This window comes from Nicotiana sylvestris, chromosome 8, assembly GCF_000393655.2.
Source record: "Nicotiana sylvestris chromosome 8, ASM39365v2, whole genome shotgun sequence".
NCBI classification, from domain to species: Eukaryota; Viridiplantae; Streptophyta; class Magnoliopsida; order Solanales; family Solanaceae; genus Nicotiana; species Nicotiana sylvestris.
This window is the reverse complement of record NC_091064.1, coordinates 223,057,569-223,128,495: the sequence shown is the minus strand read 5'-3', so window position 1 is coordinate 223,128,495 and position 70,927 is coordinate 223,057,569. Positions and strand designations below refer to the sequence as shown.

General features: G+C 39.2%; 5 protein-coding genes and 3 non-coding genes across 10 annotated transcripts; 4 read left to right on the top strand and 4 right to left on the bottom strand.

Annotated features, from left to right (window-relative positions):
* Positions 1-20,301: 20,301 nt before the first annotated feature.
* On the bottom strand, positions 20,302-32,997 carry LOC138876414 (uncharacterized). The gene is made up of 7 exons (XM_070155334.1): positions 32,900-32,997; positions 26,238-26,355; positions 24,858-25,511; positions 22,055-22,484; positions 21,535-21,853; positions 21,015-21,186; positions 20,302-20,307 (listed from the first exon to the last, which is right to left on the bottom strand). The coding sequence occupies exons 1-7, from the start codon at positions 32,995-32,997 to the stop codon at positions 20,302-20,304; spliced, it is 1,797 nt and encodes a 598-aa protein (XP_070011435.1).
* Positions 32,998-35,912: 2,915 nt separating this feature from the next.
* TRNAG-GCC (transfer RNA glycine (anticodon GCC)) lies at positions 35,913-35,983 on the top strand. Its single transcript has one exon. It is a non-coding gene; the product is annotated as a tRNA-Gly (tRNA).
* Positions 35,984-35,988: 5 nt separating this feature from the next.
* Positions 35,989-36,075, top strand: LOC138876702 (small nucleolar RNA snoR114). Its single transcript, XR_011402041.1, has one exon. It is a non-coding gene; the product is annotated as a small nucleolar RNA snoR114 (small nucleolar RNA).
* A 10,562-nt stretch (positions 36,076-46,637) lies between these two features.
* On the top strand, positions 46,638-46,708 carry TRNAG-GCC (transfer RNA glycine (anticodon GCC)). Its single transcript has one exon. It is a non-coding gene; the product is annotated as a tRNA-Gly (tRNA).
* A 9,617-nt stretch (positions 46,709-56,325) lies between these two features.
* LOC104220767 (phosphopantothenoylcysteine decarboxylase-like) lies at positions 56,326-57,318 on the bottom strand. The gene is made up of 2 exons (XM_070155333.1): positions 56,986-57,318; positions 56,326-56,580 (listed from the first exon to the last, which is right to left on the bottom strand). Exons 1-2 carry the CDS (start codon positions 57,316-57,318, stop codon positions 56,326-56,328), a joined length of 588 nt encoding a protein of 195 aa, XP_070011434.1.
* Positions 57,319-62,067: 4,749 nt separating this feature from the next.
* LOC104226840 (glutathione S-transferase T1-like) lies at positions 62,068-66,037 on the top strand. Of its 2 annotated transcripts, none has more exons than XM_070152770.1 (7): positions 62,068-62,204; positions 62,860-62,933; positions 63,045-63,105; positions 63,437-63,490; positions 64,063-64,142; positions 64,612-64,817; positions 65,491-66,037. In XM_070152770.1, exons 1-7 carry the CDS (start codon positions 62,140-62,142, stop codon positions 65,701-65,703), a joined length of 753 nt encoding a protein of 250 aa, XP_070008871.1. In that variant the 5' UTR covers positions 62,068-62,139; the 3' UTR covers positions 65,704-66,037. The 2 variants fall into 2 exon arrangements, with proteins under 2 accessions (XP_070008871.1, XP_070008872.1); XM_070152771.1 differs by having other exon boundaries at positions 64,063-64,182.
* Positions 66,038-66,306: 269 nt separating this feature from the next.
* LOC138874402 (probable copper-transporting ATPase HMA5) lies at positions 66,307-69,359 on the bottom strand. 2 transcript variants are annotated; one of them, XM_070152768.1, is made up of 5 exons: positions 68,575-69,359; positions 68,212-68,466; positions 68,009-68,131; positions 67,314-67,799; positions 66,307-66,819 (listed from the first exon to the last, which is right to left on the bottom strand). In XM_070152768.1, the coding sequence occupies exons 1-5, from the start codon at positions 69,166-69,168 to the stop codon at positions 66,403-66,405; spliced, it is 1,875 nt and encodes a 624-aa protein (XP_070008869.1). In that variant the 5' UTR covers positions 69,169-69,359; the 3' UTR covers positions 66,307-66,402. The 2 variants fall into 2 exon arrangements, with proteins under 2 accessions (XP_070008869.1, XP_070008870.1); XM_070152769.1 differs by having other exon boundaries at positions 66,618-66,728.
* Positions 69,360-69,484: 125 nt separating this feature from the next.
* Positions 69,485-70,867, bottom strand: LOC104231846 (probable phosphopantothenoylcysteine decarboxylase). Its single transcript, XM_070152772.1, has 2 exons — positions 70,504-70,867; positions 69,485-70,098 (listed from the first exon to the last, which is right to left on the bottom strand). Exons 1-2 carry the CDS (start codon positions 70,834-70,836, stop codon positions 69,805-69,807), a joined length of 627 nt encoding a protein of 208 aa, XP_070008873.1. The 5' UTR covers positions 70,837-70,867; the 3' UTR covers positions 69,485-69,804.
* Between the last annotated feature and the right edge of the window lie 60 nt (positions 70,868-70,927).

Genomic DNA, 70,927 nt, shown 5'->3' with positions numbered 1-70,927 from the left:
TGACAAATTTGGCAGCTACTGTTCCATTGAGTGTTACTAGTGATCGAGCTATTGTTGTGGGTTCAAATGCTGCCTCTAGGAATGTTGGTGTGCAGGATGGTAATGCTCCAGTCACATCAGTGTTTGATGGAAAAGGGCAGCAAGATGTGAATTCACCTAGATGTGAACATCTAGCAATTGTGGATCGAGCTGCAGCTACTGGAAACAACAATGAGGTTCTTAAAGCAAATGTGGGGGAGAAGGCTCTTAATGCTAATTCATGGGTAGAGCAACGCGAATACGATGACAAAGAAGACTGGGGGTAGATTTTGTGGATGACTCTTATGTTAATGAGGAGAGATGTAGTGATGATGAGGAACTGGTATCAGTAGCGTCTCCAGCTTTTCCAAAAGCTGAGCAGAAGTCAAATGGGCAGCAACATACTCTAGTTGTCTGTAAGGATAGGCAGCAACATGTTGTTACTGGGCAACAACAGATTACGTCGAGCAGTCAATCTGCTATTCTTTCAAAACAGACTGGGCACCAGCATACTTCAGTTGCTACTATTGGTGATGATCAACAGTGCACCACTTCAAATCCTGGACAGCAGCAGCAAATTGCAACAGTGCCAAAGTTAGTTAATCCCCCATTTGTTGCAAGCCAAAAAACAGTAGCCGTAACTACTGTGCAGCAACAGAAACTTAATCCAAACATCTCAAAGAATAATCATAATGGAGATCAAACATACACGTCAACACCAAAATCTGGGCAGCTCCAATTTGTGACAACAAGTACTACTGATGCAATCCAAAATGCAGTAGCAGGCCCTTCATTTACAATTACTACTGATGATCGAGGAGCAGCAATAAAAACAGAATTTCGACAGCAGCAAATTGTGACATCCACCACAGCTATTTTAGTATCTGGGCAGCAGCAACAGGTGAACACTCCTATGTCGAGGCAATCACATGATGGAACAAATACAACTAATGCTAGCTTGATGGTAGTAGCAACAAAAAATAAAACTGGGCAACATCAGCATGTGAACAAAAATGATACCATTTCTGTGATCCATGGACAACAACAATCAAATGCATCAACAGGTAAGAAGAAAAAGAAGGTGAAGCAGAAGCAGAATGCAGCAACAGAACCTAGATTTTCTGGTGTGCAGGAACATGATGTGCAGGTGAGCGAAACAGCTGCAACAGAAATTTTGGCAGATGCACGTTTGTCAAAAAAATTCAACTGCTCAAATTTGAAAAGGGAGCAGGAACATGGTCTTAAACTAAAGTTTCAATTTTCGAGCCATCGAGTGGAAAGAATTATCAAGGATGAACTTCAAACGCTAAAAGTTGAAAGTATTATGACTGGCAAGTTAAAGGGCAAGTTGGATGCTCCAGATTTCATTCCAAGCAAGCCTTTATGTGGCACATGCCTTCACCATCTAGACACCCCACCAAATACTGTGGAGGAACATATTGGAACAAGCAAAGCAGGTGCTATCTGGATGAAAATTGCAACAAGGTCCATCAAGAAACCAATTATTAGGAGACTTCCAATGAGAGCTGTCAAACAAAAGCAGGCTGCCCCAACTACATCAATGAGGTCAAACAGGTCAAAAAAGAAATCATGATTTTTGAATACTTTTTGAACAAAGTTGTTGAAAACCACAAAGAATTACAAAGTGAAGATTTTACAACTTTGGAAAAGGAGGGACAAGAATCAAATCGGTACTACATTTTATTCTACCACTTTCTTAGTATTATCATCTGTAATATCATCACAGAGTATGTTATAAACTCTGTGATGATCATACAATACTTAGTCCTTTCAAGTTCATATTTTTTACATGCTTGTTAGTAGGCGAGGTTTGCAAGTCTCAATAGGATTAGTAAGGTAAGGTTAGCCCAGTTTGTGTTATATGGGTAACAAGACCGGTGCTATTGTCCCCCTTATTTTTACTTTTCCTAATTGTTGTATTTATCTTTTTTGTTAAAAATAAAAACTAGCCCTAGGCGCTTGCCTAGCGGATTGCCAAAAAAAAAGACCTAAAGACTCCGTGTTGAAGAATCCATTGCCATCCTCGATCGAACATCTGCAATCGGTTAATTTAAAATATAAATGACAATGGAGAAGGTCGTACCTTAGTAGTAGTATCGTTTTAGGAGTGATACATTCCAATTGTTTGATAGTTGTTCGCCATTCATCGTGCCGAGCTTCTAGGATCCTTTTCCGATAATATCAAGGATCTGATATGGTCCCTCCCAATTCAGACCCAGTTTTCCTTTATTTGGGTTTCGAGTGTTGAGGGTGACCTTTCTTAGCACCAAGTCCCCCATTTTGAAGTGTCGAAGATTGGTTCTTCGGTTGTTGTACCTTTGATCCGATATTTTTGTGCGGCCAATATAATGAGGGTGGCCTCGCATCTTTCATCCAACAATTTTAGGCTCATGTTCATAGCCTCGTTATTTGATTCTTTTGTCACATATCAAAACCTGAGGCTAGGTTCCCCGACCTCGACCGGGATAAGAGTTTCCATACTATAGACCAAAGAGAACGGAGTTGCCCTCGTACTGGATTTCGACGTCGTGTAGTATGCCCAAAGAACCTCGGGCAGTATCTCTTTCCATTTTTCCTTAGTGTCGGTCAATCTTTTCTTAAGATTTTGAATGATGGTTTTGTTGGTTGATTCGGCTTGTTCGTTCCGGCTGGAATAGTACGACGTTGATAGAATCCTTTTAATCTTGTGATCCTCGAGAAATTTTTTCACTTTGTTGCTGATGAATTGCTTTTCGTTGTCACACATGACTTCGGCAGGCATCCCAAATCGGCATATAATGTGGTCCCAACTGAAGTTTATGACTGCTTTTTCTTTGACTTTCTCGAAAGCCTGTGCTTCAACCCACTTAGAAAAATAAGCAGTCATAAATAAAATAAATTGAGCTTTACCTGGGGCCGATAGTAGAGGTCCGACGAAATGTCCATTCCCCATTTCATGAATGTCCATGGGGATAAGACCGAATGGAGCTGCTCCCTGGGTTGGTGAATCATCGACGCAGACCTTTGACAATTTATCGCATTTTCGAACGAACTCTTTTGTATTTTTTTCCATATTGGTCCAGTAGTACCCTGCTCTGATGACTTTGTCAACCAATGCTTCGGCATCAGAGTGTTTCCCACAAGTGCCTTTGTAAATTTTCCGTATGACGTAGTCGGTGTCTCCTGGTCCCAAACATATTGCCAATGGCCCATCGAACGTCCTCCTGAATAAAGTTCCATCCTCGGCCAAAGCGAACCGAGCTGCCTCGGTGCGTAGAGTCCTTGACTCCTTCAGATCTATTGGGAGTTTCTCGCTCTTTAGGTATTCAATTTACTTGTTCCTCCAATCCCAGGTCAGACTCATGGAGTTTATTTCAGTGTGGCCTTCTTCATTTACTGCTCTCGAGAGTTGTACGACAGTCCCCGAGCTAAGTGCCTTCGTAAATTTCATGTATGACGTAGTCGGTGTCTCCTGGTCCCAAACATATTGCCAATGGCCCATCGAACGTCCTCCTGAATAAAGTTCATCCTCAGCCAAAGTGAACCGAGATGCCTCGGTGCGTAGAGTCCTTGACTCCTTCCGATCTATTGGGAGTTTCTCGTTCTTTAGGTATTCAATTTACTTGTTCCTCCAATCCTAGGTCAGACTCATAGAGTTTATTTTGGTGTGGCCTTCTTCATTTACTGGTCTCGAGAGTTGTACGATAGTCCCCGAGCTAAGTTCGTCACCCTCAATCAATGACCCCAAGTTTGCAAGGGCATCGGCATCACTGTTCTATTCCCGAGGTATGTGTTATAAGGTCCATTCTTTAAATCGATGTAAAGTTACCTGTAGTTTGTCCAAGTATCTCTACATTTAATCTTCTCGGTCTTCGAAAGTTTTGTTGACTTGGTTTACCACAAGTAGGGAATCACATTTAGACTCGATGACCTCTTCTCCCAAACTTTTAGCCAGCTCGAGACCTGCAATCATGGTCTTATACTTGGCCTTATTGTTAGTTAACTTCAAAGTTTTGATAGACTGCCTAATTACGTTACCCGTGGGTGGCTTCAAAATGATGCTCAGCCCGGACCCTTTCATGTTTAAAGAACCGTCTGTGAAGAGGGTCCGCACCCCCGATGATGTACCCGATTTTGATAGAGTTCCTTTTCGACCTCGGGTACGAGGGCTGGTATAAAGTCAACCACGAAGTCTGCCAAGATTTGGGATTTGATATCTGTTCGGGATTGATACTCGGTATCGTACCCGCTGAGTTCCATGGCCCATTTTCCCAATCTCCCTGAAAGTTTGGGTTTATGCAAAATATTACGAAGGGGATAGGTAGTTACAACACATATTGGGTGACACTGGAAATATGGTTTTAATTTCCTAGAGGCGCTTATTAAAGCAAGCACTAATTTCTCTAAGTGTGGTTATCGGGTCTCGGCATCACCTAAGGTCCAACTAATATAGTAAACAGGGAATTGCGTACCTTGCTCTTCTCGAACTAGGACCTCACTTACTACTATTTTCGAGACCGCCAAGTATAAATAGAGGTTCTCGTCCGCTTTCGAGGTACGAAGTAGTGGAGGGCTAGACAGGTATCATTTTAGTTCATCTAAAGCTTGTTGGAGTTCTGGGGTCCATGCAAAATTGCTCTTCTTCTTAAGTAGTGAGAAAAATCGGTGACTTATATCTGAGGACCTCGAGATGAATCACCCTAGGGCGACTATGTGCACGGTCAGCCTCTGCACGGTCTTCACATTATCCACGGCTTTGATATCCTCGATAACTTTGATTTTATCGGGTTTGATCTTGACCCTCCGATAGGACACCATGAAGCCGAGAAATTTACCCGAGCCAACCCCGAATGTACACTTTTCTGGGTTGAGTTTCATGTTGTACCTCCTTAGTATGTCGAAAGTCTCCTACAAATGTTTCAAATGGTCCTCTGCTCGCAGGGGCTTAATTAGCATGTCATTAATATAAACTTCCATAGATTTCCCTATTTGTTCTTCGAACATTCGATTTAGTAGGCATTGATAAGTTGCACCAGCATTTTTTTAGTCCGAATGACATTACATTATAACAATATGTGATGTATTTGGTGATAAACAAAGTCTTTTCCCGATCCTCCAGGTTCATTCGTATTTGAGTGCACCCGGAGTATGTCATACCTCCTTTTCACCTACACCCCCGGAAGAGGAGTATAAGGGAGTTTTTTTCAACTTAAAGTGACAATCGAAACGGGATTATTTTTATGTAAAATTCAGAGTCACCACTTGGGATAATTTATGGTGTCCCAAGTCACCGGTTCAAATCCCGAATCGAGGAAAATATTGACTCTGTATTACAGTCCGCGAACATAAAAATCCGGGTAAGGAATTCTGTTAACCTGGAAGAAGGTATTAGGCATTCCCGAGTTCTGTGGTTCTAGCCCGGTCGCTCAACTGTTATAATTGGCCTATTATCTAATTTTAAACATGTTTTAGCCTATGGTATAATTTTAAATTATTAACTGCTTTTAATTAAATTTAGGGAGATTCAACGTCATCTAAAACACGTCTTGAGCCACGTCACATAAATGCACCCGCGGTCCACGACACATTTTATCTAACGTTGTTGAGATTTGGATTTGGGTCACATAAATGCACACCCGAGTTTAAGGAAGTTAATTCAAATTACACGCTAAAAGCAACTACGCACTTTCAAATTTGTGAGGGCCATGGAAAATTCAACTAAATGGCACGCCTCGATTTCTAAGGACAAGCAAAATTAATTAAACGAGGGCCATGCAATTGAGATTTTTTGTTCGGCACGGCACACTTCGATTCTAATTTCAAAGGATTGTACTCAACTAAAGCAAACTACGGATGTTCGAGTTGTTTATTATCTCATCGACCTACTCAAAGTTGATCTTTAATTAGTTCTTCAAGTACATTTAGCTCTTAATCCAATTCTAAGTTCTGTGAACTCTACCAAACCAACAATGATAAGATTCAAAAGAAACATCTTTTACAGGCATGCCCGCAAAATACATCAACTGCTTCATCCAAAAATCCGTTTTTGACATACACTGTGATCACGGAATTCCATGTCACCACATCTCGATGCTCCATAGATTCAAAAATCCATTTTAGCACCTTCTACATTCCCTACCTGAATCAACCTTGAAATCATACTGTTGTATGAAAAAAAATCACGAGGCGGCATTTCAATGTACAAACACACAGCTTTTCCAACATTCCGATTTTGAAAATACCCTCAGATCATTGCATTCCATGTGATAAATTTCGTCATAGATTTGAATACTCAACGATAAACTAAGAATAGATTCAAACAGTTCATATTCCTTCAAGTTTCAAGAGATTTTGCCGGAAAAATTCAACACACACACAATCGGACACAATTTTATACCCTTCCGGAAAAATTCAACACAGAGATGAACACAAAGTAAACTTCCATGAAATTCAATTCTTTACGGAATCAATCACATAATAATAACACCTGAAACAAAGGGAGAAGAAAGGATAAACCTCGATTAATCTGAAATTTAATTGACTTACAATCTGAAAATGCTAATCGACGGAACGAACAGGACCGCGAACAAGATCTAAGCAGGAAAATCTTGCCGGAATCTCGAACGGAACTGAACAGACCCAACGAATAGAGCCAGTGACCTGAACGGGCTTAAATGGGACTCGATCTCAATAGAAACGTTACACTATATGGAACGACGAACTTGAAATTCAGTCGACCCCTAAACGAACTCTCCACGAGCTTTAAACGAACTCCATTGAAGAAACAAACTTCCGTCACCAGTTTCCGACGAGTTGAAGAAGAAAAAGGGGTCAGCTCGAAATAAAGGGGGTCTGGTTGTTGATGGAGTGTAGAAGCAAATGGGTTTTTGTTTTTCTGTGAGATGGGAGTGTAGAAGCAGCGTGACTTTTTTTGGTCTCTCTATGTTTAGGTGTTAGGTACTATTATATAGGGGTAGGGGCTAGGTTAGGGGTATGGGCCTCGAAATTATGGGTTAGGTAATTGGTCCAAGACTATAAAATAGACCACAAGATTTATAAAGACGGGATAAACCAACCTAAAACTAATTTCTCCTTCTAAAATTATGTACAATTAAAATATAAAACTAATTTTAATTAATTGAACTAAACTATAAAACATAGAACTATTTTTTGTGTTTTCAAGATTATATAAAAATAAAGATAAAGTAGTATTTTTGTATATTTTTTATTTAAATTTACGAAAGATACGTAACTAAAATATTTTTGTAATTTTTATTTTTGTGATGAAATAAAGTAAAAGATTCAAAATTAGCTGAAATAGCGATATTAGGCCTAAACTAAATATTTACATGTTAAAATTGGTGAAATTTCGGGGAGGGTCAAAAATCACATGTGTACAGAGTAGGCATCAAAAAAATTGAGAATCTCATGACCGGTCGTGGCATCGATCATGTGATCGATGTTACGCAAAGGAAAAGAATCTTTAGAGCAGGCCTTGTTCAAATCCTTGTAGTCTATGCACATTCTAAGTTTATTTTCCTTCTTAGGGACTACCACTACATTTTCTAACCATTTCGGATATTTTACTTCCTGAATGGAGCCTATTTTGAGAAGTTTGGTTACCTCATCCTTGATGAATGCATGCTTAACCTCGAACTGGGGCCTTCTCTTTTGCATTACTAGACGGAACTTCGGGTCCAAGCTCAATCGATGGGTAGTGATCTCTGGTGGGATCCCTGTCATATCGAGATGGGACCAAGCAAAAAAAATCTATGTTATCTAAAAGAAATTGAATGAGTTTTTTTCCTGAGCTCGGGAGTTAACCCCATGCCTAGGTATACCTTTCGATCAGACAGATGCTCGATCAGTATGATTTGTTCCAGCTCTTCGACCATCGACTTCGTTGCATCAGAATCACCGGGGATTATGAAGGTTCGAGGTATCATATAATCATCATTCTCGAAATTTTCCTTCTCCTCCAATCGGGCCGAGGCCGGTGACTGTGGTTGCTATTTGACTACCTACTTTCCCTTCGACTACGATCCCTTTATTGATGAAAGCGTCGATACCGGTACTACTTCATCGATTGCAAACATTTCTTTGGCAGTGGGTTGTCCATCGTACACCGTTTTGATTCCTTTTGATGTTGGGAACTTGAGGACTTGATGAAGCGTCGAGGGCACTGCCCTCATGTTATGGATCCAAGGCCTTCCGAGCAGTGCATTGTACCTTGTCACACCTCCTTTTTGTGCGCCCGCCCCGAAGGGTAAAATGCACGAGGGAGTTTTTCCAATTTAAGTGACAATATTCGAAATGGGATTATATATTTAATTCAGAGTCTCCACTTGGGAAAGGTTTGACTTTTGGTGCCCCAAGTCACCGGTTTATTTTGAATCCCAATTCGAGGAAAATATTCGACTTTCCAAATGAAGTCTGCGAACCAGAAATTCTAAGTAAGGAATTCTGTTGAGCCGAGGGAAGGTGTTAGGCACCCTCGAATCCCGTGGTTCTAGCACGGTCACTTAAATTGTTATAATGGCTAAATATCTGATTTAAATACATATTATGACTTATGTGCTTTTATTAAGTTTAAAACACTTTTATTATTATTATTTTTATAGAATTGCAACGTCGTGAAAATGCATCTCGAACCACGTCACAATCAATGCACCCGTGGTTGTTAATACATTCCGACTCCGTCGAGATTTGAATTTGGGTCACATAAATGCGCACCCGAATTAAAGAATGTAATATAATTAAGTCGCGCCTAAAGAGTCTAACGTGTTATTATCTTTGGGGAAGGCAGTGAAACTCACTAAACAGTCTATCCCAAATTCTAAGTATTTTTTTTATGACCAATTATTGAGGGCCCCGCAATTTGCATTTTTTATTTGGCGAGGCTCGTCTCATTATCAAAAAGGATGACCTATAGTGGCTATGTTTTCTTCTTTATTTTTTGTTCGTCTCTATAATGAAAGAAAAAGAGTTCTAACTTATTTACATGCTCACGAGTTATTATAGTTGAGTTTCGAAAGTGAGTCATTAAATCTGAAAACGATACAATAAGAGCAATTGGTTAACAATTATGGGCCCAGGTCCGATGTATAAGGGGTAAAATTGGACCTATGCCATCCTCCTTTAGATGTTGGGCTTAACTAAATGACTCTACACATGTTCGAGCTTTAAGAATCCGAAATGAAAGTGATGCCTAATGAAACCCATTTTTACGAATTCAGATGAACAAGTTGTTAACATGAAATAGTTTGAACTATTGAGTAATCGCCTAAGGCCTAATACGTATTTGGAACATGATGTTTAATCGACCAAATTGAATTAGCAGAATGTTACAACTACACTGTCAGTCCATTTAAACAAAAAAACCTACGGGGAGTAGTTTACATCTTAAACTGCTATAGGATAAAGCCCATGTTATACATAAACAACAACCAAATGATTCTAGTTCATGCAACTAGCTAACATATATACAAATGAGATTCAATATGTAAACAGAGTTTACATAGGCAATGCATAGAATGTTTTAAATACAGACAATAAAAAAGAAAAGACTACATTAACTATAGCTTCAAATCTTTCCCATTTCTCGCATTTATGCTTTGAATAGCTTACAAGATGTACCAGTGTATTCAGTTTGTGTACCTGGTATTTGGAAGAGCAAAGAAAAGAGATGAAGATCAGTGAAAGCAGCAGTAGATGTTCAGCAAATAACAATAGCCAACAGCAGCAGTAACAGCAAGGCAGAATAAACCACAGTGAACAAATCAGAAATAACTCAATGAAACAGTACTCAATATCCAAACAACAGACTCTGGAGGCTCAGTTGAGACCCGGAAATACCAATGTTAATCACAGGCAGAAATAGGTGAATCCGAAACAACAATAGAACAACAGTTTCTGATTTTCGTACACTCAAAGAAAGAAACCAAGTTTCAATAGAACAATAGCAGGTTGATGCTGATTTCAAACAGAAAAAGTGAAGAAAAAGCAGAATTTTCAGCTTTTATGGAGCAACAGAGATTTTCTTTGTTTATTGCCTTCCCCGGATTGAAATCCGGAAATGAGCTCTCTTTCCTAGTTCAAAAGAAATCCTCTTTTAGGTTCTAACTCCCCTCACTCTCTTCTTGTTTTTGCTTCTCTTTTTTATCTGAATGTTATCAAAACTTTCTGCCCCAAACCCCCCTATTTTTCTGATTGTTCTCCTTTTTCCACTCCTCCTGTCTGTCTCTTTTTATATACCTATAGAAAGGAATAACCCCCCCCCCCTTAAAGACAGGCTGCCCAGGGCTTAAATTAAGCCTTAAAGGCTGTCATCTCCACTTAGGATTGTCTAGGCATGGGGTTTTCTTCTACTTCAAACTGCTGAAATTCAAAATGCAGTGGATATCCTACTGTACAGCAGGTTCCACTATTATTCTCATGTGCATTTTCAGCTTTTTATCATCAAGCCCATGTTGTTACTGATTTCCAGCTGCTAAAGGTGTTTAACATATCATCAATCCCACTATTTGTCAAGTTTAATTAATATTTTAGTACACTACTGTCAGCCTACTTGCCTTTAAGCAAATCAGAACCTTTAAAACCCCAGAATACCCTTGAAATTCACTGTCCTAAACCAAACCCCTTAAGTGCTGGATACAGACTTTGATCAATGACCTACTCAAACCTACTCATTCACTAAACTGAACCCAACTAGTTACAACAGCTACAATCAATTCAAATCAGCTAGTAATTCAAAAATACTAAATCAGATGGAATTTAGAATGAAACCTAAGAGTTCAGGGCAACATATATTGAACTAGCTGTAAATGGGGAAACAATCATATTTAAACTCAGCAAGACAAGATGGAATGAGAGCAACTTGACCAGCACATGCCCTAAGCATATTTGGAGTACAAAAGTAGGGAACAACCAGCAGAGTTTCAAAAGGGGGGTTCACTAAATCAGGCTAAACAAACGAACGATAAGTTAGGCTCGATGAACTGAAAATGACCACAGGCTCAAATCTGAACTCAAATATTACCCAGGAAAACATGTTAACACATCATTCAGAACACAAACTAAGCATGAGAGGTCACAGCCAAGAATGAACTAAACATCAGACTAATTCTCATGCTACTCTATCATTCAAACATATCAAACTAATCGATAACACATTACAGCGTACAACAAATGACAATAAACAAAAAATGATAATAAAATTGGATCCAATAAAAAGGTCTGATGGGGCACAATGGGATCAATCAAACGAGGCTAAATTATAACCATCTAAGCAACAATTAGACGTAACACCAAGAACAAGAGAGGAGGAAAGGAGTACCTTAAACAAATACAAGACTAGACGAAACCAGGTTGAACACTTGACTTGACTCTTTTGAGGTCGAAGGGACCTTAATCGAGTGTTCTCGACTGAGAACACATCGACTAAGGTCCATTAGACACCCAAATTTCTCCCCTTCGGACTAGTTCTAGCTTTGGTTTTCCAGGGTTCTTGGTTTGATTTTAGGGTTCGAATGGTTCCAACCAGGTTTGAAAGTAAACCAGTGTGTCTTAGGTATAAGAGAGGTCAGGGGATGCCAGGGTGTGAGTTTAGGGTGGATTGGGGTATGTCCGAGCTTTGCTCGAACCTTCAAACGAAGATTCGAGAAGCTCGAAGATGATTCGATGCAAACGGGTACTAGTGTTGGATTGGGGGTGGTTAGATGATCTAAGGGTGTTAATTTGGGGGTCGTCGGGTGAACTAAGGTCTTTGACTGGTTTTTGATATGATATTTGAGACATACTACTCGGATTCGAGGACAATAGAAGGTAGATTCAGAAAGATGAGGGTGATGGGGTTCTATGGTGTGAAGACGGGGTTGTTTGGACCACCGGAACCGCTGTGAGGCGATTTCCGGTGGGTGGTGCATGGTGGTTGAAGGCGGAGGGTTTGTTTGGTCTCCGAGGTTTGGAGACGAAGGTAAAAGGGGGGTTCGGTTTAGGGGGCGTGGGGGTAAGGTGTTAAGGTTATATACGGAAGGGGGTGTCTTAATCCTGGCTGTTGGATCAAATCCGTCCAACGGCCTGGATCAGATCATTTAGGTCACGACGTCGTTTTGGTTTAAGCGTTGGGAATGGGTCAATCCGGGTACCAGTGGGTCGGGTATCTGGGGAAAGCCTGAAGCCGTTAGATGAAGTGAGATGAACGGCTCAGATCAAATACATCTAAACGACATCGCTTGGAAAACCCAGGTCGTGGACTGGGTCAATGTAACGAATTGGGCCTGATTTTCAAACGGATTTTGGCCCAAATCCGGTATTTTCCTCCCCTTTCATTCTTTTAATTTAAACCAAAATTCCTAATTAAATTAAAACCAAAATTAAACTATCCAAATATTAATTAACATTCAACAATAATTAACACACAAATTAGAACGTAAAAAAAATCACAGGATGACGACAATTAGAATAAAAATGCATATTTTGTGATTTCCCCCTTAAAAAACCAAAATTATGGTTTAATTGATTCCTACATGCACAATTAAATTCTAAGTATGCATGCGACCTATATTTTTGTATTTTTTTTAAATAACTAAAAACAAGGTAAACATTTACGGTAAAAGATAATTACCAAAATGTCATGCAAATTCTCAAAATTGTACACATATGACATTTTATTTTATTTGATTTTTCTTTTGGAGTAATTTTCGCGAAACAAAAATCACGTGCTCACAGCTGCCCCTCTTTGCCTGAAAACATGCGAGGTTTTCGTGCAAAGATAAAGTGAGCGGATATGAGCGATTTTTGCCCGTTGGATTACTCCGTGTGAAGAACATTTTTTGAAAGATTTGACCGAATCTTTGCTTCAAAGATTTCCTACATATCCTGGGCTAAACAGGAATCAGGTCAATGTAGTTCAGGAAACTTTGGTAGCTGGGACTACCATGGGATTGCAACGCTTGTTGTTACTGCTGTTGTTGTTGCCACTACTGCTTTATTGACCTCCTTATTACAACCAAAGGAAATTGAAACTGAACTAACTATTAATACCTGTCAACCGCTAGTTACAAGATTCCTATCTATAATTCTTTTGCAACTTGATCTTGGGTCTTAGCTGATTCTGCTTGTAGACTTCGATCTAAATCTTGATGCTCGCAAGTTGTAGGTGCTTGTTTATTTTTGCCGTATTGAGTGAAACGGGATTGGCAGAACTTGGGAATTTGGTCAACTTTTGAGCGACCTGCCCTTTGTTTGTGCCAATATTTGGGAACGTCTTCTTTTTGTTTTTGTTTTTTTCTTCTTCTCTTTATTCTGGATTGAGACTCAAACTGTAGGTCATCTCGATCCATGCGCCTCGAGGTCAGACCTGCTGAGACAACAAAATAAACAAACGAAATTTTATGCCAGTTTCACTAGGACAATTTCATGAGTTAATTGTCATGAAAATTTACAAAATTGATGAGGGGATTGGAAAACTCTGGTCTAAAAGGCGCAACTCAGGGATTGTAGCCCTAATGTCGCAAAAGGTAAAAAATGCAACTCAGGGATTGAAGCCCTGATGCTGGCTAAAGCAAAATTGCTCAACTCAGGGATTGGAGTTCTAATGTCGGCTAACAGGAAAAATGCTCAACTCAGGGATTGGAGCCCTAATGTCGGCTAACAGGAAAAACGCTCAACTCAGGGATTGGAGCCCTAATGCTGGCTAAAACAAAACGCTCAACTCAGGGATTGGAGCCCTAATGTCGGCTAACAGGAAAAACGCTCAACTTAGGGATTGGAGCCCTAATTTCGGCTAACAGGAAAAACGCTCAACTCAGGGATTGGAGCCCTAATGTCGGCTAACAGAAAAACGCTCAACTCAGGGATTGGAGCCTTAATGCTGGCTAAAACAAAACGCTCAACTCAGGGATTGGAGCCTTAATGCTGGCTAAAACAAAACGCTCAACTCAGGGATTGGAGCCCTAATGTCGGCTAATAGGAAAAACGCTCAACTCAGGGATTGGAGCCCTAATGCTGGCTAAAACAAAATGCTCAACTCGGGGATTGGAGCCCTAATGCTGGCTAAAACAAAATGCTCAACTCAGGGTTGGAGCCCTAATGCTGGCTAAAACAAAACGCTCAACTCAGGGATTGGAGCCCTAATGCTGGCTAACAGGAAAAACGCTCAACTCAGGGATTGGAGCCCTAATGATGGCTAAAACAAAACGCTCAACTCAGGGATTGGAGCCCTAATGTCTGCTAACAGAAAAAACGCTCAACTCAGGGATTGGAGCCCTAATATCGGCTAACAGGAAAAATGCTCAACTCAGGGATTGGAGCCCTAATGCTGGCTAAAACAAAATGCTCAACTCAGGGATTGGAGCCCTAATGTCGGCTAAGAGGAAAAACGCTCAACTTAGGGATTGGAGCCCTAATGTCGGCTAACGGGAAAAACGCTCAACTCAGGGATTGGAGCCCTAATGTCGGCTGACAAAAAAACGCTCAACTCAGGGATTGGAGCCCTAATGCTGGCTAAAACAAAACGCTCAACTCAGGGATTGGAGCCCTAATGTCGGCTAACGGGAAAAACGCTCAACTCAGGGATTGGAGCCCTAATGCTGGCTAAAACAAAACGCTTAACTCAGGGATTGAAGCCCTAATGCTGGCTAACAGGAAAAACGCTCAACTCAGGGATTGGATCCCTAATGCTGGCTAAACAAAACGCTCAACTTAGGGATTGGAGCCCTAATGTCAGCTAACGGAAAAAATGTTCAACTCAGGGATTGGAGCCCTAATGCTGGCTAAAATAAAACGCTCAACTCAGGGATTGGAGCCCTAATGTTGGCTAAAACAAAACGCTCAACTCAGGGATTGGAGCCTTAATGCTGGCTAACAGGAAAAACGCTCAACTCAGGGATTGGAGCCCTAATGCTGGCTAAAACAAAACGCTCAACTCAGGGATTGGAGCCTTAATGTCGGCTAACGGAAAAAACGCTCAACTCAGGGATTGGAGCCCTAATGCTGGCTAAAACAAAATGCTCAACTCAGGGATTGGAGCCCTAATGTTGGCTAAAACAAAACACTCAACTCAGGGATTGGAGCCTTAATGCTGGCTAATACAAAACGCTCAACTCAGGGATTGGAGCCCTAATGCTGGCTAATAGGAAAATTGCTCAACTCAGGGATTGGAGCCCTAATGTCGGCTAAAAGAAAAATGCTCAACTCAGGGATTAGAGCCCTAATGTTGGCTGAAGGAAAATTGGGGATTCTAACTAACCCTTTTTTTTTCTTCTTTCTTCCTTTTTCGTTTTTTTTTTATTATATTTTTTTTGTTTAGTAAAATGCAGGAAAGAATTTGGGGAAACCTCCCTTTTGGGTTGATTTCTTATTGCAAAGTTGTTTCTTGCATTCACGTATTTCTTTTCTTTTTGGGCGGCACCTGTTTCTTGCACGGTTGCTTTGGATCGCACCTGTCTCAATTTTCTAAACAAAGAAAAATTGTCAGTTTGAAAACGGTGGTTGGTTCGGTGGCCTTGATTGTTCCAATTGCTTTGTCCCGTCCTTATTCCTGTTGAGAAACTCTGCCATTGATTGGATTCACAGGCGAAACCTTTTAAACTGATCAGACTCGCATTTCCGGATTTCGCGATAATTCGCCCGTGTGAGGCTTTGATTCTTCCATTCCATCCGGACTTAGTGGGGATTTTATTGGGGCAGACTCGTTGGGGATTTTTACAAGGCAGACTCTGTGGGGATTTGGCAGAGGCAGACTCTTTGGGGATTTTTACAAGGGTAGACTCTGTGGGGATTTTTTTTTTTTTACAAGGGTAGACTCTGTGGGGATTCTTACAAGGGTAGACTCTGTGGGGAGTTTTTTTTTTATGTGTGTATGTGTGTGGCTTTACTTCGAAAGCAATCAACATCATGATCAATCGGGATTTGGACAGACGTACCACTGAAGCGGGGTATTTTCTATACTTCTTTCTAAACGGAGCTCCATGAAATTGATCCTGCCACCTATTCTTTCCAGCACATTTGGAATTTGGGGTTAAAATGAAAAGTATTCAAAGAAAGGTAAAACAAAGAGCGGAGAAAACGAACTTTTAAAAGAGAAGTGTCCCTTTCAAGACAAGAAAGACTTATCTAAGGCAAAAATGCTGACTTTAAATTGACATAACATGCTTTTTGGACTGGATGCCCGATCTTCAACGAACTTGCATTTCCTCATGAACCAGAAACGGATTATGTTCTCAAACCAGTGGAACCTTGCCAAGACTTTCTGAGGTGGAATCATCTTTTCGGCTGACAGCGCCCTTTGCGGGTTTTCGCTAGTCGACCTCTCTCATTTATCTCCTTGTTGTCGCTTGATAGCACTCTTTGCGAGTTTTTACTAAACAAGCTCTCTCATTTTCGATTTCTCTACTCCCGTCGTCTCACGGTGCCCGAAGGTTTTCACCAACAAGACTCTCTCGTTTTATTTCTCTCAATTTTGAACGTACCGGCCTCCAATCATGATATCTCTTGGCTTCCCCTACCTTTGGTAATTGATCCGAAGTACTTGTGCTTGGTAAAAGAATTGTAGATGAAATTACAACTTCTGAACCATTTGGTGTGCCCCGGTTTCAAATTCAAGGTAAATTGGATTTTATTTTTGGTGTGACTGAACCCTAGAGAGAGGCTGCCTACGTATCCTTTCGGAATCAAGTCATACGTAGTTCAGGCTCAATCAAATTTTTTTTTTGTGGTAACCAAAGAAAAGTAACCGGCTCAAAAGGGCTTGTAGAGAGAGTGGATAGTGTTTGGGGTAGTGGGAGTAAAACCTTCATCATCTCAAATGTGCCAAGACCACTGAAGTAAAACTCAGACATAGTACCTTTTGACGGCATCCGCATTCACTGTTGTTTCAGGATCATTTCCTTCAATATCACCCAGATACAATGCTCCTCTCGGTAATATCTTCCTGATGATATATGGTCCTTTCCAATTAGGAGCAAATTTTCCTTTCGCTTCTTGGTGATGTGGCAGAATGCGCCTTAATACCAGTTGACCCACTTCAAAATTCCTGGGTCGTATTTTCTTGTTGTAAGCACAGGCCATTCTTTGTTGGTACAAATGCCTGTGACAAACCGCGGCCATTCGTTTCTCGTCAATCAAAGTCAACTGCTCCAATCGAGTCTTAACCCACTCGCCATCTTCAATTTCTGCTTCGACAATGATTCGGAGCGAAGTAATTTCTACCTCTGCTGGTATCACAGCCTCGGTCCCATAAACCAACAAATAAGGGGTTGCTCCTACTGATGTGCGTACTGTAGTGCGATATCCCAGCAATGCAAAGGGTAATTGTTCATGCCATTGTCGGGAACTCTGGATCGTCTTCCTCAAAATCTTCTTGATATTCTTGTTTGTTGCTTCAACAGCGCCATTGGCCTTGTGTCGATAAGGAGTGGAGTTCATATGCGTTATCTTGAACTACTCGCATACATCCCCCATCAAGTGACTATTCAGGTTTGCCGCGTTATCTGTTATGATAGTTGCAGGAATACCGAAACGACAGATAAGATTTGAATGTACAAAATCCACCACAGCCTTCTTAGTGACTGATTTAAGCGTGACAGCTTCTACCCATTTTGTGAAGTAATTGATAGCGACCAATATGAATCTGTGTCCATTTGAGTCCTTTGGCTCAATCGGGCCAATGACGTCCATGCCCCAAGCAACAAATGGCCAAGGTGCGGACATAGGATGCAGTTCTGTGGGAGGCGCATGAATTAGATCGCCGTGCACCTGGCACTGATGACACTTTCGAACGAAACTGAAACAGTCCTTTTCCATGGTCATCCAGTAATAACCCGCTCGAAGGATTTTCTTTGCCAAAACATACCCATTCATGTGGGGCCCGCATACTCCTGCGTGTACTTCATGCATGATTCTTCCTGCGTCCTCAGCGTCAACACATCTTAACAAATTGAGGTTCGGGGTCCTTTTATACAATACCTCGCCGCTCAAAAAGAAATCACTTGCATGCCACCTAATAGTTCTCTTTTGATCTCCCGTAGCATGTTCGGGGTATTCTTGTGTCTTCAGGAACCTCTTGATATCATGGTACCATGGCTGGGTACTTCATCCTGCCTCGATTACATTACAGTAACCGTGTCTTTCCCTGATTTGGATTTCCAATAGATCGATGTGGGTGTTACCTGGGTAAGGTAACATTGAGGCTAAGGTGGCAAGTGCATCCGCTAGTTCGTTGTGACCACGCGGGATATACCTGAACTCTATCGATTTGAATCGCTTGCCTAGATCCTCCACGTGCTGTCGGTAAGGGATAAGCTTGACATCTCGAGTTTCCCATTCACCTTGGGCTTGCCGGATAATCAGGTCAGAGTCCCCCATAATCAATAAATCTTCAACATCCTGATCGATCGCCATATGCATGCCCATGATGCAGGCTTCATATTCATCTCTATTGTTCGTGCAAAAGAAGCGCAGTCTAGCTGTAGCAGGATAGTGCTGACCAGAGGGTGAGATCAAGATTTCCCCAATTCCTACGCCTTTGGTGTTTACGGCCCCATCAAAGAGCATCTTCCAAACATGAGCATTTTCCGAGACCATTTCTATGGTATTTATTTCTTCATCTGGAAAATAAGTACTCAATGGTTGATATTCCTCATCAACCGAGTTTTTGGCCAAATGATCTGCTAATGCTTGGGCCTTCATTGTCGTACGGGTGACATAGATTATGTCAAATTCAGTAAGCAAGATTTGCCACTTGGCCAGTCTTCCAGTAGGCATTGGTTTCTGAAATATGTACTTCAAAGGATCCAATCTGCTTATGAGGTAAGTAGTGTGAGCTTGGAGATAATGTCTCAATTTTTGAGCGACCCACGTCAAAGCACAACACGTTCTTTCCAGCAAAGTGTACTTGGCCTCGTAGCCGGTGAATTTCTTGCTCAAGTAATAGATTGCCTGCTCTTTCTTTCCGGTTATGTCATGTTGCCCGAGGACGCAACCGAAAGAATTTTCCAAGACTGTCAGATACAGGAACAGGGGTCTCTCTGGCTCTGGCGGGACCAAAACTGGGGGATTTGAAAGATATTTTTTTATCTTGTCATAATCTTCTTGACACTCAGCCATCCATTTGATCGCTGCATCCTTCCTCAATAGCTTGAATATGGGCTCACATGTGCTAGTCAGCTGGGCGATGAATCGACTGATATAGTTTAACCTGCCCAATAGACTCATCACGTCTTTCTTCGTTCTTGGAGGAAGTAGATCTCGGATAGATTTTATCTTTGTTGGATCTAACTCGATACCTCTCCTCCTTACTATGAAACCCAAAAACTTGCCTGATGGGACTCCGAAGGCGCATTTAGTTGGGTTTAGCTTCAAGTCGTACTTTCTCAGTCTCTCGAAGAATTTCCTCAAGTCTAGGATATGATCGTCCTGAGTCCTGGACTTGACTATCACGTCGTCCACATACACCTCTATCTCTTGATGCATCATGTCATGAAAAATGGCAGTCATGGCTCTCATGTAAGTTGCCCCAGCATTCTTCAGACCGAATGGCATAACCCGATAACAGTAAGTACCCCAAGGTGTTGTGAAGGCAGTTTTCTCGGCGTCTTCTTCATCCATCAACACCTGATGATATCCAGCGTAACAATCTACGAAAGACTGTATCTCATGTTTGGCACAATTATCAACAAGGATGTGGATGTTGGGCAATGGGAAGTTGTCTTTGGGACTCGCCCTGTTCAAATCTCGATAATCCACACATACTCGAGTCTTCCCATTTTTTTCGGCACTGGAACTACATTTTCCAACCACATGGTATACTGGACTACCCGAATTACTCCTGTTTTCAACTGCTTGGTGATTTCTTCTTTAATATTATCACTGACATCAGTTTTGAACTTTCTCTGCTTTTGTTGAACTGGAGGACAATCAGGGTGAATCGGCAATTTATGCACCACTAGATCAACACCTAATCCCGGCATGTCATCGTATGACCAAGCAAACACATCTTTGAATTCAAAAAGGAGTTGAATTATCGCGTCTCGCGTTTTCTCGTCCGTGTGAATGCTTATTTTGGTCTCTTGGGTTTCTTCAGGAGTTCCCAAATTAACCGGTTCAGTGTCATCCAGATTCGGCTTAGGTTTATTCTCAAAGTGTTCCAATTCTCGATTTATTTCCCTAAAAGCCTCTTCTTCGTCATATTTCGGTTCTTGGTTTATTATTTCACAATTAAACGTCTCGTTGTGATCTAGGCGTGAAGTCCGCAAGCATGTCATATTATTTAAAGCCGCATTATTATAACTGAAAGAAAAGATAAAGGAAAAAAAATAGCAGAAATCAGAATAAAGGAAAAATGAGGAAATACTGATTTTAATTCCTTGGAATTTGGAAGATAACAAGGTTTATAATTCAGGAATTCAAAACAAGAAACTAAAGAAAAACATCCGAGTTACATCCTGGGGATAACTCGTGATGCAGGAAAGGTGGCAGGACAGGTCTACCCGGACTTCTGCCTAGTTGGGAACGGCGTGGCCTCCCAATTTCGAAGCTTGGCATTTGGCCCCACATATAGTATTTTAGCGGTGCTTGTTCCTTCTCCCGGTTGAACCATGTGAGTTTCATAGAGCATTCCTCTCATTGCCCCACATATTTCCTCGATCTCTTCGGTCGTAAAAACCCCGTCGTCTTCTTCTTCGATGTATTTTGGTCCGACGAAAGTCTCGTATAAATTTGGCAATGGCCGAGGCAGCTTCCAACCCTTATTTTTCCTCTTCACTTGCCCACTCTTCATCTTTTGGAGTGGGTTGAAAACCTATCCCAAAAGGTTTCTTAGTGGAAGGCAAGGTGATGGGTTCCGTTATTCCTTGTAGCGTTCGTCCAAGCCCTTTCCCTGGTCTGAATCCATGTCGGATCATTTCTTTAGCCACCATGATTGAGGCGTTGGACAGGAAAGGCTGGAGGCAAGGTCTTCCTTCTTCATGCTGCTCCGCTAGCACAACTTCGAAAACCTGATAAACCGTGTACTCACTCCCTTCCCTTTCTTCAAGATATGGCATGGATGGGTCCCGATAAATAGACTGTTCATCTTCTCCGTGGACCACAATTTCTCGAGCTTCGTATTCAAACTTCACCATTTGGTGAAGAGTGGAAGGTACAGCCCCTGCCGCATGAATCCAAGGTCTGCCGAGGAGAAAATTGTAAGACGTATCCATGTCAAGCACCTGGAAAGTTATTTCAAACTCCACCGGTCCTATAGTCAACACCAAGTCTATTTCCCCGAGGGTGTCCCTCTTGACGCCATCAAAAGCCCTTATGCAGACATTATTGGGGCGGATTCTTCCAGTCCCAATTTCCATTCTCTGCAGTGTGGAGAGCGGACAAATGTCAACACCTGAACCTCCATCCAACATTACGCGCTTGACGTAGTAGTCTTCGCACTTAACTGTTAGATGTAAAGCTTTGTTGTGAGCCGCTCCATCTGGAGGTAAGTCGTTCTTGCTGAAAAAAACCTGGTTAACTGCGAAGAACCTTTCCGTCATTCGTTCCAGTTGTTCGACTGAAGTATCATCCGGTATGTACGCTTCATTCAGGGTTTTAAGCAAGATATTTTGGTGTTCGGCCGACCTCATCAACAGAGATAGCATAGACACTTGCTCGGGGCACTTGCGTAACTGATCCACCACTTCGTAGTCGGGCATTTTCATCTTTTGGAAGAAAACTTCCGCTTCTTCAACGCTTACAGGCTTCTTGGGTGGGAAGCGTTTCCGTGTGGAGTTGTTTAACTCTTGAGTGTTCGAATATCTTCCAATGAAAGTATTCACTGGAAGTTCTCCCGTGACTTCTCTGCCTTTGTACGTAACCAATGTTCTTTGATAGTTCCACAGTACTGTGGAAGGGTCTGTCATCGGCTTCTGTGGTACGCGTCCGATAACCACTGGCTCATTCAGCCGAGGTGGTTGAATCGTCCCCCGGACCACATAGGCCCTTTTTGGTACGTACATTGGCTTTTCCCTTTTGACTTCGAATCTCTGCGGCTTCTCTGCTCGACCTCGTGGAACGTAAAGAACTTCATTCCTCGCAGGCACCATTGTTACTATCTTTGTCTCGACCTTCTCTTCGAGCTTAACCTTGATAGCACTAGTCTTCTTTTCCCCTTTATCTAGCTTCGGGGCGGTTTTAGGCTTTTTCCCTGCATCGACGATGGCGATTATAGCTTTTAAGGCAGTATCAAACTCTTTGTCCTCACAAATCATTCCAATCAATGGCCTGTTATTATGAGTGAGCAACGGATTGTTAGTCACATTTGGGACCTCCTCGTCCCTCAATACTATCTTCTCCTGCTCTATTAAGTTCTCAACCACCCTTCTCAAAGTCCAACAATCATTTGTATCGTGCCCTTCTGCTCCCGAATGATAAGCGCACCTGACACCGGCTTTATAAGCAGGTGATTCCAGATTGTGCCTTGTCTGAGGGACTGGCTGCAGGAAACCCATTTGGACTAGCTTTGGGAACAAGGTAGAATACGGTTCACCAATGGGTGTGAAAGTCCGTCTTCTGGGTGGTTCTTGAGGGCGGAAGTTATTTTGAGGTGGTTGCGGATTATAGTGGTTTCGGTAGGGAGGTTGATTTCTGGGAGGTGGGGCTTAGCCTCGATTGTCTTGCTGTGGTGGATGGACATAGGGCTGGGTATTCATGACCATGTAGGGTTGAGGAGCATAGGTCACATTTTGGTGGGGGTAGTAATGCTGTGGGGTTCTTTCTGGAAAATGGGGCCTGAGATTACGATATTCCCTCGCTTTTGATGCTGCCATGGACGTTTCTTCCTTTTTCTTCCCTCTTTCCATTCCTCCAGACCCGCTTTGGATGGCTTGGGAGGTTGCCCTTATGGCTGCCTGACTTAAGATTCTACCCGTCTTCAAACTATTCTCTACCATCTCCCCGATCTTGATTGCTTCCGCGAAAGGCTTTCTCATGGCTGACATCATATTCTGGAAATAGTCTGATTCTTGAGCCTGGAGGAAAGTAGTGACCATTTCTATTTCGTTCATGGGAGGTTTTACCCTTGATGCCTGCTCGCGCCATTTGATAGCATATTCTCTAAAACTTTCCGAGGGTTTCTTCTTCAAGTTTGACAGAGAATTTCTGTCTGGTGCGATGTCAATGTTATACTGAAATTGTCTCACAAAATCTCTGGCGAGATCATCCCATATATGCCATCGCGATATGTCTTGGTCCATATACCACTCTGAAGCTATTCCTACCAGACTTTCCCCGAAGTATGCCATCAACAATTCTTCTTTGCCGCCGGCTCCCCGCAATTGGTTGCAATACTTCTTGAGATGAGCAATGGGGTCGCCGTACCCGTCATACTTTTCAAAATTTGGTGTTTTGAAACCCAAGGGTAGGTGCACATGAGGGAACATGTATAGATCGGTATAGGACACACTCTTTTGCTCGCTTAAACCTTTCATATTTTTCAAACTTTGCTCGAGGCTCCTCATCCTTTTTGTCATCTCATATTGTTCAGAATCTTTGGGGTTTTGATCTTGACCAGGTGAAAACTCGTATTGAGGTTGTTGAGGATGAGTGTTGGTGGTGAACCGAGTTGGTTCCAGTGAGAAGGATGGTGCTTGAAATGTGAATGAGGACGAGTCAAAATTCGGCCTGTGTGTAGCGGGTTGTGCCACGATTGGACAGGGTGGTGTAGTGAATATGTTTGTAGCTACATCTGTTGTTGACATCCGGGGATAAGAATCAGAGGGTAATCCAGCAGAGTAGGCTGAAATGGTTGGGTACCCGAATGGGGTAGTTGGATAGCTTATAGGGACGTTGGAAGTCCAATTTGTCCTGGAGAACAACTCAGGAAAACCAGGGATTACACTCGGTGGCTCTTTTTCGTTATTCCAGTCATCCAACATCTCCAACATGCGGAGCTGCAGGATTCTGTTTTCCTCAGCGGTTGCTGACTCGGGAGTCGGGACAGCCGAGATTGAACTCTCCTCAGAGACAGGAATTGTTGGCAAAGGAATTTCTGAAGACATCTCTATACTTCCCTTTGATCTTGTGAAGTAAGTGTGGATAATCCCTCTCGACTTAACGATGGGCAACTGAACACTTCCTTTCGACCTCGTGAAGTATGAATGTGAGGCCAGACCTCCACCAAACCAAACCACCTTTTCTAAAAACCTGGAACTTAGCAGCAAGCAAACGGTTAGTTTGAAACAAATAACATATAGGTAATCTCACGTTGGGGTGTGATGCACCTATACAGTTAAGTGAATTTCTACATGTTTGCAACGAAGACATGTGTCATTCCGGCCTCTCTTTAGGCTTCCCTTTATTTATCATGTTTTTTTATTATTTTTATTTTTATTTTTTTATTTATTTTTTATTTTATTTTATTTTTTTATTTTATTATTTCCTATTATTATTGTTTTTATTATTTGCAGTTAACAATGTGACCGGATCCGATGAGGATTGCTTACGTATCACGATGCCGCATGAATCAGATCATTACGTAGTCAAAAACAGACGAGTGTAAAAGAAGCACACATTTTATTACTGAAACAATCTATTACAAACTAACAAATTTTTTTTTTGGAAAAAGGGGAAAATAACAAGCCTTGAGATAAGTACAGACTCAACAAACTAATACACCCTGATGCGAAAAAACGGACAGAAGATGCTAAGATGGAGAATACAGACTCGACCTATGAATTCATTAAGGTTTCGAGAATTGGCGCCCGTGGGGCATCGTTCGGCCTCGCTGCGGTCTTAGGTGTGAGGTCCCTTTCAAGTCGTTCCAGCTCATGCATGGTCTGCTTGACATAAATCATCACTGCCGAGAGAACGGTAATGCTGGTCATATTTTCACATCGCAGACACCTTCTGATGATGGCATGGGCAATGGTCTTAATCTTATCCCTAGTTTGCCTCTTTTCCTTGAGTAGGTGCTCTATTTGATCATTGTGGGCTGTTATGATCCGAGAATCCTGGAGATATTGATTGTGCCACTGCTGAATTTCTACTTCCATTTGGGTTAAGAGCTTGTGGCAATGTTTATTTTCAACTCCAAGGGTTCGGGTTTGCTCAAACGCTCTGTCCTCGAGAGTGACCACCTTTTTCTTCAGATTGGCAATGGCTTGCTCGTGATCCCTTTTCAACTGCTGCAGGTACCGGTTACGCTTTTCTGTCCTTCTTGCGCAGTGCGCTTCGAGTCCTGCTATGGTATTTTCAAGATTTTCTGACTCACTCCGGCACTCTCCAATTTCCATCCTTAAACCCTTTATCAATCGTTCATCCGACCGGCTCCTTTGTCGGTTATCAGCGTCTATCTTCATATGTTCGATCTGGGCCCTGAGCATCTCGTTTTCCCTGGTCAACCTGTTCTTTTCTCCTAGATCAGTAGCAACTTGCACGTTGTGCTCATATTTTAGACCTTCAACCTGTTGCTTTAATTTGCCGATTTCGGCACAATAGCCTCTTTCTTTTGCTAACCAATTCCACTGCTTTTGTGATGACTCGGTAAAATTCAGGATGTGGGGTCTTTTAGCTGGCCTTTCGTGTTCAAGTTCTCTTCTGTACCATGCAAGGTAACCTGGCGCCATTTCACTTTTGGCCCGATCCTGCACACAAGTATCTGCTTTCAAATATTGACATTCATTCCAGATCTGGCGGATTTTTGCTTCAGGAAATTGTCCGTCAGGACTAATCTCAATTGTTTGAGCACTAAGATCTTCCTCGTGTGGCACTACCTGGCATATCCCGAGTTGTCTTAAGACTCGGCAGGGCGCGTAAGGTTGAACGCTCTTAAGTCCCATCAGTAGAAAGTGAGTTCTAGCCGCTTGCATATACATGACTTCATCAACAGGCAACCATCCCAGCGTCCACTGTATTTGGCTGGCAGTGAGAGTCTGAAAGAATGAAATCCACGCCATAACTCCTTTGGGCAGACTGACCTCCTTGGTTCTCGTGTAAAACTCTTCTATGCAAGTTTTCTTCGAGGAACCATGGCTCAAAAGTTCGGAACGATGGCAGAGATGTTCAATCATCCATATTTGTAGCAGCAAGTTACACCCTTCGAAGAAATTCCCCCCGGCTTTGCAGGCTGTGAGTGCTCGAAAGATATCGGATACCACCATAGGCGTGAGAGTACTGTCATGCTGAGTGAGCAAAGTACTAACGACCCCAGATATTTTCAGATCAATATTTCCGTCCTTCCTCGGAAATACCAGAAGGCCCAAAAATGTTATCATGAAAGCCACCCGTCTGTGGTCATCCCACTTCTGACGACGACCTTTGTTGCATAGCTTGTCAATCGGATTATTGAATCCTCCTACATGACCATACCTGTCGTATATGAAGCATGGATTACAAAAACCGGCGGCCAAATATGGGTTATGGACCGTCCTGGGTATCTTTAGTGAGTCTAGAAATCGATGCACTGTGATAGCTCTTGGGGCAACCAGGTATTTTTGCCTTAATGGAAGTTCAGCATTTCCGATGTACCCAGCTATTTCCTCCAGAGTCGGGATGAGTTCAAAATCGGAGAAGTGGAAAACATTGTGCGCTGGGTCCCAGTAGGTGACCAAAGCTCTTATGATATCTCCCCGAGACTGGATTTCCAATAAACCCGTAAGACCTTTCAGATATTTCTTGACCTCATCTTGCCCTTCAGCACCTAGATCATTCCACCATAGCCGTAACTTGACAGGGATTTTAGTCATTATCGAAAAGTTTTCATTTTGCATTGTGCTCATCCTGCACATTTATTAAGGTGACTTTAAGCAAAAATGATTTGACTCAAAAATGTTTTGACTATATTTTTTTTTTTTAAAAAAAAGAAGATCCGATTTTCGAACACAGCCTTTCAGCACTTCGGGGATGAAAATTTTAAGACTGTGAGGGTCAACCGATCAAAAACTCTAAAAGATGACCGAAAGTGGCTGTTCAAGCAAAATTAGCCTTCCGTCGTCCCTTTTCGGGAACATTTGGCTATTTTTTGACAAACAATCACTTGATTTATTTATGACTCTTTTTTTTTAGTAATGAACCAACATGGGGAACACGGCCTCACAGAGCCTCATGGACGAGGATCCTAAGGCCATTGGGCAATTTGACCAGAAAAAATAAAAATGACCAACAATGGCCGTTTGTGCAAAGTCAGTCTTTCGGCGTCCCTTTCGGGAACATTCGGCTATCCTTGACAAACGGCATCACCCGACTTATTCATGACGAAATTAAAATTCTAACATTTATTTTGAAAAGAAAAGGGGAGGTTGGACCCGATGAGGGTTGCCTACGTATCTCGCAGCCTGTGAGAATCAAACCGGCGTAGTTCGGGCCGATAGGGAAATAAACTAAACTCTTCTCAATAAAATACTTACAAAGAAAAGGAAGAAATATTTTTGGATTTCGAATTTTTATTTTATTTTTTGAAAAGAGACGATGACTAAAGAAACATTTTTTCTTTGAATTTTAACTTCTTTTCACTCTCCTTTTTTTTTTTGAAATTTCGAAAAATCTTCTAAGGAAGTATTTGGACTATTAGTCTGAATTTATGAAAGAGATATTACAAAAAAAAAAATTGAACTTTGAATTTTCCCCTCTTTTTTTTAAAACAAATATTTTTTTTTATTTTGAAAGTAATTAAAAATATATATATTTTTTATTATATATGTTTTTTTTAATAAATCAAACTAAAAAGACAAATTTTGTTTTCATTTATTTTTTTAAGAAAATTTTGGCGAGGTTTTGATACTACTTGGACATTGGTTTTATTTTTCCAAAAAATAAGTAATTATCTCCTTACGTTGCTATTTTCTTTTTCTTTTTTTTTAAAGTTTTTTTTAGAAACCGGTCGGCATGCAGAACTGAAGCAAATAAATGCGCAAAACAAACGGGATGCAGCAGGATGGTCTTTTCATTTCAGGTTGCCTGTCCTAGACGGACCCAACCCCTGTGTTGAGTCCCCTATATGAAATGCAACATGATGCAAATAAGCGTTCCTACTAGGGATCCGACATGAGGTTTTATTATACTAGGTTTATAACCTGGGTATTTGTTCTAGACTGTGTACCCGAGCGGACAACTCGAGTCGAGGAGGGGGCTACGTACCGGGGACCCGCGAGATCGTCCGGCTTTGTAACTTGTCCGACCTCTTTCTTATTTCAGGTATTGACACTAACAGAATAGGGAGTCTCGACCAGCGAGCTTCTCCCCGGAGGTAAGAAGAGAAGGGTTTCGGCACAGTTTATATACAGTTCAGATAATATCAAAGCGGTAAAAGACAGCATTTAGCACATTATGCAAAAACATGTAATAAAGATCAGATAATAAAGCCAAATATAACAATTATTCTAAGCTCGAATTCTTGAACCCTGAACCAGTGGTTCTGGGTCCATTAGTCCCCAGCAGAGTCGCCAGAGCTGTCACACCTCCTTTTTGCGCGCCCCCCCGAAGGGTAAAATGCGCGAGGGGGTTTTTCCAATTTAAGTGACAATATTCGAAATGGGATTATTTATTTAATTCAGAGTCGCCACTTGGGAAAGGTTTGGCTTTTGGTGTCCCAAGTCACCGGTTTATCTTGAATCCCAAATCGAGGAAAATATTCGACTTTCCAAATGAAGTCTGCGAACCAGAAATTCTAAGTAAGGAATTCTGTTGACCCGAGGGAAGGTGTTAGGCACCCTCGAATCCCGTGGTTCTAGCACGGTCGCTTAAATTGTTATAATGGCTAAATATCTGATTTAAATACATGTTATGACTTATGTGCTTTTATTAAGTTTAAACCGCTTTTATTATTATCATTTATTTTTTATAGAATTGCAACGTCGTGAAAATGCATCTCGAACCACGTCACAATCAATGCACCCGTAGTTGTTAACACATTTCGACTCCGTTGAGATTTGAATTTGGGTCACATAAATGCGCACCCGAATTTAAGAATGTAATTTAATTAAGTCGCGCCTAAAAAGTCTAACGCGTTATTATCTTTGGGGAAGGCAGTGGAATTCACTAAACAGTCCATCCCAAATTCTAAGTATTTATTATGACCAATTATTGAGGGCCCCGCAATTTGCCTTTTTATTCGGCGAGGCTCGTCTCATTATTTTAGAAGGGTACCCTACAATGACTACGTCTTTACTACATTTATCTTTAAAGAAAAGGATGATGCCGAATTTTGCTGGTTTGGACAAATACGGACTGAATCCTTATTATGTTTGCCGAACCTAAACTTGTTTGATTACCTGATTGATTGTTCATGAGGTGAGGGGGTAAAACTGGACCTGTGCCATCCTCCTTTAGATGTTGGGCTTAACTAAATGATTCTACACATGTTCGAGCTTTAAGAATCCGAAATGAAAGTGATGCCTAATGAAACCCATTTTTACGAATTCAGAGGAACAAGTTGTTAACATGAAATAGTTTGAACTATTGAGTAATTGCCTAAGGCCTGATACGTATTTGGAACATGCTATTTAATCGACCAAATTGAATTAGCAGAATGTTACAACTACACTGTCAGTCCATTTAACAAAAAAAACCTACGGGGAAGTAGTTTACATCTTAAACTGCTATAGGATAAAGCCCATGTTATACATAAACAACAACCAAATGATTCTAGTTCATGCAACTAGCTAACATATATACAAATGAGATTCAATATGTAAATAGAGTTTACATAGGCAATGCATAGAATGTTTTAAATACAGACAATAAAAAAGAAAAGACTACATTAACTATAGCTTCAAATCTTTCCCATTTCTCGCATTTATGCTTTGAATAGCTTACAAGATGTACCAGTGTATTCAATTTGTGTACCTGGTATTTGGAAGAGCAAAGAAAAGAGATGAAGATCAGTGAAAGCAGCAGTAGATGTTCAGCAAATAACAATAGCCAACAGCAGCAGTAACAGCAAGGCAGAATAAAACCCAGTGAACAAATCAGAAATAACTCAATGAAACAGTACTCAATATCCAAACAACAGACTTTGGAGGCTCAGTTGAGACCTGGAAATACCAATGTTAATCACAGGCAGAAATAGGTGAATCCGAAACAACAATGGAACAACAGTTTCTGATTTTCGGACACTCAAAGAAAGAAACCAAGTTTCAATAGAACAATAGCAGGTTGATGCTGATTTCAAACAGAAAAAGTGAAGAAAAAGCAGAATTTTCAGCTTTTATGGAGCAACAGAGATTTTCTTTGTTTATTGTCTTCCCCGGATTGAAATCCAGAAATGAGCTCTCTTTCCTAGTTCAAAAGAAATCCTCTTTTAGGTTCTAACTCCCCTCACTCTCTTCTTGTTTTTGCTTCTCTTTTTATCTGAATGTTATCAAAACTTTCTGCCCCAAACCCCCCTATTTTTCTGATTGTTCTCCTTTTTCCACTCCTCCTGTCTGTCTCTTTTTATATACCTATAGAAAAGAAGAACCCCCCCTTAAAGACAGGCTGCCCAGGGCTTAAAATAAGCCTTAAAGGCTGTCATCTCCACTTAGGATTGTCTAGGCATGGGGTTTTCTTCTACTTTAAACTGCTGAAATTCAAAATGCAGTGGATATCCTACTGTACAGCAGGTTCCACTACTATTCTCATGTGCATTTTCAGCTTTTTATCATCAAGCTCATGTTGTTACTGATTTCCAGCTGCTAAAGGTGCTTAACATATCATCAATCCCACTATTGGTCAAGTTTAATTAATATTTTAGTACCCTACTGTCAGCCTACTTGCCTTTAAGCAAATCAGAACCTTTAAAACCCCAGAATACCCTTGAAATTCACTGTCCTAAACCAAACCCCTTAAGTGCTGGATACAAACTTTGATCAATGACCTACTCAAACCTACTCATTCACTAAACTGAACCCAGCTAGTTACAACAGCTACAATCAATTCAAATCAGCTAGTAATTCAAAAATACTAAATCAGATAGAATTTAGAATGAAACCTAAGAGTTCAGGGCAACATATATTGAACTAGCTGTAAATGGGGAAACAATCATATTTAAACTCAGCAAGACAAGATGGAATGAGAGCAACTTGACCAGCACATGCCCTAAGCATATTTGGAGTACAAAAGTAGGGAACAGCCAGCAGAGTTTCAAAAGGGGGGTTCACTAAATCAGGCTAAACAAACGAACGATAAGTTAGGCTCGATGAACTGAAAATGACCACAGGCTCAAATCTGAACTCAAATATTACCCAGGAAAACATGTTAACACATCATTCAGAACACAATCTAAGCATGAGAGGTCACAGCCAAGAATGAACTAAACATCAGACTAATTCTCATACTACTCTATCATTCAAACATATCAGACTAATCGATAACACATTACAGCGTACAACAAATGACAATAAACAGAAAAATGATAATAAAATTGGATCCAATAAAAAGGTCTGACGGGGCACAATGGGATCAATCAAACGAGGCTAAATTATAACCATCTAAGCAACAATTAGACGTAACACCAAGAAAAAGAGAGGAGGAAAGGAGTACCTTAAATAAATACAAGACTAGACGAAACCAGGTTGAACACTTGACTCGACTCTTTTGAGGTCGAAGGGACCTTAATTGAATGTTCTCGACTGAGAACACATCGACTAAGGTCCATTAGACACCCAAATTTCTCCCCTTCAGACTGGTTCCAACTTTGGTTTTCCAGGGTTCTTGGTTTGATTTTAGGGTTCGAATGGTTCCAACCAGGTTTGAAAGTAAACCAGTGTGTCTTAGGTATAAGAGAGGTCAGGGGATGCCAGGGTGTGAGTTTAGGGTGGATTGGGGTATGTCTGAGCTTTGCTCGAACCTTCAAACGAAGATTCGAGAAGCTCAAAGATGATTCGATGCAAACGGGTACTAGTGTTGGATTGGGGGTGGTTAGATGATCTAAGGGTGTTAATTTGGGGGTCGTCGGGTGAACTAAGGTCTTTGACTAGTTTTCGATCTGATATTCGAGACATATTACTGGGATTCGAGGACAATAGAAGGTAGATTCAGAAAGAGGAGGGTGATGGGGTTCTATGGTGTGAAGATGGGGTTGTTTGGACCACCGGAACCGCCGTGAGGCGATTTCCGGTGGGCGGTGCATGGTGGTTGAAGGCGGAGGGTTTTTTTGGTCTCTGAGGTTTAGAGACGAAGGTAAATGGGGGGTTCGGTTTAGGGGGCGTAGGGGTAAGGTGTTAAGGTTATATACGGAAGGGTGTGTCTTAATCCTGGCCGTTGGATCAAATCCGTCAAACGGCCTGGATCAGATCATTTAGGTCACGACGTCGTTTGGTTTAAGCGTTGGGAATAGGTCAATCCGGGTACCAGTGGGTCGGGTATCTGGGGAAAGCCTGAAGCCGTTAGATGAAGTGAGATGAACGGCTCAGATCAAATACATCTAAACGACGTCGCTTGGAAAACCCAGGTCGTGGACTGGGTCAATGTAACGAATTGGGCCTGATTTTCAAATGGATTTTGGCCCAAATCTGGTATTTTCCTCCCCTTTCATTCTTTTAATTTAAACCAAAATTCCTAATTAAATTAAAACCAAAATTAAACTATCCATATATTAATTAACATTCAACAATAATTAACACACAAATTAGAACGTAAAAAAAAATCACAGGATGACGACAATTAGAATAAAAATGCATATTTTGTGATTTCCCCCTTAAAAAACCAAAATCATGGTTTAATTGATTCCTACATGCACAATTAAATTCTAAGTATGCATGCGACCTATATTTTTGTATTTTTTTTAAATAACTAAAAACATGGTAAACATTTACGGAAAAAGATAATTACCAAAATGTCATGCAAATTCTCAAAATTGTACAGAGATGACATTTTGTTTTATTTGATTTTTCTTTTGGAGTAATTTTCGCGAAACAAAAATCACGTGCTCACATACCTCATGTCACCTTCGATCACATGGAACTTTGTTTCTTGGATGGTCCCGGCCACATTTACTGGCAAAATGATTTCCCCTTTGGTGGTTTCACTTGCCATGTTGAAACCGTTAAGTACTCGAGCTGCGGGCACAATTTGATCTTGGAGGTCGTGTTGCTCTACGACCCTTGATCGAATAATGTTTGCCGAGCTACCTGAATCAATCAACACACATTTATCTTGAATTTTATTCATAAGGATAGATATTACCAGTGCATCGTTGTGAGATTGTTCGATCCCTTCTGCATCTTCGTTGCTGAAAGACAAGGTTTCTTCTGGTAAGTAATCCCGAGTTCGCTTTTCCCTTGTGATTGTCACCTTGGTGTGTTTAAATACCGGTCCTTGAGGAACATCGACTCCTCCAACGATCATGCGAATCACATGTTGTGGATCTTCATGCTCGTTCTGTTTGTTTGAATCTCTGTTTTTGAAGTGGTTCTTGGCTCGATCACTTAAGAATTCTCGAAGGTGCCCCTTGTTGAATAATCGGGCTACTTCCTATCTTAGCTGTCTGCAATCTTCTATTTTATGCAATCTTCTATTTTAAGGTCTGAAGTTATATTCTGACAATCGAGTTGCTTCTTTGGACCCGGTATCTCTATCGAAACCACTCTTGCTCATGAGCCCTCGGGAGCTCTGTCCCCGATCATTCCTTCTATCATTCCGAACATGGTTGCTCCTTGGCCCGTTATTTCTTCAATCTCCACCGTATGGCTGGTATCGGTCTCTATTCGATCGTGATTCCCCATCAACATCCCTTTTAACTCTGTCCACGGACCTGTTGGGATAAATCAAACCAATCGGAACCCCCAGCTGATCGTCTTCGACCCTAATCTTCGACTGATATCGATTATGCACATCGAACCAGGTGACGGCTGGATATTCGATCAAATTCTACTTTAATTATTGTGAAGCTATGGAACTTCATTCGTTGAGACCTTGAGTGAAGGCTTGAACAACCCAATCATCGGTGACCGGTGGCAAATTCATCCGTTTCATTTAAAATTGAGATACGAATTCCCTGAGCATCTCGTTGTCTTTTTGCCTAACCTTAAATAGGTCTGATTTTCTAGTTGGAACCTTAATAGTTCTAGCGTGCGCCTTCACAAAAGAATCTGCAAGCATACCAAATGAATCAACAGAATTAGGTGGTAAATTATGGTACCATATCATGGCACCCTTCGATAGAGTTTCTCCGAATTTCTTCAGTAACACAGATTCAATCTCGTCATCTTCCAGGTCATTTCCCTTAATGGCGCACGTATATGAGGTAACGTGCTTGTTTGGATCTGTCGTCCCGTTATACTTCGGAATCTAGGGCATACAGAATTTCTTTGGGATTGGCTTCGGAGTCGCACTTGGGGGGAAAGGTTTTTGGACAAATTTTTGGGAATCAAGTTCTTTCAATATCTGTGGTGCCCTCGGGATTTGGTCAACCCTGGAGTTATAAGTTTTCACCTTCTTATCATTTTCCTCGATCTTTTTTCCCCTGTCTCAATTTGCTTCGTCAATTCCTCGAGCATTTTTACGATAGCGGGATTAGTCTCCGATTCTCCCTCGTTCGATCTCTTTGGCACTGATTCGACTCTTAGAACAACTTCTTTCAATGGCTCGAGCTCGATTCTGCTTGGTGCTCGATTCTGGTTTTGGAGTTGTGCTATCGCGGCTTGTTCAGTCTGCAACATCTTGAATATCGTTCGAAGGTTAATCCTTCCTTTATTTAGTCGTTTACTAATAAATTATTTCAAAATCAGGTACTCTTTCAGTTTCTGACGAGGGAAAAATCATGAGGTTCCATAGCTTGATTTCCCTAAGTCTATCAGCCCTATAGCCAAAAATACGTAAATTTAATGAAATTGATAGCATGTGCATCAGTCGTGCATCTTATGTGTTACACATACATCTCGTGCATCACACGTGCATACATGGTAATTAGTAAAAAAAATTAAAAACCACATATATATTACTAAACGTGTGTGATGTATAAAACAAAATTAAAAAGGAAAAAGTGCAAGTTCTAAATGATAAAAGCTAATCATATTTCAACGACTTGATAGTTAAACTATGTCCTACAAAATTCCAAGTCCTAGGAATTTGTAAAATATATACTCATTAGAAAAGCTTATATGCTTAATTCCAATATCTTCTTATATTATATATAGTATTTCAAAAATTTAACAATATTTCTTCAAATTGTAACTGGCTTCATTTCCTTCTTTTTCTTTGGACATAGTTTCTTGCAACATTTTCTTTTATTCGTCCTATCACCTTAGAAGGAGTATAGCATGTGCATCGCACATGCATCCCATGTGTCACACATGCATTTTTATGTTTAACTTTTTAAAATCACATATTAGAGCTAGATTCAACCCAGTTAATATTATAAGCAACCAAATTAATTAACATAAAATGAAAGCTAAACCGAGGACTAACTTGATTTAATTACAAGATATATGAGAGGTGAAGTATATGAGAAAATATCACCTTTAATATTATGAAATTGTTATTCCCTCCGATCCATAATAAGTGACATTTTGGCCTTTTTATTTTGGTTCAAAACAAGTGTCCTATATAATCAATAATCGATTAACTTTAGTTTTTCAAATTTGTCCTTATTTATATATCCAAATGTATCAAGTTAACAATAAATAAATTTTAATGAAGGGTAATTTAGTCAAAATAACTTTTCGGGAGTTAGTATTTTCTAAAAGGGTGTATCATAGGTCAAAAATCACTTATTGTGGACCGGAGGGAGTATTATATAGAAATATGAGAAGTTTAAAATGGTTATTATCCGTGGTATTTCACCAATGTAATTTTCTAAAGTATGATTAACATACAGAATCCCAAGATTTTTGTTAATAAATATTGATTGCTCATTTCCAAGTAATTTTACTCAGATATTCTGTTAGATTGCCAAAAATTTGAGTGGGACAAATTTAGTATTTTATTATGTTACTATTGCATGACAATAAGCACCAGTGGTCTAGTGGTAGAATAGTAACCTGCCACGGTACAGACCCGGGTTCGATTCCCGGCTGGTGCATTTGAGGGCAATGAAGTTACCTTGCACTAGTTGTGAACGATGGGTCGTCACATACGTCTGACTTAAGATGAAAAAAATGTGCATCCGAGCTCTCTCTTTTTTTTTCTTTTTTTTCCCCTCATTTTCAGTCTGCAAGTAATAGGAGTTCAAGCTTACATCCAACATCAGTCAACTGTTTCTTTTGGAATTGTTGAACAAGTTTACATATAACATCTTGAACAGAAGTCAGCATGTAGCCAGACTCCACAGCACAATCCTTGAAACATCAGTCTCCTTGTTTTTGGACAATTGCAAGAAAGATTGATTCAAGACTTGGGTCCATGCTAATTTATTCTTTCCCCCATCTTATGCTTTGTTCTTGGTTTGCCTCTACTTCTTCAAAAGCAACCATTCATCCCACCACTAGAGTCAACTACAAAAGTTAGATGTTCTATTAAAACACATATTTAGTTTCAATTTATGTGGTACTTTTTGCTTCTCGAAAGTTAGTTTAACTAATTATTTAAGCTAAATTCGATCTTCTCGGACTTCGAAAGTTTTGTTTACTTGGTTTACCAAAAGTAGGGAATCACATTTGGCCTCGTTGACCTCTGCTCCCAAACTTTTAGCCAACTCGAGACCTGAAATCATGGCCTTATACTCGGCCTCATTGTTAGTTAACTTCAAATTTTTGAGACTGCCTAATTACGTTACCCGTGGGTGGCTTCAAAATAATGCCCAGCCCGGACCCTTTCACGTTCAAAGAATCGTTCGTAAAGAGGGTCCACACCCCCGATGATGTACCTAATTTTAATAAAAGTTCCTTTTCGACCTCGGGTACGAGGGCTAGCATAAAGTCAGCCACGAAGTCTGCCAAGATTTGGGATTTGATATCTGTTCGGGGTTGATACTCAGTATCGTACCCGCTGAGTTCCACAACCCATTTGCCCAATCTCCCCGAAAGTTTGGGTTTATGCAAAATATTACGAAGGGGATAGGTAGTTACAACACATATTGGGTGACACTGGAAATATGATTTTAATTTCCTAGAGGCGCTTATTAAAGCAAGCACTAATTTCTCTTAGTGTGGGTATCGGGTCTCGGCCTCACCTAAGATCTGACTAATATAGTAAACAGGGAATTGTGTACCTTGCTCTTATCGAACTAGGACCCCACTTACCGCTATTTTCGAGGCCGCCAAGTATAAGTAAAGGTTCTCTTCCGCTTTCGAGGTATAAAGTAGTGGAGGGCTAGACATGTATCATTTTAGTTCTTCTAAAGCTTGTTGGTATTTCGGGGTCCATGTAAAATTGCTCTTCTTCTTAAGTAGTGAGAAGAACCAGTGACTTATATCTGAGGACCTCGAGATGAATTGCCCTTGGGATGGCTATGTGCACGGTCAGCCTCTACACGACCTTCACATTATCCACGACTTTGATATCCTCGATACCTTTGATTTTATCGGGGTTGATCTTGATCCTCCGATTGCACACCATTAAGCCGAGAAATTTGCCCGAGCCAACCCCGAATGCACACTTTTCTGGGTTGAGTTTCGTGTTGTACCTCCTTAGTATGTCGAAAGTCTCCTGTAAATGTTTCAAATGGTCCTCTGCTCGCAGGGGCATAACTAGAATGTCTCAATATAAACTTCCATAGATTTCCCTATTTGTTCTTCAAACATTCGATTTAGTAGGCATTGATAAGTTGCACCAGCATTTTTTAGTCCAAATGACATTATGTTAAAACAATAGGTGTCGTATTTGGTGATAAACAAAGTCTTTTCCCGATCCTCCAAGTTCATTCATATTTGATTGTACCCGGAGTAGGCATCAAGAAAACTAAGAATCTCGTGACCGGTCGTGGCATCGATCATGTGATCGATGTTAAGCAAAGGAAAAGAATCTTTAGAGCATGCCTTGTTCAAATCCTTGTAGTCTATGCACATTCTAAGTTTATTTTCCGTCTTAGGGACTACCACTACATTTTCTAACCATTCCGAATAATTTACTTCACGAATAGAGCCTATTTTGAGAAGTTTGGTTACCTCATCCTTGATGAATGCATGCTTAACCTAGGACTAGGGCTTTCTCTTTTGCTTTACTGGACGAAACTTCGGGTCCAACCTCAATCGATGGGTAGTGATCTCTGGTGGGATCCTTGTCATATCGAGATGGGACCAAGCAAAAAAATCTATGTTATATAAAAAGAATTGAATGAGTTTTTTCCTAAGCTCGGGAGTTAACCTGTGCCCAGGTATACCTCTCGATCAGGCAGATGCTCGATCAGTATGATTTGTTCCAGCTCTTCGACCATCGACTTCGTTGCATTAGAATCACTAGGGATTATGAAGGTTTGAGGTATCATATAATCATCATTCTCAAAAGTTTCCTTCTCCTCCAATCGGGCCGAGGCCGGTGACTGTGGTTGCTATTTGACTTCCTACTTTCCCTTCGACTACGATCCCTTTATTGATGAAAGTGTCGATACCGGTACTATTTCGTCGATTGCAAACATTTCTTTGGCGGCGGGTTGTCCATCGTACACCGTTTTGATTCCTTCTGATGTTGGGAACTTCAGGACTTGATGAAGCATCGAGGGCACTACCCTCATGTTATGGATCCAAGGCCTTCCGAGCAGCGCATTATACCTCATGTCACTCGATCACATGGAACTTTGTTTCTTGGATAGTCCCTACCACATTTACTGGCAAAATGATTTTCCCTTTGGTGGTTTCACTTGCCATGTTGAAACTGTTAAGTACTCGAGCTGCAGGCACAATTTGATCTTGGAGGTCGAGTTGCTCTACGACCCTTGATCGAATAATGTTTGTCGAGCTACCTGGATCAATCAACATACATTTATCTTGAATTTTATTCATAAGGATAGATATTACCAGTGTATCGTTGTGAGGTTGTTCGATCCTTTCTGCATCCTCATCGCTGAAAGACAAGGTTTCTTCTGGTAGGTAGTCCCGAGTTCGCTTTTCCCTTGTGATTGTCACCTTAGTGTGTTTAAATACCGATCCTTGAGGAACATCGACTCCTCCAACAATCATGCGAATCACATGTTGTGGCTCTTCATGCTCGTTCTGTCTGTTTGAATCTCTGTTTTTGAAGTGGTTCTTGGCTCGATCACTTACGAATTCTCGAAGGTGCCCCTTATTGAATAATCGAGCTATTTCCTCTCTTAGCTGTCTGCAATCTTCTATTTTATGCAATCTTCTATTTTAAGGTCTGAAGTTATATTCTGACAATCGAGGTGCTTCTTTGGACACGGTATCTCTATTGAAACCACTCTTGCTCATGAGCCCTCGGGAGCTCTGTCCCCGATCATTCCTTCTATCATTCCGAAGGGGTTGAGCCCTAGACCATTATTTCTTCGATATCCACCGTATGGCTGACATTGGACTCTGTTCGATCGTGATTCCTGGTCAACGTCCCTTTTAACTCTATCAACGGACCTGTTGGGATAAATCAAACCAACTGAAGCCCTCAGCTGATCGTCTCTGACCCTAATCTTTGACTGATATCGATTATGTACATCGGACCATGTGACGGCTGGATATTCGATCAAATTCTACTTTAATTATTACGAAGCTATGAAACTCCATTTGTTGAGACCTTGAGTGAAGGCTTGAACAACCCAATCATCAGTGACCGATGGCAAATCCATCTGTTTCATTTAAAATCGAGATATGAATTCCCTGAGCATCTCGTTGTCTTTTTTCCTTACCTTAAATAGGTCCGATTTTCTAGTTGCAACCTTAATAGCTCCAGCGTGCGCCTTCACAAAAGAATCTGCAAGCATACCAAATGAATCAACAGAATTAGTTGGTAAATTGTGGTACCATATCATGGCACCCTTCGATAGAGTTTCTCCGAATTTCTTCAGTAACACGGATTCAATCTCATCATCTTCCAGGTCATTTCCCTTAATGATGCACGTATATGAGGTGATGTGCTCGTTTGGATCTGTTGTCCCTTTATACTTCGGAATCTAGCGCATACAGAATTTCTTTGGGATTGGTTTCGGAGTTGCACTTGGGGGGAAAGGTTTTTGGACAAACTTTTTGGAATCAAGTCCTTTCAATATCGGTGGTTCCCCCGGGATTTAGTCGACCCTGGAGTTATAATTTTTCACCTTCTTATCATTTTCCTCGATCTTCTTTTCCCTTGTCTCGATTTGCTTCGTCAGTTTCTCGAGCATTTTTACGATAGCGGGATTAGTCTCTGATTCTCTCTCGTTCGATCTCTTTGGCACCGATTCGACTCTAAGAACAACTTCTTGTGATGGCTCAAGCTCGATTCTGCTTGGTGCTCGATTCTGGTTTTGGAGTTGTGCTATCGCAGCTTGTTGAGTCTACAACATCTCGAATATCATTCAAAGGTTAATTCCCTTTTCTTCACTGCTCTGTGCGTTCTGATCGGCTGCTCGAGCATCTCTATGGATGCTATTTTTAGGGTCGACACCCAAATTCCCATTAATGGCAATATGGGTGCTGACGTCAATTGGGTCCACGGCCGGGGGTCCATCAGGGTTGACTGGAGGCACTCCGTTTCCCGGGGCGGCTATGTTGTCATTTTCGTAGTGGAAGCCAAGGCTATTGTCTGTATATGTGGGTGCTACTTGAGAGTTTGACATGTTGATCCTGAAATTAAAGATACTTACAAGAACAAGCGTAAAGCAGTGTGTGTTATGAGAATTTATACCAGGCAATCACTATTATCCTTAGCCCCACGTTGGGCGCCAAACTGTTTACCCTTAAAATCAGATAATTATTAAACTTATATGTGGTTTTAAGGATACGTAATTTCACCTAGAACCAGTTGATAAATATGACGGTTAATAATGGAAATAAACAAACAAAAAAAAACCAGTATTGAAGTGCAATTCAGCCTTCTAGCTATGTCGCCCTCGAACTGAGAATAGAATTATGAACTGAATTGATGAACAAGAGAAACAGAAAATTGTCTTATTTTTATATGCGTCAATGTAAGGTGTTTACAAAGTGATTAGGACCCCCTTGATATAGTGGAGGAATCTTATTAAGATAAAATTCTAATTAAAGAAGGAGATCATGATTATCTAAACAACCGCCCTTGACTTGATCTGTTCCGAGATTTCCACCATGATCTTCGACCGATCACGAATATCTCGCCTTTCCATTATCATGATATCTTCGGTCTTGGTGTACGTCTATCTCGTTCTACCTCGATCATTACTAGTTTCGATCTTGCTAAGTATCTTGAATTCCAAACTCGGTGCCTTATCCTCATATCTCGGCTAGATATGCTATGGGGCTGATCCTCGATCATCCCCAGGTCTCGATCAATCGGTAAAATCATGTGGGCCCGGTTTTAGCAGTATACAATGCCACCCTAGGAGATCCACAAATGGTCACAAAAAGACAAAAATTAACATAACCACGTGTCACACCTCCTTTTTCCGCACCCGCGAGGGTGCAAGGGAGTTTTTCCAATTAAAGGACAATCGAGACGGGATTGGTTTATTTATTTCAGAGTCGCCACCTGGGAATTTTAAGGCGTCCCAAGTCACCAATTTTAATCCCTGAATCGAGGAGAATATGACTCTGTTTATTATTCTGCGAACCAGAAATCCTGAGTAAGGAATTCTGTTAATCCGGAAGAAGGTGTTAGGCATTTCCGAATTCTGTGGTTCTAGCACGGTCGCTTAACTGTTTTTATTATTGGCTTAATTATCTTGATTTTACTAAATACGTTTTTATTGCATGATTTTACTACCGCTTTTTACTTATTGTTTACAATTATATGGACGAATTATGCGTACGTATATTCATATTATATATTTTTTATAAGTACCAGGGATTGTGCCACGCGTACGTGTACACAATAAAATTATCCATGTCATAGTTTTTTTTTTTATAGAAAAAATATATATATTCGAAAATCAAAAATAAAATCAGGAACATCATCACCCCTTTTATTTAGATAATGAACTGCACACCTCGGGTTATATGAAATTATTTTAACACCTTTGGAAACATCCTTTTCTTAAATATTCGCTCAAAATTGCGCGTACGCATAATCCGAATTTGCTTTTAAAAATATAATCAGGGTACGCGAACGCATCCCTAATTGCGCAAAATACTTGTAATGGTATTATGGATTTTCCACAAATTGTTTATTATATTCATATATTTTTTATGTGAAAATCATGAGAACTCCCATTTTAGAGGCCTTTAAATTCTTTGAAAAGAATTCACAATCTATTAAAGGTTGCCCGTCGATTATAATTTCCGAGTATAAATTATATTCATTCCAACTATTCAAATTCAAAGAACAGAATAAAAATATGATTAATACTATTTTTAACAAATATAACATATATATATATATGCCAAAGAATGAATTGTATATGAAACTGAAAATGAATTATAAAGGAAAGAATATTTTTCAAGAACTTTTATTATTTTTATTTAGTGCAAGTTCTATTCATAATTACCATTGATATAAAGTTTTGCAATTTGTGTTCGTACATCTCATCTTATTCTCATATACTTGTTTTAATCTTAATAGACAAAATTAATTTAATTAATTATGTCTATGATTGAGTTAGGATAGATATATATATAATCAAACCAATTTGATTCTCAATCTATGTGAATTATTACTAACTATTAACTTTCACATTGTATAAGTTCCTAAGCCCTTTATTATTAAGAAAGAGAACAAGTCTAGTTGACTTAATAAAATGATATTGCATACAATATTACTTACCATATTTGACATCGTGAACATAACGGATTATACTAACGCGTCTTTCAACTATAGATTATGAACACAATCAATGTTATGCCAAAAGATAGCAAATTGCAACCAATCATCATCTAGCTTTAAACAACAACTAATTAACTAACAAAATAATCTAATAGCATATTTTCCTTGATATTTCCATATTATACTATACCTATCTAACAATACCATAAAGTGTAAATAAAAGCCAACTTTCTGTCATGCTTCCTATTTACACAACTCAAAGATAACTAAACTAATTAAATTTCAACATGGATAACATTATTACAAAGTTTTTATATGAATTTAAAAATAAAATAATTAACTTGTAGCCGTCAAGTCGAACTCACTACTGGTTATCCAACATGAAACCAAAGCTGAAATTTAAATGTTTAAACTTAAACGATAGAAGGCAGTATTACAATTTAAAATTCATTTATTTGTCATGTTGAATCTCTTTCCAACATAGAATTTAAGAGATATATACCTGAAAACGAAGGTAGAAGGAGTAAATTTCAGCAGTTGCAACAGTAACAAAGTCAGCAGAATAGCAGTATTTAGCAAGTCTGAACCAAACCCGTTAACCCAGATGAACAGTGACAGTAACTTGAGGAAAATTTCAGATTCAGACTGAATAGTATCCACAAAAACAAACAACGGACAGATTCTAGAAGGATAACATTTTTTCAGATTTTCAGTTTCTTCCTGTTTCGGATTCCTATTTCTGATTTTTCTGTTTCTGTTTTCTTCAATCTCGCACTCTCTTTTTCTTCTTAGAATCTCCTGTTAAAATCTGATTTCTTTTTCTTTTCAAATCAGATTTTTCTCTTCCTATTTTTTCTGTCTTTCCAAAACTCTCTCTAAGCTCTCAAAAACTCTGTCTGAAAACTGATCAATCAGATTTTTTTTCTCTTTCAAAATCTGAGTCTCTCCCCCCTCCTCAAGTCAGTCCCCATTCCCCCCTCTTATACAGGTCTGCCTGGACCCCTTTTATCTTTTAAAAACAGAAAATTTCCATTAAAAATCTGTTTTTCCACTTTAAATCCCATTAAGCTAACTTTTCCCTGATTTTCAGCAACCCATTACCCTTTGTTTCCCATTACCCCATTAAATTAAAAGCCACTAACACTCCACTATCAGCACACTACTATCATCACTGTTTCATTATCAGTAATACCCCTGAAAGCTTACTGTTATTACTGCCCTCAAGGAAATCAGAATCTGATACAAAATAGATTTTAAAAATTGTTCAAAATCGATTATCCTTCTGAATTAAACAGCTATAACCAATCATATCAAGTTCTGGACTGAATCTTGACTGAGAATGCACCTTTCTAACACAATGGTATCTAACCAACATTTGTGAAATTGAAATTAAACCTAATATCACAACAAATTATACTGAATTCAACATAGCAAGTCAAACTGAAATTCAGCATTGAACTAAGATCAAACATACACAGGAGCATTGTCAATATACTGACAATGCCCTATTCAGAAAATAACATATACAGCATACATTTGAATTCACTGATTCGCAAACAAACATGATTTAATTGACGAGTATTAATCAGTTGACTATTTACAACATTTGTCCATAATCAGTCTAAAACAAAAAAACAGACTGTTTCAATCAGCATTATCATAAATGAGAATTCATAATATAACTAATCGACGAACTTAATCGAGTTGATTACTTACATTGTGAATAATCACAACCAACAGAAACTGTTTCATATTTTGATCATATAGACGAGTATGATACAGTATAACAACAAAAGATGGGAAAATTACAGACTAATGAAACAAACATAAAATACACGTAGAATACACAAAAGAAATAGAAAAAATACCTCTGAATCTTCAAATTTATTCAGGCACAGACTCAACTTGAATTCGGACATTTTTGAGGCTGAACAGACTTTATTCGAAGTACTCTCAGTTGAGAATACCTCGATTAAAGTCTATTATACCTCAATCCTTCACTCGAATCAGAAAAATTCCAAGATTGGAAAATTTTTAGGGTTTCAGGTTCTTGGATCTTAAATCCGAACATTTCCGGTTGATTCGAAGGGAACCAAAGATGACACAAGGGTGAGGGGAGCCTAGGGGTCATTTGGTGTCATTTTAGAACAAGTCTGAGTTTGTTCTTGTTTGTTCCGAATCTTCAAAAGAAGATTCGAGAAGCTCGGAAGTGATTCGAGCCAAACAAGCAACAGATCCATACCTAGGGTGGTTAAGGGAAGTTATGGTGTCGATTTGGGGATGTTAGGTTTAGATCTGAGTTTGGCTCGAATCTTCAAATGAAGATTCGAGAACCTTCAGGAAGATTCGAGCCAAGAGGCTAACATATTCGGATAGAGGGTGTTCAGGGGGTTCTAGGGTGTTATTTTGATGACCGGCGGCGTTGATGCCGCCGGGTTTCAGGCGGTGGGGAATAAGGGCGGCTAGGGTTAGGGGGGTCTGAGGAAGGTGATGATGAACAGTGGAGAGGGGGGGTTTAGTTAGGGGGCCGGGGTGAGGATTATGGGCTTATATAGGGACGGGGTGGGTTGATGCTGACCGTTAGATCTAGTAGGATGAGTGGTCAGAATTTATTCACTTAACCAAACGATGTCGTTTGGCTTAAGTTTGGGGGAAAGGGGTCAGCCCGGGGGTGATATGGATCGGGTTTGGATGAGTTCCTGAGGCCGTTGGATCAAGATAGATGAACGGTTCAGATCTGACAGCGTAAAACGTCGTCGTTTCGTTTAAGCAATGGCTGAACTGGACCGTTTGATTGAAACAAATCAAAGGCCCAGATTTGAAGTGCCCATACGGCGTCGTTTGGATTTGGTGGTATTGGATCGGACTTGGGGTTTGTTTGGACTGGGCTGTGGAGGGTTAACTTGATTTGGGCCTGGAATTTAATCCAGGTCCGATTTTGTATATATATATATATTTTTTCATTTTTTCTAATTTAAATTTCTAATTTTAATTATAAAACAATTTTAACTTCACAAAAATATATTAATTACTCTATAACAATTATTTAACACATAGACAAAACATCAAACACACAGTGGAAAATAGAACTATTGCATATTTTTTTGTGATTTTATTTAAATTATCTTTTAAATGCATAATTAAATCCTATATGCATGCAACATGTATTTTATTTTATTTTTCATTTTATTATGACAAAGTAAACATTTATGGACATAACACAAATATTTAACGCCACGCAAATTCAAAAATTACGCAGTAAAAGAAATTTATTTTATTTTTTGATTTATTTTGCAGTAGTTTTCGTAAAGGCAAAAATCACGTGCTCACACCACGCATAAAAATTAAATTAAATTATATTAACTAATAGAAACCTGTCAAGAAAACAAATACATCTTATCCGCAACTTATAATGCATGTATAACCCGAAATAGGAAACACATAACTTACTCAATTTTCATTTTTAGAGGCTAATTACCTGTTAATGTAAATAATCGACTTTTATAAGTTATCAAATTAAGTTTGTTGTTATGTGCCACTTCAAATTGATAGCGTGAAGACATTGTACAATATATATATATATATATATATATATATATATATATATATATATATATATATATATATATATATATATATATATATTATTAAAATTACAGATTTGACAGAGTAAATTTATATAAAACTAAATTTTCAAGTATTTTGTAATTTATTACTCGTATTAATTAATTAAACTTTATATTTGTTTTGATTACATAAATTAACGTTTGTAATGAATATTTGTCACGTGGAGTGAATAGCAGTATTACAACGAGAACGTAGAGTAAGTTGAACAGATGGGGGATCTAAGAAAGTATAAAAAGCAATGATACTTTAGCAAATTCAACCTGCTAGTAATTGCTCGATCGCAGCATCGATCACCAGTGGTCTAGTGGTAGAATAGTACCCTGCCACGGTACAGACCCAGGTTCGATTCCTGGCTGGTGCATTTTGTGAGGGCAATGAATTTATTTCACACTAATAGCGAACGATCGACTCACACGCATCTGATTTCACAAACTTTACTCACTATAACAGTGAATTCACCTTGATTGGTAGGTTTTGTCGTTATAGTGGGTAGAGTTAAGTGACTTTACCCCGTTGTATTGGGTAAGTTCAGTTACTTTAATGTGATAAATTTTGCGACTCTACTGTTACAGTGGGTAAAATCAAGTTACTTTAAAGTGACAAAAATAGTTTCATGACTATGCTGTTATAGCAGATAAAGTTCAATGACTATACGTGAGATTAACCCCTTAAAAAATGTAGAAAGATACATCACCTTCCCAAGTGTGTTTGCTGACAAAGGGGCAATAATCATAATATCGGCCCACCTCCGGAGCTCGATGTGTAGCACATTGTCACCTATCTTCGTCCAAGTTGACCATTCATCCTCATCAGTATAAACAATGACATCTTCTGGAAGTGAAGCTTTGTCTATAAAATGAAGAGAAGCTTTTGTAGCAACCGCTTTAACTTCAGCCCATTCAGTAAAGGAACGGCATAGATTGGCAAACTTTATAGTAGCCACACTTCCACTTGCTGCAAGCAGAATACGAGGTCTCCTCGGTGCATTGTTCTGAACCGGCTTCATCTCTGAAGTCATAGGCTCCATATCTACCCTAATCTGTGAAACATCGAAAAGGATTCTTTACTGCACCAAGAGAAAGATGCAAGTAATTGTACATGAGTGCAACTAAGGGGAATGGCAGAAGTAGAAAAGAAAGAGATATCCCCTGGTAACTTCTTCACAATTGTAACTCTTTGGACATAGCTCACCCTAGGTGTGGTCAAATCCATGCTTATCTGAATTATTCAAACACATTTAACCCTAACTCATCTTCATGAAGAACCAAACAGTTGCCCACCAGCTGCAGCAGATGTAGAGTCAAGGATTTGAATTTTGACTTACTTAAAGGTCATTTTGCTCACCTGAACTATACATCAGCTCAATTAAACTAACCTCAGCTCGACTAATCTTTTTCGCCTAGGGTCAGATCGGCTCGTTTTATTGGATGTTCCAACTGATGTCCATACATTCTTATTCTTGTAGAGAACTAGTTGCTGACAGAGTCACTGACTGTAATAACCTTCATTTTTTTATAAGGACCACAAAAACCTTCTTGTTGAAAATGCGAAATCAAAGACATTATGTTCAAAGGTACTATATTAATGACCTTAACATTATTTTCAAGTAGACTTGATCTAAGGCTGTAACTCTCCTTCCACCATGGTAATTCTAGATTTCTCATCTTTAAAGGTGCGGTTTAAACTTGTCTTGGGGCTTCATGGATTGGATCTAGGTGTCACCCCCAATTTCTTTCTGAAGTGTTGTGGGGGCTTGGCCAATATTTTGTGATGGCCTATAGGTCAACTGCCTGAGTCTGGCAACCATCTTTGACTTTCAAGGCCCAATCCCTTCTAGTCTAACTCCATAATCAAATTTTGGCACTAACAAGAGGTTATCACATCAAAGTGTTTCCCTTTGTTTTGTTTTTTTTTATAACCGTTGTGTCCAGGCCAGCTTGCACGTACCTCGACTAATTTCATGGGATACCTCCCACCTCCCACCAGGGACAGGTACTAGGTAACTCTATCCACCAAGGCTTGGATAGATGGGAAACAATTGCCTAAATTTTTTTTGCCTCCGGTGGGATTTGAACCTGAGACAAGTGTTTCTCTTTTATGTGTGAAATTTTAAAACTTTGTTTAATAAAAAGGACAAATTTTCAAATTTTCCCACCACAACAACATTAAGATCTGAACAGACAAAAGGACATGACCCATCCATGATATGTAGAGAGTCAAATCAAATAGTCATTCAAAAAGAAAAATGTCAATATGAAACTGACAAACAGCCAAAACTGCATACTAAGCAGTCATTCTTTTTCACCATCTAGAATAGATTGAGAAGGCACACAGGAAAACAACCCTGCATATGTACTAAAAATATATGATTTTTCAGTGAATCTGCTTAGTTCAATCAACAATATCTCAGTTCCAACCTATCTGGGGTCAGCTACATCAAACAACTATCCATCCTTAGTTGCTTCTTTGTATTTATTTGTTGTTTTGAAATATATCAGTAATTTCATCAGTTCCTAATCTCCCCCCCCCCCCCCTCCCAAAAAAAAACAAAAAAAAACACATACATACTTGCTCATTTCTTTAGTTTTAAATAACATCACAGTTCACTCTAAGCCTATATTGCCAAACTCTTTTACTTTTTTATCTTAAAATTTTAAAAAGGTGGTGGGGAGAAGAGAGAGCTCGTAATCCCCACCCGCCAAAAAAAGAAAAGAAAAAGAAAAAGGTGATCAATAATCAACTAGATCTCAATCCCAAACTAGTGGGATAGGCCCTGTACAGGTGGGAGCTAGAAGGTGCCCGGTGGAATAGTTAAGGTACGTGCAAGCTAGCCCGGGCACCGCCATCATCGAAAAAAGAGAAAGCTAGTGGGATAAGCTACATGAATTCTCTGTATCCATTGTGCTCTGCTTGAACCAGTCTCATTTTAACACTAAATAATTTATCTGTTAAGGTTAATTAGGGGTTCACAGAAACTAAATGTTCACCAAAACTCAAATACATCCCTATACAATATATAAGTTTCTGACCAAAAAACATCACTAAGCACAGTTCAATAAGACATACTAATAAAGATACTCCTATGAGGTACAATGTACAAATTAATCTTAACCCTGGCCAGTTCCAAATTAGTATTGGTTAACTATCAAAACCTTGAAATAGATAACATTTCACTAAACAAATAACAAATTTTTACAAGTGTGGGTATCGGGTCTCGGCATCACCTAAGGTCCAACTAATATAGTAAACAGGGAATTGCGTACCTTGCTCTTCTCGAACTAGGACCCCACTTACCGTTATTTTCGAGACCGCCAAGTATAAGTTGAGGTTCTCGTCCGCTTTCGAGGTACGAAGTAGTGGAGGGCTAGACAGGTATCATTTTAGTTCTTCTAAAGCTTGTTGGCATTTCGGGGTCCATGCAAAATTGCTCTTCTTCTTAAGTAGTGAGAAGAACCGGTGACTTATATCTGAGGACCTCGAGATGAATCACCCTAGGGCGGCTATGTGCACGGTCAGCCTCTGCACGGTCTTCACATTATCCACGGCTTTGATATCCTCGATAACTTTGAATTTATCGGGGTTGATCTTGATCCTCCAATTGAACACCATGAAGCCGAGAAATTTACCCGAGCCAACCCCGAATGCACACTTTTCTGGGTTGAGTTTCATGTTGTACCTCCTTAGAATGTCGAAAGTCTCCTGCAAATATTTCAAATGGTCCTCTGCTCGTAGGGGCTTAACTAGCATGTCATCAATATAAACTTCCATAGATTTCCCTATTTGTTCTTCGAACATTCGATTTAGTAGGCATTGATAAGTTGCACCAGCATTTTTTAGTTCGAATGACATTACATTATAACAATATGTGCTGTATTTGGTAATAAACAAAGTCTTTTCCCGATCCTCCAGGTTCATTCGTATTTGATTGCATCCGGAGTATGTCACACCTCCTTTTTACCTACACCTCCGAAAGGGGAGTATAAGGGAGTTTTTTCCAACTTAAAATGACAATTGAAACGGGATTATTTTTATGTAAAATTCAGAGTCGCCACTTGGGATAATTTATGGTGTCCCAAGTCACCGGTTCAAATCCCGAATCAAGGAAAAGATTGACTTTGTATTACAGTCCGCGAACACAGAAATCCGGGTAAGGAATTCTGTTAACCCGGGAGAAGGTATTAGGCATTCCCGAGTTTCATGATTCTAGCACGGTCACTCAACTGTTATAATTGGCCTATTATCTGATTTTAAACATGTTTTAGCCTATGGTATAATTTTAAATTATTAACCACTTTTAATTAATTTTAGGGAGATTCAACGTCATCTAAAACATATCTTGAACCACGTCACATAAATGCACCCGCGGTCCACGACACATTTTATCTAACGTTGTTGAGATTTGGATTTGGGTCACATAAATGCACACCCGAGTTTAAGGAAGTTAATTCAAATTACACGATAAAAGCAACTACGCAATTTCAAATTTGTGAGGGCCATGGAAAATTCAACTAAATGGCACGCCTCGATTTCTAAGGACAAGCAAAATTAATTAAACGAGGGTCATGCAATTGAGATTTTTTGTTCGGCACGGCACACTTCAATTGTAATTTCAAAGGATTGTACTCAACTAAAGTAAACTACGGATGTTCGAGAGTTGTTTATTATCTCATTGACCTACTCAAAGTTGATCTTTAATTAGTTCTTCAAGTACATTTATCTCTTAATCTAATTCTAGGCTCCGTGAACTCTACCAAACCAACAATGATAAGATTCAAAAGAAACATCTTTTATAGGCATGCCCGCAAAATACATCAACTGCTTCATCTAAAAATCCGTTTTTGACATACACCGTGATCACGGAATTCCATGTCACCACATCTCAATGCTCCATAGATTCAAAAATCCATTTTAGCACCTTCTACATTCCCTACCTGAATCAACCTTGAAATCATACTGTTGTACGAAAACAAATCACGAGGCGGCATTTCAATGTACAAACACACAGCTTTTTCAACATTCCGATTTTGAAAATACCCTCAGATCATTGCATTCCATGTGATAAATTTCGTCATAGATTTGAATACTCAACGCTAAACTAAGAACATATTCAAACAGTTCATATTTCTTCAAGTTTCAAGAGATTCTACCGGAAAAACTCAACACACACACAATCGGACACAATTTTATACTCTTCCGGAAAAATTCAACACAGAGATGAACACAAAGTAAACTTCCATGAAATTCAATTCTTTACGGAGTCAATCACATAAGAATAACACCTGAAACAGAGGGAGAAGAAAGGATAAACCTCGATTAATCTAAAATTTAATTGACTTACAATCTGAAAATGCTAATCGACGGAACGAACAGGACCGCGAACAAGATCTAAGCCAGAAAATCTCGCCGGAATCTCGAACGGAACTGAACAGACCCAACGAATAGAGCCAGCGACCTGAACAGGCTTAAATGGGACTCGATCTCAATAGAAACGTTACTCTAAATGGAACGACGAACTTGAAATTCAGTCGACCCCCAAACGAACTCTCCACGAGCTTTAAACGAACTCCATTGAAGAAACAAACTTCCGTCGCCAGTTTCCGGCGAGTTGAAGAAGAAAAAGGGGTCAGCTTGAAATAAAGGGGGTCTGATTGTTGATGGAGTGTAGAAGCAGATGGGTTTTTGTTTTTCTGTGAGATGGGGTGTGTGAGGAAGATGATGATCTTTAGGGGGTGGGTCTCTTTTTTTGCACAGCTTTTCAGCCTTTTTTCCCAGAGTTTTTTTTTTTGGTCTATTTAGGTGTTAGGTACTATTATCATATAGGATACGTATCACGTTAGCAATATGGGCCTAGCAATTATGGGATAGGTAATTGGTCCAAGACTAGAAAAATGGACTACAAAATTTATAAAGACGGGATAAACCAACCTAAACTAATTCCTCCTTCTAAAATTATGTACAATTAAAATATAAAACTAATTTTAATTAATTGAACTAAACTATAAAACATAGAACTATTTTTTGTGTTTTCAAGATTATATAAAAATAAAGATAAGGTACTATTTTTGTATATTTTTTATTTAAATTTATGAAAGATACGTAAACTAAAATATTTTTTGTAAATTTTATTTTTTTTGTGTTGAAATAAAGTAAAAGAGTCAAAATTAGCTAAAATAGCGATATTAGGCTTAAACTAAATATTTACATGCTAAAACGGGTGAAATTTCGGGGAGGGTCAAAAATCACATGTCTACAGAGTAGGCATCAAGAAAATTGAGAATCTCATGACCGGCCGTGGCATCGATCATGTGATCGATGTTAGGCAAAGGAAAAGAATCGTTAGGGCAGGTCTTGTTCAAATCCTTGTAGTCTATACACATTCTAAGTTTATTTTCCTTCTTAGAGACTACCACTACATTTTCTAACCATTCCGGATATTTTACTTCCTGAATGGAGCCTATTTTGAGAAGTTTGGTTACCTCATCCTTGATGAATGTATGCTTAACCTCGGACTGGGGCCTTTTCTTTTGCTTTACTGGACGGAACTTCGGATCCAATCTCAATCGATGGGTAGTGATCTCTGGTGGGATCCCTGTCATATCGAGATAGGACCAAGCAAAAAAAATCTATGTTATCTAAAAGAAATTGAAGGAGTTTTTTCCTGAGTTCGGGAGTTAATCCCGTGCCCAGGTATACCTTTCGATCAGGCAGATGCTCGATAAGTATGATTTGTTCCAGCTCTTCGACCGTCAACTTCGTTGCATCAGAATCACCGGGGATTATGAAGGTTCGAGGTATCATATAATCATCATTCTCAAAAGTTTCCTTCTCCTCCAATCGGGCTGAGGCCGGTGACTGTGGTTGCTATTTGACTACCTGCTTTCCCTTCGACTACGATCCCTTTATTGATGAAAGCGTCGATGTCGGTACTACTTCGTCAATTGCAAACATTTCATTGGTGGTGGGTTGTTCATCATACACCGTTTTGATTCCTTTTAATGTTGGGAACTTCAGGACTTGATGAAGCATCGAGGGCACTGCCCTCATGTTATGGATCCAAGGCCTTCCGAGCAGTGCATCATACCTCATGTCACATTCGATCACATGGAACTTTGTTTCTTGGATGGTCCCGGCCACATTTACTGGCAAAATGATTTCCCCTTTGGTGGTTTCACTTGCCATGTTGAAACCGTTAAGTACTCGAGCTGCGGACACAATTTGATCTTGGAGGTCGAGTTGCTCTACGACCCTTGATCGAATAATGTTTGTCGAGCTACCTGGATCAATCGACACACGTTTATCTTGAATTTTATTCATAAGGATAGATATTACCAGTGCATCGTTGTGAGGTTGTTCGATCCCTTCTGCATCTTCGTCGCTGAAAGAAAAGGTTTCTTTTGGTAAGTAGTCCCGAGTTCGCTTTTCCCTTGTGATTGTCACCTTGGTGTGTTTAAATATCGGTCCTTGAGGAATATCGACTCCTCCAACGATCATGCGAATCACATGTTGTGGCTCTTCATGCTCGTTCTGTCTGTTTGAATCTCTGTTTTTGAAGTGGTTCTTGGCTCGATCACTTAAGAATTCTCAAAGGTTCCCCTTATTGAATAATCGGGCTACTTCCTCTCTTAGCTGTCTGCAATCTTCTATTTATGCAATCTTCTATTTTAAGGTCTGAAGTTATATTCTGACAATCGAGGTGCTTCTTTGGACCTAGTATCTCTATCGAAACCACTCTTGCTCATGAGCCCTCGGGAGCTCTATCCCCGATCATTCCTTCTATCATTTCGAACAGGGTTGCGCCCTGGCCCGTTATTTCTTCAATCTCCACCGTATGGCTGGTATTGGTCTCTGTTCGATCGTGATTCCCCATCAACGTCCCTTTTAACTCTATCCACGGACCTGTTGGGATAAATCAAACCAATCGGACCCCCCAGCTGATCGTCTTCGACCCTAATCTTCGACTGATATCGATTATGCACATCGGACCAGGTGACGGCTGGATATTCGATCAAATTCACCTTTAATTATTGCGAAGCTATGGAACTTCATTCATTTAGACCTTGAGGGAAGGCTTGAACAGCCCAATCATTAGTGACCGGTGGCAAATTCATCCGTTTCATTTAAAATCGAGATACAAATTCCCTGAGCATCTCGTTGCCTTTTTGCCTTACCTTAAATAGGTCCGATTTTCTAGTTGCAACCTTAATAGCTCCAGCGTGCACCTTCACAAAAGAATCTGCAAGCATACCAAATGAATCAACAGAATTAGGTGGTAAATTATGGTACCATATCATGGCACCCTTCGATAGAATTTCTTTAGTAACATAGATTCAATCTCGTCATCTTCCAGGTCATGTCCCTTAATGGCGCACGTATATGAGGTGACGTGCTCGTTTGGATCTGTCGTCCCGTTATACTTCGGAATCTAGGGCATACAGAATTTCTTTGGGATTGGCTTCGGAGTCGCACTTGGGGGAAAGGTTTTTGGACAAACTTTTTGGAATCAAGTCCTTTCAATATCTGTGGTACCCTCGGGATTTGGTCGACCCTGGAGTTATAAGTTTTCACATTCTTATCATTTTCCTCGATCTTCTTTTTCCCTGTCTCGATTTACTTCGTCAGTTCCTCGAGCATTTTTACGATAGTGGGATTAGTCTCCGATTCTCTCTCGTTCGATCTCTTTGGCACTGATTCGGCTCTAAGAACAACTTCTTGCAATGGCTCGAGCTCGATTCTGCTTGGTGCTCGATTCTGGTTTTGGAGTTGTGCTATCGCAGCTTGTTGAGTCTGCAACATCTCAAATATCGTTCGAAGGTTAATTCCTCCTTCTTCATCGCTCTGTGCGTTTTGACGTAAATTGGGTCCACGGCCGGAGGTCCATTAGGGTTGACTGGAGGCACTCCGTTTCCCGGGGTGGTTATGTTATCATTTTCGCCGTGGAAGCCAAGGCTATTGTCTGTATGTGTGGGTGCTACTTGAGAGTTTGACATGTTGATCCTGAAATTAAAGATACTTACAAGAACAAGCGTAAAGCAGTGTGTGTTATGAGAATTTATACCAAGCAATCACTATTATCCTTAGCCCCACGTTGGGCGCCAAACTATTTACCCTTAAAATCAGATAATTATTAAACTTATATGTGGTTTTAAGGATACGTAATTTCACCCAGCACCAGTTGATAAATATGACGGTTAATAATGAAAATAAACAAAAAAAAATAAAATAAACCAGTATTGAAGTGCAATTCAGCCCTCGAGCTATGTTACCCTCAAACTGAGAGTAGAATTATGAATTGAACTGATGAACAAGAGAAACAGAAAATTGTCTTATTTTTATATGCGTCAATGTAAGGTGCTTACAAAGTGATTAGGACCCCCTTTATATAGTGGAGGAATCCTATTAAGATAAAATTCTAATTACAGATGGAGATCATGATTATCTAAACAACCGTCCTTGACTTGATCTGTTCCGAGATTTCCATCATGATCTTCGACCGATCACGAATATCTCACCTTTCCATTATCATGATATCTTGGGTCTTGTTGTACGTCTATCTCGTTCTACCTCGATCATTACTGGTTTCGATCTTGCTAAGTATCTTGAATCCCAAGCTCAGTGTCTTATCCTCATATCTCGGCCAGATATGCTATGGGGCTGATCCTCGATCATTCCCTGGTTTCGATCAATCGGTAAAATCGGGTGGGCCCAATTTTAGCAGTATACAATGCCACCCTAGGAGATCCACAAATGGTCATAAAAAGACAAACATTAACATAACCACACATAAAAATTAAATTAAATTATATTAACTAATAGAAACCTGTCAAGAAAACAAACACACCTTATCCGCAACTTATAATGCATGTATAACCCGAAATAGGAAACACGTAAATTACTCAATTTTCATTTTTAAAGGCTAATTATCTGTTAATGTAAATAATCGACTTTTATAAGTTATCAAATTAAGTTTGTTGTTACGTGCTACCTCAAATTGATAGCTTGATAGATCAGAGACGGTTCAGCCATTGCTCCATTCCCGTAATCTCCACAGGCTAGTCTCTTTGATACTGGTGGTATGAGAGATATCCCAAGCTCATCAATTACAATAAGGTGCTTTTCTGTGAATGGATTATTCCACGTCAATGTATTCATTGCTGGTGCCACGAAAAGGGGTTTATCGTAGTCCCATGCTCGTACGATGCAGGTTAACAAGTTATCACATAGTCCACCAGCAATCTACAGTACATAAGGCATATATCAGTTTATCTGCAAAGTAGAAAATAATATAATCTATCGACACCAAACAAATCAAGAACTATAAGATGGGAAATTGTATCGATCTCTCTTAACACCTTCCATCATGGAAGTATTCACATTGGCAATATCTGACAATTCTGTAAGTCCGTATCACAGAGAATTTCGCAACTCATGCTACAAAACGCTTCTCAGCCAAACCCAATTTCGTTGCATCTTCAATAAATTGTCTTTTTACTGCCTATATTAAGCTTTAAAGCATTACCTGAACTAAGCAGTAATATTGTTGTCAATTAGAATAAGGGAATAAATTGCGTCTTTGCGGCAGAATGTGCGTTATCATGAAAGAAGATTTGAGCATCTAAAAAATGTAGAAAGATACATCACCTTCCCAAGTGTGTTTGCTGACAAAGGGGCAATAATCATAATATCGGCCCACCTCCGGAGCTCGATGTGTAGCACACTGTCACCTATCTTCGTCCAAGTTGACCATTCATCCTCATCAGTATAAAGAATGACATCTTCTGGAAGTGAAGCTTTGTTTATAAAATGAAGAGAAGCTTTTGTAGCAACCGCTTTAACTTCAGCCCATTCAGTAAAGGAACGGCATAGATTGGCAAACTTTATAGTAGCCACACTTCCACTTGCTGCAAGCAGAATACGAGGTCTCCTCGGTGCATTGTTCTGAACTGGCTTCATCTTTGAAGTCATAGGCTCCATATCTACCCTAATCTGTGAAACATCGAAAAGGATTCTTTACTGCACCAAGAGAAAGATGCAAGTAATTGTACATGAGTGCAACTAAGGGGAATGGCAGAAGTAGAAAAGAAAGAGATATCCCCTGGTAACTTCTTCACAATCGTAACTCTTTGGACATAGCTCACCCTAGGTATGGTCAAATCCATGCTAATCTGAATTATTCAAACACATGTAACCCTAACTCATCTTCATGAAGAACCAAACAGTTGCCCACCAGCTGCAGCAGATGTAGAGTCAAGGATTTGAATTTTGACTTACTTAAAGGTCATTTTGCTCACCTGAACTATACATCAGCTTAATTAAACTAACCTCAGCTCAACTAATCTTTTTCGCCTAGGGTCAGATCGCCCCGTTTTATTGGATGTTCCAACTGATGTCCATACATTCTTATTCTTGTAGAGAACTAGTTGCTGACAGAGTCACTGACTGTAATAACCTTTATTTTTTTATAAGGACCACAAAAACCTTCTTGTTGAAAATGCGAAATCAAAGTCATTATGTTCAAAGGTACTATATTAATGACCTTAGCATTATTTTCAAGTAGACTTGATCTAAGGTTGTAACTTTCCTTCCACCATGGTAATTCTAGATTTCTCATCTTTAAAGGTGCGGTTTAAACTTGTCTTGGGGCTTCATGGATTGGATCTAGGTGTCACCCTCAATTTCTTTCTGAAGTGTTGTGGGGCCTTGGCCAATATTTTGTGATGGCCTATAGGTCAACTGCCTGAGTCTGGCAACCATCTTTGACTTTCAAGGCCCAATCCCTTCTAGTCTAACTCCATAATAAAATTTTGGCACTAACAAGAGGTTATCACATCAAAGTGTTTCCCTTTGTTTTGTTTTTTTTGAAAACCGTTGTGTCCAGGCCAGCTTGCACGTACCTCGACTAATTTCACGGGATACCTCACACCTCCCACCAGGGATAGGTACTAGGTAACTCTATCCACCAAGGCTTGGATAGATGGGAAAAAATTAACTAAATTTTTTTTGTCTCCGGTGGGATTTGAACCTCAGACAAGTGTTTCTCTTTTATGAGTGAAATTTTAAAACTTTGTTTAATAAAAAGGACAAATTTTCAAATTTTTCCACCACAACAACATTAAGATCTGAACAGACAAAAGGACATGACCCATCCATGATATGTAGAGAGTCAAATCAAATGGTCATTCAAAAAGAAAAATGTCAATATGAAACTGACAAACAACCAAATCTGCATACTAAGCCGTCATTCTTTTTCACCATCTAGAATAGATTGAGAAGGCACACAGGAAAACAACCCTGCATATGTACTAAAAATATATGATTTTTTAGTGAATCTGCTTAGTTCAATCAACAATATCTCAGTTCCAACCTATCTGGGGTAAGCTACATCAAACAATTGTCCATCCTTAGTTGCTTCTTTGTATTTATTTGTTGTTTTGAAATATATCAGTAATTTCATCAGTTCCTAATCTCTCCCCCCCCCCTCCCAAAAAAAAACAAAAAAAAACACATACATACTTGCTCATTTCTTTAGTTTTAAATAACATCACAGTTCACTCCAAGCCTATATTGCCAAAATCTTTTACTTCTTTATCTTAAAATTTTAAAAAGGTGGTGGGGAGAAGAGAGAGCTCGTAATCCCCACCCTCCAAAAAAAGAAAAGAGAAAGAGAAAGGTGATCAATAATCAACTAGATCTCAATCCCAAACTAGTGGGATAGGCCCTGTACAGGTGGGAGCTAGAAGGTGCCCGGTGGAATAGTTGAGGTACGTGCAAGCTAGCCCGGGCACCGCCATCATCCAAAAAAGAGAAAGCTAGTGGGATAAGCTACATGAATTCTCTGTATCCATTGTGCTCTACTTGAACCAGTCTCATTTTAACACTAAATAATTTATCTGTTAAGGTTAATTAGGGGTTCACAGAAACTAAATGTTCACCAAAACTCAAATACATCCCTATACAATATATAAGTTTCTGACCAAAAAACATCACTAAGCACAGTTCAATAAGACATACTAATAGAGATACTCCTATGAGGTACAATGTACAAATTAATCTTAACCCTGGCCAGTTCCAAATGAGTATTGGTTAACTATCAAAACCTTGAAATAGATAACATTTCACTAAACAAATACCAAATTTTTACAATCACTACTTGAAACAGATAACTTCCCACTAGAAGTGGCAAAATGGTTAAAACAAAACAGTTATCCACCCATATTATCCATCCAAAAATGGGTTGGATAATGATCCATTTAAAAACGGGTCGAATATGGATAAAGAACCATATTATCCACTTAGAAAATGGTTAACCAATGGATAACTAATGTGTTTAACTTTTACATTTCTAAAGCCTCAAATTGAGGTTCCTCAAGCTTGGAAGACTAGGAATTCTCTCATAAGTAAACATATTTAAGAAGTCATGGATAATATGGATATCCATATTATCCGCCGGATAAACTCGTTTTTATCCATCTCAATTATGGGTCGGGTCGGATTATTTATCCGTTTTTTAAATTACCCATTTTGACTCGCTCATATCCGACCCGCCCGTTTGCCACCCCTTCTTCCCACTAAACAACAACAACATCAACTATGTCTCAGTCCAAACAAATTGGTTCGACTATATGAATCCTCAGTCGTTACTTCTTCATTTAAGCTCAACTCATATAATAAAAGAGCAGCTCAGTGCACGAAGCATCCCGCGTTCACGCAAAATCTGGGGAATGGCCACACCCTAAGGGGTTTGATGAAGGCAGCCTACCTTGACACAAGCGCCCGTGGCTGATTTCATATGTCGAACCCGTGATACATAAATCACACTGAGATAACTTTAATGTTGTTCCAAGGCTCTCCTTCTCAACTAATATTATCATATACCAAATAAAATAAAAGTGAAAACTAAGTTAAATATTTATATATAAATTAATAATAATAATATTAGAGGTTCTCTAACAAATCTAAATAAAGAATGAATCTTTACAATCACAATCTTGAAACATATAATATAATATTTCCCTAAACAAGGAAATGAACTTTTGCATAATCATAAGAGACCAGTTATCACCACCAATGCATAATTAAACATACCAATTACAAAATAAAATAAAAAACAAAATCAACTCCCATAAAATTGGAAAACAACTACCAACGAAAAAAAGAATGAATCCTACAAAATTGAAGCACAAGAAGTGTAAGAAAAGAATCTTTAACAATTGAAGCTCAAGAAGAGTAAGATATAGAGAAGAAAATTTACCTAATTGAGCAAAGATTTTCAGCAAATTTAAACCCAGAAGATGAAAACCCAAGGGCGTAGCTCAATTGAGTGAGATCTCGAAAATAGATCAACAGTAGCAAGAGCCAAGAATAATAGTTTTATGTTGAAAATGCCAAAATAGAGTGGCTAAGTGGAAGTACAAAAAGTTACCGAGACTTAAGCTTAAATATTTTTGAAACCCAACAAAGTATACTTTGTTATACTTGCTCCGGCATAGTCCGACAATGTCTTAGAAACACCGACGATTATCGGAGTTGGAGTCCGGCGCCAATCAATTGTAGTCTTTCAAAGGGCGGGATACACAAAGAATAACTTTTGTGCTTTTAATAGCTTTTTGTAAGTGCTACTTATCATATACTTCAGTATTTTAGCAAAATTAAAAAATAACCACATTTACAAGCGGTCATTCAAAAATAATCACAGTTTCAAAAGTAATTGCAATTTAATCACTTTTTATATAAAGAAAACCTGAACGAAAGAAATTCAAAAATAGCCAGATTTACAACTGATCGTTCAAAAATAGCCCAGTTTTAAAAGTAATCGAATTTTAGCCACTTTTCATGTAAATAAATCTGAGCAAAAACACTATTCAAAACCCAGAAAATACGCCAGTATATTATACTGGAGTTCCAGCATAAGTATGCTTGAACTCTAGCATATTATGCTGGAGTTCAGAATAAGTATGCTGGAACTCCAACATAATATGATGGAGTTCCAGCATAAGTACACTAGAACTCCAGCATAATATACTGGATTTCCAGCAAGTATAATTGTCCAGTATAATATACTGGAATTTGGAGCACCGGTGCTCCAGTCTCCAATATATTATACTAGAGTCAGCAAAGTATACCGGTCCAGAATAATATGCTGGAGTTCATAAACAGGTGCACCTAACTCCAGTATATTATGCTGGACCGATCTCTGTTGCAGCAAAATAGTGGTTATTTTTCATTGGCTTCGTAAACGCTGGCTATTTTTGAATGACCAGTCCGAAAACTGGTTATACCGTGCTATTTTTACCGAAAACACTGTTCAGAATCCGAAAAATACTCCAGCATATTATATTAGAGTTCCAGCATAACTATACCGGATTTCCAGCATAATATATTGGACTTTCAGCATAATATACTGGAGTTCTAGTATAATATATCGCTCCAGCATAATATGCTGGAAGTTTATAAATAGGTGCTCCAATCTCTAGTATATTATGCTGGATTTTTTATTTTGCAGAAAAATAGTGACTATTTTTCAATAACTTTGTAAACACTGACTATTTTTCAATTACAAATTCAAAAATTGGTTAGCCCGTGCTATTTTTACTGCATAAAGGTTGCCCAAGATAAATGGGCTTAGCAAGCCCCAACCAATATTGGACCTCAACCTTATCTGACCCGTAAAGGTGGATCCCACCTTAGCTACCAACGCCAACCGCAGCAAATTTAGCTGTGGCGCTAATTCCATTTCTCAACACTATAAATTTAGCAAACTTAGCAGTTGCAGCAATAAAACATTGATTGAAAAAGATGACGCTGAAATTATACGTAGATCGTATGTCCCAACCTTCTCGTGCACTTCTCATCTTCTGCAAGTAAGTATTTTTTCTTTAATAATTTCTCTCCTTGAAATCAAGATTCAATCTTTTCTTCTTTTCCTTGAATACCCTTCATTTTTTGCTAGTTTTAAAGCTCAAAATGTAGTTGTAATGATTAATTCTCCAACAGGTTAGATGGGATAGTATTTTTTTCTCTGAACACACTTAATTTTATATGCAGTTTTGAAGCTCATAATGAGATTTTTTTAATTGGTTAAAAGGGACAGAAAGTTTTTATTTTTTTGAATAATCTTTATTTTGTTTCTAATTTCAAAACTCAAAATGGAGTTTTAATGAGTAATTCTCCAAAAAGTAAAATAGTATAATTTTTGTTTGAACACCCTTAGTTTTGTAAGTATTTTTGAATCTCAAGAAGGAGGTTTTTATTATTAATTTTCCTTGAATACTCTTAATTATGTTTCTAATTTCAAAGCTCAAAATGGAGTTTTTTAATGATTACCAGAGAGTTAAGTGGCGAGAAAATTTTCTTGTTTTCGTTGAATTCCCATAATTCTTTTTTCTAGCTTCAAAGCTTATAATGTGGTTGTTAATGATTAATTTTAATTTTTCTTGGTATTATTTTTTGGGGATACTCTTTATTCTTGTTTCTAGTTTTCAAAATAGAGTTTCTAAAGATTAGTTTTTTTAAAAGGTTAAATGGGATAGACTTTGAGGAGGTCTACATAAACCTCTCCAAACGCCAGCACTTGTCTCCTGAATTTAAAGGTTTGTCATTTTATTAACTCTACTTTTTCCTAAAAAAATGTTTCTAAATTATTATTTATTAGTACTTAATTTCAAGATAATTTCAATAGTTTCCTGTGAATTCATCTTCAGAAGTTAACCCCTTGAAGCAAGTACCAGCTATAATGGATGGAAGATTTAAGCTTTTTGAAAGGTAATTTTCAGCTTGAGCTGAAATTTTTTGCATTTTCCAATATTACAACTTTGTCGATGATTATTTTTCTTTGTATGTGTTGCATGCATCCTAAAGCTTAATATTTAGTGATTTATTCATGTAGAAGTTCATAGTTTGATGTGTTCACCTGTGCATATATCCTACAAGAAGCAAAAATTCTGTTAAGTTTAGAACGTTTTTGTGAAGATTGATATGTGGTGTGCTAGTACAATGCAGGCACAAGTAACTACTACGGAGACAGGACTGTGTTAAATTATCTTTTATGTTTGATACGTTTAAAAGCTAGCTAACTAATTTTGTCTGCTTGCAGTCATGCAATTCTTAGATATCTGGCTTGTGCATTTCCAGGAGTTGCAGATCATTGGTAAGTGCAGCAACTTCAGGTTTTCCACTAATACCTGAATCAAATGTTTTTTATCATGGAAATGAGTACCCTTTAAAGCTCTTCTTCTTGACATGGAACATGACCCGAGCAGGTCCACGGTTTAAACTTGGTAGTTTCAATTTTTATGTTCTCATCGCTAGACCCATTGCACATTTAAAGTTATGGATTCATAATTCAATACTCCCTCCGGTTCACAATAAGTGACCAATTTGCTTTTTCATTTTGGTTCAAAATAAGTGTTCAGTTATGTAATCAAGAAAGTATTCAATTTGTTTTTACAAAATAACGCATATGTACATATCCCTAAAAAGTTTTCTTACTCCTCACATTAAATGTTTAATTAGGGGTAGTTTAGTCATAGTAGGTATTTTTGTATAGAATTTAGTATTTTCTTAATGGGCGTGCTAAAAGCAAATTGGTCACTTATTGTGAACCGGAGGGAGTAGTTATTGAAAATTTGGTGATTTTTCTCATATATATCTTAAGTTCCATATAAAAAATGCTGGGTTTAGCTGCTATTAAGTCTTGTGTCTTACTCCGTCCTATTGAAGGTACCCAGCTGACTTATACAAAAGAGCAAAGGTCGACTCTGTGTTGGATTGGCATCACTCTAACTTGCGTCGTGGTGCAGGTGCTTATATCAGAGATTGAGATTATTTTGTTTCCAGTTGGTAATTTTTTACTTTGCCTTAGCCTTACCTGAGCTAATTTAACGAGGAGGCTGGTTTTTTCGAGCCAAAATGAGATTAATCGGGGAATTTTGTTTGCATGATCACTTTGAAAGAAGAACAACTGGCTTGTTATAGTGCTTTTTACCAAGATTCTTGCTACTAACCTAATGTTAGACAGTTGCAGCAAGCCTGCAATTTTCGTGGACTATCTTAATAGTAGTTTCTTGTGATTGAAACAATTTACCTTTCTCAAACCTCTAATTGTGAGTCTATCCACTTAATCGTGGTGACTTTTGTATTCAACAATGGAGGTGACTAAAACACTATGATTAAGTTGTCGTTTCCAAACGTTTTGTGATTACTACTTGTTGATATGCCACACTTTTAGCTGTTTCCTACAGTGTTCTGAAGCAGTGCTTATGTTTTCAGCTGTATATGTCTTTAGTACTGTTCTTGCTCCTGCATTTGGGTTGCCTTTGAATCAACAAGCAGCAGCAGAAGCTGAGAAAGTCCTCTTAGCATCTCTTGCAAAGATCGAGTCTGTTTGGCTCCAGAAAAAAGGACGGTTTTTGCTTGGGAGTGGCCAACCTTCAATTGCAGATCTTAGCTTAGTTTGTGAGATTATGCAACTTGAGGTATAGAGATTTTCCCTTTTCCTGCTGTTGCTTTACATCTGTTGATCCAAAGCATAAATCATCAAGAGGAGTTTAGGATGTTATTTGAGCTCTCTATAAGCAGATATTTTCAATAAACTATCATGTCGAAACTTGCCCCTGGAGGAAAATGATGCGTACATGCAAAACCATGACTTAGTTGTTTTTTCTCAAAATGTGTTTATTGACATTCAGAACTGTGTTAACTGTTGCTTTCCCCTCCATCAGCTTATACAAACTTCCATTTAAATTCAATAATAATGCACATGGTGGTATAAGTGTTACCCTTTTAAGTCTGTATTCTAATAAACAAAGAGGTAATAATAATTCTATTTTCTTTAGATTGGGGTAAAGGGTTATAGTCTTATAGATACTGGTCATGGCCACCAATTTTTTCCTCCGCTCATCCTTTCCTTGGTTCTCTACTTGTTCTCTTTCAGTCAGCCAGTCGTTTTCATTTGAACAGGCAAAATCTTTTTATATAATGAAGTGTCTTATAGATGCTTCTGAATGGTCCTTACTAGTATAGCTGATGACAACATGATGATTTTCTCTAGGTTGTGGTTCTTAGGATGAAAATCTATCCACTCGAGTGGACTTGGAGAAAGTCCTTGTTCTCACATTTTGTGGAATCGTTTTTTTCTGCTGAGTTTAGGTTCTGGATGAGAAGGATCATAAGCGGATAATAGGCCCATACAAGAGAGTTTTGAAGTGGATTGATGACACAAAGAATGCCATGGAGCCTCATTTTGGAGAGGTACATTTAATCCTTTTCAAAGCTAAAGAGAAGTTCCAAAAGCAAAGAGATGCTGTAGGAAGTAGTTTTCCTCAATCGAGCAGAAAACTTGACTTGCATTCAAAGATGTGAGACAGCAATTAGGAGCCAGGCGCTGCATTGTGCTCGCAGCATCACCGTGCAGCATGGCGGATAATGGGATAACTATTTCCTAAACATTGTGTATGTGAAAGCTCACACAGGAAGGAGAATTCTGATCCAAGCTTGCCTGATTCATTTTCTTTATGTATTTGTCCTTGTAAAATAACTGTACAATGTGATAATCATAGTCCACAAAATATGTAATCACACAAGCTGAGAGTCCCTTAATCTTGGCTATACATCTGTTATTTCTTCACTGTATCAAATGTATGAATTTTGAACTTTATCTAAGAATGTCACTTGCAAGTGAACTATTTCTAGCGCCTCTCTGGTGCATCTTTGTTGTTTCCTATGGAGAAGGATCATAACGGAATTTTGGGTCCAGAAAATAGTGTTGAGAGACCTGATTCTTGTCAATAAAATCTGTTATATTACTTTACTGTATCAGATGTATGAGTTTGGAATTGCATTCAAGATTATGACTTCTTATAGTGATTGATATAAGGGGTTTTTAAAAGAGCCCAACCAGTTGTTTCAATTGTCCTTTATTTGCTTACCCAGTTTTTTCTTGTTGAACATAATACATAAAGAATATGACTTAACAGAAAATAATCCACTGGCTGTATCTGTTTTCTCCCATTGGCCAAAAATCTAAAGAGTTTGGCTTGCTACTAAGTTAGCAGCCAATAATTACTCGACAATGATTTTGTGTAAATCAAGAGTGTTCAGCTTCTTAGGTTTTCTGTACTTCTTCAGCAAAAGAGAGCTGCAAACAACACTCACTGAAGAAGCAGCCATTGCAGCCCCAGCAATCCATGGTGGTAAGCGAAAACCAGTAAATGGGAACAGAACCCCAGCAGCAATTGGGATGCTGAGGAGGTTATATCCCAAAGCCCAAAAGTAATTGAGGTGGATTCTCTTAAAGGTTTTCTTGGAAAGATCGATTGCTGTAATCACATCTTTCAAGCTGCTCTTCATAAGAACAATGTCAGCTGCCTCAATTGCTATATCTGTGCCTGCACCAATCGCCATTCCTACATCAGCAGCTACGAGTGCTGGTGAGTCATTCACTCCATCTCCCACCATTGCCACAACTTTGCCTAAATCCTGGTCGACTAAAATGGAACATTTGAATCATGCGAAGAAGATATAGATTGAATGATGAAAAGCTCAGTAACGAAACATTAGGAGTTAGTTTCACGTATGGTCATTGAAAAATTACAAACTACTTTTTGTCATATTTAAGTCACTGAACTTACCCACTATAACAGTAAATTCACAAACTTTACTCACTATAACAGTGAATTCACCTTGATTGGTAGGTTTTGTCGTTATAGTGGGTAAAGTTAAGTGACTTTACCCCGTTGTATTGGGTAAGTTCAGTTACTTTAATGTGATAAATTTTGCGACTCTACTGTTACAATGGGTAAAATCAAGTTACTTTAAAGTGACAAAAATAGTTTCATGACTATGCTGTTATAGCAGATAAAGTTCAATGACTATACGTGAGATTAACCCCTTAACTGGAAGAGTTGAAGCATGTGAAGAAGATAGATGTTTGAATGATGAAAAGCTGAGAGTAACTGAACATCAGCTTCTACCTGTAGTTCCTTCACTTTTTCAGCTTTCTGCTCAGGTTTGGCTTCTGCAACAACATATTTTGAGTCAATTCCAACTTGCTTGGCTATGGCATTTGCTGTTCCCCAGTTGTCGCCTGTTACTATCATACTCTCAATGTTCATGGATTTTAGAATGAAGATGACTTCTGGAGCCTCTGGCTTCAATGGATCGGAAATGGCAAGAACACCTATCACCTCTTTATCGATAGATACAAGGACGCCGGTTTGAGCCAGTCCTGTTGTTTCTGCTAATGCTTCTTCAGCTTCAACTGGAATGGCAATGCCCTGCTCCAACATCAAGCTCTTATTTCCCACAATCACTTCTTTGTTGCAGATGATAGCCTTCACACCTTGACCAGTTATGGACTCAAAGTTCAAGGCTTCAGGCCAGATAAGTTTCTCCTCACTTCCTCTCATTTTTTTTGCGTTCTCAACAATTGCCTTGGCTAAGGGGTGATCACTATTTACCTGTCAAGTCAAAATGCAGTAGAAGACACTTAAATTGTTGGCATTTTTGTAACTAAGCTATCTCCTTTTCTTGGCATTGTATCCTTTCAAATTCCAAAAGATAGCTACTACTAAACATTTATGTTAGTTTTACTATGAAGAGGCTAAGTTTTATTAAGGGTATGAATTGACCTTCCCAATGATGAATCGTAAACAAGACAATATCCTACCTCAGCAGCAGCTATAAGTTCATAGAATTCTTGAGGTACCATAGTTTTGAAAAGCCTAGTATTGACAACCATAGGCTTACAAATAGTAAGAGTGCCTGTCTTGTCAAAAACTATACAGTTCACCTGTAGAATGAAACAGTTTACAACAAAGTTCATTGACAAAATTAGGATTGTTATTAAGAAGAAAGAGTTTGAACTCAGACCTCTTGTGCACTTTGCAATGCTTGTCCACCTTTAATAAGGACACCAAGGGAAGCGCCAACTCCTGTACCGACCATAACGGCAGTGGGAGTAGCTAGTCCGAGTGCACAGGGGCAGGCTACCACCATTACAGAAATGCCGAACTGCAGGGAAAGCTCAAAGCTATCCATAGAAGAAGGAATCCAAGTTCTTGGATAAGCTTTAAACATTCCAGCTAAAAACCAAGAAACCCAAGTACAAAATGAGAGAGCAATGACCTGAGAAATTGGAATCAATCACTAGTTTTCAGCCAAACCTAGATATAATTGGTTAGTTATATAGTTATACGTAGACAACAATGACATGTAAGGGGTGCTTTATCTCACAAGAGGCACAAAGTACTTGGAAATGTGGTCTGCAAATCTCTGCACAGGAGCTTTAGCCATTTGTGCTGACTCAACCAACCGAACAATCTGTGAAAGAGCAGTCTCTGACCCAACCTTTGCTGCCTTGATATGTAACACCCCATTCTCATTCAAAATCCCTCCTATCACTATGTCGCCAGTCCTTTTGGTGACCGGACGAGATTCTCCTGTTATCATGCTTTCATTTATATGGCTTTGTCCCCAGATGACAAGACCATCACAAGCTACTTTTGAACCTGGAATGGTTTTAATCACATCATTCTTTTGTATCAATCTGCTATCAACTTCTTTTTCATTTACCACAATGCCTTTATCATCTATTGTTAACAGTGTTGCAGTCTTTGGGGCCAAATCCATGAGCTTGGCGATGGCCTCCGATGTCTTTCCTCTAGCCAAAACTTCCAGATATTTCCCAAGTAGAATGAACGAGATAAGCATCGAGCTAGTCTCAAAAAAGTCACTAGCGTTGAAAGCTGGAGAAGTAGCAGCTCTTAATACTGAATAGACTGAATAAAAGTAAGCTGCATTTGTTCCTAATGCAATAAGAACATCCATATTTGCATAACCATGGCTTAAGGCAATATAGGCACCGATATAGAATTTTTGACCAATGATGAACTGTACTGGTGTAGATAATGCCTATCTTAGAACCTCTCCAACACTTAGCATGTTGACAACCTTAGTTTCCAACACATTTTTCAAACCAGGAATATACATAAACACCATTGAAGTAAAAAAGACGGGAACTGAAAATACTAAACTCCAAAGAAAAGCTCTATGATAGTCCAAGAATGCAATCAAAAGAATTATATGGCACCTATATTGGTAAAAGGTAACAAGTATCTGGTCAAATAGTCGAACTGCACGCAAATTGGCCCAAACATCTTTGTTATTGAATAATAAAATGAATGCAGACGAGGGAGGGGGAATAAATATATAACCAAATAACAGCTGCATCAATTTTCCCCATTACACACATTTGTTTTTTCATGATCATGATCACATCCATTAGTAACAGCAGTTACGTGATAATGTCATTTTATCGACAAAAATGAACATGAACCTTGATTGAAAGTAGCTAGGGAGGTGAAGAATTTAGGAGAAAAATAACACAGCTGGGCTCCTGGTCCTGAATTTCAACAACTTCTATCACTTGTACAAACCGATGAATGAAATTTCATGACCTGTGGATCACGCCACGTTGCTGCCACCTGATCGTAATTGTGCGTCATAATAGATTCTTACAGCTTGATAGATCAGAGACGGTTCAGCCATTGCTCCATTCCCGTAATCTCCACAGGCTAGTCTCTTTGATACTGGTGGTATGAGAGATATCCCAAGCTCATCAATTACCATAAGGTGCTTTTCTGTGAATGGATTATTCCACATCAATGTATTCATTGCTGGTGCCACGAAAAGGGGTTTATCGTAGTCCCATGCTCGTACGATGCACGTTAACAAGTTATCACATAGTCCACCAGCAATCTACAGTACAGAAGGCATATATCAGTTTATCTGCAAAGTAGAAAACAATATAATCTATCGACACCAAACAAATCAAGAACTATAAGATGGGAAATTGTATCGATCTCTCTTAACACCTTCCATCATGGAAGTATTCACATTGGCAATATCTGACAATTCTGCAAGTCCGTATCACAGAGAATTTCGCAACTCATGCTACAAAACTCTTCTCAGCCAAACCCAATTTCGTTGCATCTTCAATAAATTGTCTTTTTACTGCCTATATTAAGCTTTAAAGCATTACCTGAACTAAGCAGTAATACTGTTGTCAATTAGAATAAGGGAATAAATTGCGTCTTTGCGGCAGAACGTGCGTTATCATGAAAGAAGATTTGAGCATCTAAAAAATGTAGAAAGATACATCACCTTCCCAAGTGTGTTTGCTGACAAAGGGGCAATAATCATAATATCGGCCCACCTCCGGAGCTCGATGTGTAGCACATTGTCACCTATCTTCGTCCAAGTTGACCATTCATCCTCATCAGTATAAAGAATGACATCTTCTGGAAGTGAAGCTTTGTCTATAAAATGAAGAGAAGCTTTTGTAGCAACCGCTTTAACTTCAGCCCATTCAGTAAAGGAACGGCATAGATTGGCAAACTTTATAGCAGCCACACTTCCACTTGCTGCAAGCAGAATACGAGGTCTCCTCGGTGCATTGTTCTGAACCGGCTTCATCTCTGAAGTCATAGGCTCCATATCTACCCTAATCTGCGAAACATCGAAAAGGATTCTTTACTGCACCAAGAGAAAGATGCAAGTAATTGTACATGAGTGCAACTAAGGGGAA

What these genes read in the sequence shown, in the direction of transcription:
- LOC138876414 (XM_070155334.1), bottom strand. Translation starts at nt 32,997, where the DNA reads ATGGCAAGTGAAACCACCAAAGGGGAAATCATTTTGCCAGTAAATGTG. An exon ending in AGTTCTTTACGTTCCACGAG is followed by an intron (nt 21,854 to 22,054) that starts GTCGAGCAGAGA and finishes TTACGTACAAAG; the next exon opens with GCAGAGAAGTCACGGGAGAA. An exon ending in CTGGAACGAATGACGGAAAG is followed by an intron (nt 21,187 to 21,534) that starts GTTCTTCGCAGT and finishes TCTCCTCGGCAG; the next exon opens with ACCTTGGATTCATGCGGCAG.
- LOC104220767 (XM_070155333.1), bottom strand. Translation starts at nt 57,318, where the DNA reads ATGGAGCCTATGACTTCAAAGATGAAGCCAGTTCAGAACAATGCACCG. An exon ending in CAGCAAACACACTTGGGAAG is followed by an intron (nt 56,581 to 56,985) that starts GTGATGTATCTT and finishes TATGTACTGTAG; the next exon opens with ATTGCTGGTGGACTATGTGA.
- LOC104226840 (XM_070152770.1), top strand. Translation starts at nt 62,140, where the DNA reads ATGACGCTGAAATTATACGTAGATCGTATGTCCCAACCTTCTCGTGCA. An exon ending in AGATTTAAGCTTTTTGAAAG is followed by an intron (nt 63,106 to 63,436) that starts GTAATTTTCAGC and finishes GTCTGCTTGCAG; the next exon opens with TCATGCAATTCTTAGATATC. An exon ending in CCAGGAGTTGCAGATCATTG is followed by an intron (nt 63,491 to 64,062) that starts GTAAGTGCAGCA and finishes GTCCTATTGAAG; the next exon opens with GTACCCAGCTGACTTATACA.
- LOC138874402 (XM_070152768.1), bottom strand. Translation starts at nt 69,168, where the DNA reads ATGGATGTTCTTATTGCATTAGGAACAAATGCAGCTTACTTTTATTCA. An exon ending in CCAAGTACTTTGTGCCTCTT is followed by an intron (nt 68,467 to 68,574) that starts GTGAGATAAAGC and finishes CCAATTTCTCAG; the next exon opens with GTCATTGCTCTCTCATTTTG. An exon ending in AACTTATAGCTGCTGCTGAG is followed by an intron (nt 67,800 to 68,008) that starts GTAGGATATTGT and finishes TTGACTTGACAG; the next exon opens with GTAAATAGTGATCACCCCTT.
- LOC104231846 (XM_070152772.1), bottom strand. Translation starts at nt 70,836, where the DNA reads ATGGAGCCTATGACTTCAGAGATGAAGCCGGTTCAGAACAATGCACCG. An exon ending in CAGCAAACACACTTGGGAAG is followed by an intron (nt 70,099 to 70,503) that starts GTGATGTATCTT and finishes TCTGTACTGTAG; the next exon opens with ATTGCTGGTGGACTATGTGA.